Source organism: Trifolium pratense, linkage group LG1 (genome assembly GCF_020283565.1).
Source record: "Trifolium pratense cultivar HEN17-A07 linkage group LG1, ARS_RC_1.1, whole genome shotgun sequence".
Classification (NCBI taxonomy): Eukaryota; Viridiplantae; Streptophyta; class Magnoliopsida; order Fabales; family Fabaceae; genus Trifolium; species Trifolium pratense.
In genome coordinates, this window is record NC_060059.1 from 18,867,776 (window position 1) to 18,923,488 (window position 55,713).

General features: G+C 35.6%; 7 protein-coding genes across 10 annotated transcripts in view; 4 read left to right on the forward strand and 3 right to left on the reverse strand.

Annotated features, from left to right (window-relative positions):
- Positions 1–2,221: 2,221 nt before the first annotated feature.
- On the forward strand, positions 2,222–6,743 carry LOC123902504 (polyadenylate-binding protein 1-like). Of its 2 annotated transcripts, none has more exons than XM_045952255.1 (6): positions 2,222–2,444; positions 2,535–2,637; positions 2,765–2,835; positions 4,863–5,054; positions 5,141–5,262; positions 6,311–6,743. In XM_045952255.1, exons 1-6 carry the CDS (start codon positions 2,319–2,321, stop codon positions 6,354–6,356), a joined length of 660 nt encoding a protein of 219 aa, XP_045808211.1. In that variant the 5' UTR covers positions 2,222–2,318; the 3' UTR covers positions 6,357–6,743. The 2 variants fall into 2 exon arrangements, with proteins under 2 accessions (XP_045808211.1, XP_045808212.1); XM_045952256.1 differs by having other exon boundaries at positions 2,224–2,444; positions 6,314–6,743.
- A 2,187-nt stretch (positions 6,744–8,930) lies between these two features.
- Positions 8,931–12,384, reverse strand: LOC123902505 (probable GTP-binding protein OBGM, mitochondrial). Of its 2 annotated transcripts, none has more exons than XM_045952257.1 (6): positions 11,907–12,384; positions 11,366–11,566; positions 11,167–11,275; positions 10,529–10,611; positions 10,384–10,446; positions 8,931–10,272 (listed from the first exon to the last, which is right to left on the reverse strand). In XM_045952257.1, the coding sequence occupies exons 2-6, from the start codon at positions 11,498–11,500 to the stop codon at positions 9,124–9,126; spliced, it is 1,539 nt and encodes a 512-aa protein (XP_045808213.1). In that variant the 5' UTR covers positions 11,501–11,566; positions 11,907–12,384; the 3' UTR covers positions 8,931–9,123. The 2 variants fall into 2 exon arrangements, with proteins under 2 accessions (XP_045808213.1, XP_045808214.1); XM_045952258.1 differs by having other exon boundaries at positions 11,366–11,506; positions 11,907–12,161.
- Positions 12,385–12,416: 32 nt separating this feature from the next.
- Positions 12,417–21,723, reverse strand: LOC123902507 (carboxyl-terminal-processing peptidase 2, chloroplastic). Its single transcript, XM_045952259.1, has 13 exons — positions 21,583–21,723; positions 21,240–21,489; positions 19,349–19,498; positions 17,546–17,628; positions 16,374–16,582; positions 15,514–15,582; positions 15,122–15,240; positions 14,440–14,515; positions 14,326–14,367; positions 14,017–14,125; positions 13,158–13,255; positions 12,985–13,078; positions 12,417–12,919 (listed from the first exon to the last, which is right to left on the reverse strand). Exons 1-13 carry the CDS (start codon positions 21,649–21,651, stop codon positions 12,794–12,796), a joined length of 1,494 nt encoding a protein of 497 aa, XP_045808215.1. The 5' UTR covers positions 21,652–21,723; the 3' UTR covers positions 12,417–12,793.
- Positions 21,724–25,979: 4,256 nt separating this feature from the next.
- LOC123902508 (protein BCCIP homolog) lies at positions 25,980–32,247 on the reverse strand. Of its 2 annotated transcripts, XM_045952260.1 has the most exons (9): positions 31,968–32,247; positions 30,951–31,116; positions 30,760–30,830; positions 30,415–30,639; positions 29,567–29,779; positions 29,378–29,443; positions 29,139–29,228; positions 29,007–29,063; positions 25,981–26,326 (listed from the first exon to the last, which is right to left on the reverse strand). In XM_045952260.1, the coding sequence occupies exons 2-9, from the start codon at positions 31,096–31,098 to the stop codon at positions 26,228–26,230; spliced, it is 969 nt and encodes a 322-aa protein (XP_045808216.1). In that variant the 5' UTR covers positions 31,099–31,116; positions 31,968–32,247; the 3' UTR covers positions 25,981–26,227. The 2 variants fall into 2 exon arrangements, with proteins under 2 accessions (XP_045808217.1, XP_045808216.1); XM_045952261.1 differs by lacking the exon at positions 31,968–32,247 and having other exon boundaries at positions 25,980–26,326; positions 30,951–31,112.
- Positions 32,248–39,341: 7,094 nt separating this feature from the next.
- LOC123902509 lies at positions 39,342–44,877 on the forward strand. Its single transcript, XM_045952262.1, has 2 exons — positions 39,342–39,944; positions 42,766–44,877. The coding sequence occupies exon 2, from the start codon at positions 42,804–42,806 to the stop codon at positions 44,799–44,801; it is 1,998 nt and encodes a 665-aa protein (XP_045808218.1). The 5' UTR covers positions 39,342–39,944; positions 42,766–42,803; the 3' UTR covers positions 44,802–44,877.
- Positions 44,878–45,254: 377 nt separating this feature from the next.
- On the forward strand, positions 45,255–52,615 carry LOC123889669. The gene is made up of 2 exons (XM_045939109.1): positions 45,255–48,607; positions 48,855–52,615. The coding sequence occupies exons 1-2, from the start codon at positions 45,255–45,257 to the stop codon at positions 52,303–52,305; spliced, it is 6,804 nt and encodes a 2,267-aa protein (XP_045795065.1). The 3' UTR covers positions 52,306–52,615.
- Positions 52,616–54,474: 1,859 nt separating this feature from the next.
- LOC123902510 overlaps positions 54,475–55,713 on the forward strand; it is a 10,896-nt gene continuing 9,657 nt past the window's right edge. The window contains exon 1 of the mRNA XM_045952264.1: positions 54,475–54,982. The gene's annotated coding sequence lies outside the window, so the exon portion shown is untranslated. The remainder of the gene's footprint in view (positions 54,983–55,713) is intronic.

Sequence of the window (55,713 nt, forward strand, 5' to 3'; positions counted from 1 at the left end):
AAATAGAGGTTTGATTCATTTGATTTGGACACAAAATAACGACTTTTCTCCCTTTAATTTTTCTATTTAGCCTCCAATAAACTCTTGTTTGTAGTTGTAAACATCTTTTTAGTGAAACGGATCCAACAATAACAGTTTTAACACCCAAAATTCTACTAATTACCCTTTCAACTACCCAAATCTCAACAACTATAGATTTCAAAATGAATCTTCCAACCAATGAGTTCCCAAAAATATACCAAATTATGGATTTTCTACCAATTTCATCATGCCGTCATCTAATCCAAATTATCGTCCACATTATGGTGGGGTATGGTGTTAAATTTTATTAAACAAAACCATTGTAGTGAGTAAAAGTTGAATGAGTGTTGAATTATTAGATGAAAGAGAGAAAAGATGATGCACAATGTAAAAAGTGGATTTTTTTCCCAAAATATACCCCTCTCCCTCTCTTATTTCCCGTAATACCCCCTCTCAATTTTTTTTCCCGTAATACACCTCTGACAGAAGACAAACTTGGTAGCACCATTTGAAATGGCTACATGGCCATGTGATAGCGCCATTTAGAATGGCTACATTGACTGAAATCTGCTTTTTTCTGTCTCCTATGCACCTGCTGTCTCCTTGACTGCTTTTCTGACATGTAGCCATTTGAAATGGCGCCATTGACCAAGCATAGCACCATTCCAAATGGCGCCATCTCCCTTGTTGTTTTTTCCTGTCTGCTGCGCGTGGCTTGCTGCATGGGAGGAGGAATTTGAAATTTTTTGTGGCACCGGAGGTCATCGTAGACATCGTAGACATTAGGAATTTTTGTGTTTTGTTTGTAATTAATTATTTATTTATATAATCGTCTTGTAATAAAATTTTTTCCATCAAATAAAAAAAAACAATTTCTTTATTCATCGAATATTTGTTCATCAAATAAATAAAATCATTGCAAAAAAATTCCTAATCTCCTCCTCCCATGCATTATTCTATTTGCTACCCGTAATGATATAATAATAAATCTAAATGTATATTTAAATTTCAACTAATTTAAGAGATTAGGAACTGATGGTACAGAGGTATTTCAACTAATTTATTATCATAATCATAATCATATTACTGCTAATTCAACTAAAGTTTGCAGTAATTTTATGGGAGGTCATCCCTTAGCAGTAATCATGTTGGAATGGAAAATATCATTTAATGTTTCCTAATCTCTTAAAAAAATTTCATGCATTAAAAAATTTTCAAATCTCATGCATTCAAAAAATTTCAAATTCCTCCTCCCATGCAGCAAGCCACGCGCAGCAGATAGGAAAAAACAACAAGGGAGATGACGCCATTTGGAATGGTGCTATGCTTGGTCAATGGCGCCATTTCAAATGGCTACATGTCAGAAAAGCAGTCAAGGAGACAGCAGGTGCAGAGGAGACAGAAAAAAGCAGATTTCAGTCAATGTAGCCATTCTAAATGGCGCTATCACATGGCCATGTAGCCATTTCAAATGGTGCTACCAAGTTTGTCTTCTGTCAGAGGTGTATTACCGGAAAAAAAATTAAGAGAGGGGTATTACGGGAAATAAGAGAGGGAGAGGGGTATATTTTGGGAAAAAAATCTAAAAAGTGAAAAAGGTGGTGTTGAAAAATTGGACTAGTGTAAATAGTCTAACAATGAGGACCGTGGCCATCTCTTCTTTATTTGCTCCTTTAGTAAATGAGTGTGGGAAGCGGTTTTTAGTTGGCTAGGTAAGCGATTACCAACTGGTGCAATGGGCTTGAATATTTTTGTTGTTGTTTGGCGATGTGGTAAAAACAAAGAAAGGTGGATGAGGTAGACATCTGCTTTGGTTGACTACTACGTGGAATATTTGGAAGTTTCGAAACAATATGATATCCAATGAAGTCATTCCAAATGCTTCTTCCTTTTTGACACCATTAAAGTTACCTCTTGGTTGTGATTTAGTGCTCGACCTGGTCAAAAATCTTGCATTTCTGTGTCATGACCCTATGTATGACTTGATCAAAATCAATGGGGATTAACTTTTTTCGAAAGAGATTAAAGTTAGGAGTTAACGATACTATTAAAAAAAAATACTACTATAAAAAATTAAATAGCCAAAATCAAGTTTGCAAAAAAGGTAAAAAAAAGAAGAAGTTAGGGTTGAGTTAAAAAAAAAATAAAAATTAAAGAATTATTATTACCTCGTATAAAAGGGGTGTTTGAATATAAAACCATAATCGACAAAAATCATTTAGCACAGAAGAGAGAGAGAGAGAGAGTGAGAAGGACAAGGAGAAGAAGAAGAAGAAGATAGAGTACAAGAAGAAGAGATGGAACAAGAAGAGCACGAAGTTTACGGTGCAGACATTCCTGATGAAGAGGTTGACATGGACGCTGACATAGATGCTGAACAACAAGAAGGAGATGAAGAACTCGCTTCCAATCACACCACCAAGGTTCGTTACAATTAGGATAACAATTAGGGTTATGGTTTGTTTTAGGGTTAGGTTACTTCAATTTTAATAATATATCAATCAATTTCTCAGGAATTGGAAGACATGAAGAAGAGGCTGAAAGAGATCGAGGAAGAAGCTAGCGCTCTTCGCGAAATGCAAGCTAAGGTTGAGAAAGAGATGGGCGCTGTTCAAGGTTTCATTGTTATTATGATTTTCACAGATTCTATAAATTTCCATTCATTCATTCATTCAGATCTGTTTATCATTTGGTTCAATTATTGATTTTTAAGCTTTTTGATTTTATTTTTTTTAATTGTTAGATCCTGCTGGGTCTTCTGCAACTCAAGCTGAAAAGGAGGAAGTTGATGCTCGATCGATCTATGTCGGTAATGTGAGTATTCGATGTCTTTGTTTTTCATTTATCATCAATTCAGATTTTATTTTATGTATATTATCAAGTATGTTATGGGCGTAATGCACAAGTAGAATGATTTAGGTGTCTGTGACTGTTGGTTTGTGCTTTCCAGTTAGGTTTATGATTGTTATTTGTTGCTAGTCTGTTATTCCCGCAATCCTTTTGGCGGGTTATCAGTTTATTGGTCCTTATTTGTTGCTTACAGTTTTATCTTTTTGGTCGAATTTTTTTTGTCGTCTCTCCTATCGGTGAAGAATTTAATATTTGAATTATTGAGATGTAAATGGAAAGAATTAATGTTGATTTAGTATTTTTGCGGGCTTCATCCGCATTGCACGTGACTACTATGGGTGCTACGTAGAGTAGTTTAAAGTGACAATCCTAATAATGTTTCCAAAATGTCAGCTCCTTTACTAGAACATTCGGCTCCCAACATTTTGGTGTAGTGGTTATTTTGGCTTGAGTTTTACCATCTCTGTGTGGGTTCGAGTCATGGCTAAAACATTTTGGGAACAAATTACAATAAGTAAACGTAAAAATATAAAATATGGTATATGGGGATCGATCTCACGACCCCCGAGTTGCAAACCATAAGTTTGCCACTGCGCTGCCGCAGATTTCGCTCTTAAATCCAAAACAAATAATATATATACATTTACAACTAATAAATTTTATATATATCATGTATATCTTTAAAGAAAAAGGCAATTTTTGGGTGGCCATGGCCACCTCTACCCCATCCCCAAGAAAATCTGCAGGCCTCTATAGTAGTTTGGAATTAGCAAAAGTAACCTGTCTCACTTTGCAGTAATTTTATTTTTCAAGTGTGTAGAATGGTTACGACAGGAAAATGGTTTGGATTGGAAAGTAGTTTCAATCTTTTTCTTCTTCTTTATCTCGATAAAGAGGGCATTTAATGTGTGTTGTACGTGTAACCAGTTGGTTTAGTTTGGAGCGGGTCTGGGTAATGTGGAAATTGAATATGGTTTTGTGACTTTTGTTGAAAGTCAAAACTTCTTTGTTCAAATGTTTTCTGATATCATGTCCGTGTTTTACTTTCCCTTGCATTAGTTTGTTTTCTTCTTGGAAAGGACATATTATGAGGGTTATCGTCAAAGCTACTGCATTAAGTGTCGTTAAATAGCAGCTATAGTGGTGCTATAGAACTATTACCTATTATTTTGTGATACACGATACGGTATAAAATATTGTTAAATAGCGGCGCTATAGCACTGCTGCGTAGCGGAATTTGAACCAACCACAATTTTCTGCGATCTGCATCTGGCAACACATGCTCCATTGGTAAAAATATATAGCCCTAAATGGAACTTCAGTTTCAATTTGGAAATCCATTAAAACCAGAGCTACTCAATCGATTGTTTAATTACCAGAATGCCATCCTGGAAACATGTCGGGCTAAATCTCAGATCCATATCATCCAGATTTTCTAAAATGCGTAAGTAAACCTGTATGAAACCAAACTTGTACATCTTTTTAATGCTGCAAGACCCGTCATTTGTAAATGTTATGGTAAACTTTTTATAACTGGACTGCTTGTATCCTACATCAGCCCTAGTACCTGGTAATGCTTATTTGCATTTTAAGCACTTAAATTTCACGGAAGTGTACTCAAAATGGTTACAGGAAGAGGGAGACCAAACAAAACTTGGGCCAATCCATCAAGAGAGATCTAAAATTATATGGTTATTTGTTTATATGGTCCTTGACAGAATATGGTGTCGTTTGATCCATGTAGCTGACTCCACCTTGTGGGGAAAAGCTTTGGTAATTGTTGTCTTGGTCCTTGTCTCTTGCGTCACTCAAAGACTAAAAAAGTATTTGATGACGTGTTCAAGATTGATTCTGGTGCCTGAGTGCCTCACAGTCACATGTCTAATGCATTTTTTAGTTGCTTTATGCAAGATTTTTCATGTCCTTTTAATCTTAAAAAACTTCAACTGAGTGTTGCAATTCATTAAAATGGTTTCCAAATTATGATTCAGGTTGACTACGCCTGTACACCTGAAGAAGTCCAACAGCATTTTCAGTCCTGTGGTACTGTGAACAGAGTGACAATACTGACAGACAAATTTGGCCAACCGAAAGGATTTGCTTACGTAGAATTTGTTGAGGTAGATGCTGTTCAGAATGCTCTCATTTTAAATGAAACTGAATTGCATGGCCGACAGCTAAAGGTATTTTTATCTGATTATCTGTGTAAATTCAATTAATAACTCCATGTTTCCATTTGGTTTTACTTGAAATATGGTTTTTCCTTCAGGTGTCTGCGAAACGTACAAATGTGCCTGGATTGAAGCAGTATTTTGGTAGAAGACCTGCTGGATTCCGAGCAAGGAGGCCTTTCATGCCTTCACCATTCTATCCACCATATGCTGCTTACGGGTAAGCTATCATTAGAAGCTAAATAAACTACTTACCTAGAATTTGTTGTTACTTTTGTTTGTCTCTACCATCCATTTTGTAAATTTTATGTCTTAAAAAGTAAATATGTTTACTTCTTGTTTAAATGGTGCTTCACATTGTGACTGTGATATTTGAAATCAGTGGATGGATTTGCTTCACATCTGAATTTAATAGGTGGTTACATCTTTATGGATTGAGTACTTTTATGGGGAGGGTAATACATATATTGAAAATTACACTTATGTTTGTGTAACCAAATACTACTTAGGGATGCAGGCTGTGATGATTATATATACGGTTTTGGTATAATTGCCTGCAATAACAACAGCAACTGAATGATATATGCTGTTAAAATAGACAGATGGCAACTCAATCTGTATTTTTAAAATTTCTTTTTTCTATAAAATATTTTGTATGCCTGATATCATGGCAGATCATGACCCCCTGCATTAGGGTTGTTTTAGAAGATTTTATATTGGTTTATTTTATGACATTTGTCGAAGTGTTTGAATGAGCATAAACAATAGCTTGTGTTGTTCCTCGAACTTGTTTTTAGCTTATGATGATATAAGGATAGTTTGTAGAAAGTTAGAAACACATATGGCAGACTTATGCATAATTTATTGTACGAAAGGTTTTCTATGATAAGCAATTAATTATTTTTAATTGGACTGTTTATCCGAGCATCCCCGTATGTTTGTTTATTCCATGTAAGAAAACTTTCTGTATGATCTAATTTGACATCACCACGTCATTAGATGTGGTAGCAGCTATATGAAAAGTAATAGTAGTAGTTTTTAAATGAACTTTATCATATGATTTGGTGTTGTTAAAAATTGACTGACTGTTTCAACAGTAGGTTTTGGTTCCTCCTATTTGTCGTTCTTTCTTTGATATGATAAAATGTTATTATTTCTTCACAGTCTAGGCTTTATGTTCAATTATTAAATTGATATGATAAAATGTTTTTATTTCTTTACGACCCATGCTTTATGTTCAACTATTAAAAAGTTATTGTTGCATGCAGAAGGGTTCCGAGATATAGAAGACCAACCCGATACCGGCCATACTAGTTCTCATTCTCAATTTAATAGGTGGTTACATCTTTATGATAAAGATAAGGACAGATCACTATTAATTTGCCATTGTAAGAATAATGTTTAGTTGATGAAACAAGAACATGAAGCTTCTTTTAGACAGTGGAAGTTAAATGCCCTTGACTGTTAGGGATGTACATGTATGATATCGACAAAGTAGGTTGATCGGTTGTTACAGAGTTTGAGTGCTCCCCGAGTCCTGGGCACTTGAGGTTTACATATGCCTCAATGGAGGCAGCTATGCAGGGAAAATTCTCAATACTTTACTAAGTTTATTAGTTTGAACTTCTAGATACTATTCAGATCAATGTTGGTTTTGTTGTGTTTTATTTTCAGAAAATTATATGAATTTTGGTGTTTGAATCGGTTTTGTGCTCTGCTCAAATCAATTTTTAAAGCTAGTTTGCGTTTATTACTGTCTCGGAAATATGGGTCGAAAAGTTGATTATGTTCATTGATATTTATGGGATTATTAGTCTGCTTAAAATGGCAGTCTTTTGTACCCCAAAAAAAGAAAGAGGGCACTAATCTCACTCAGTACTGGAAAAAGGGCTATGTAGTCAAATGTATTTGGTATAGAATTATATTTTGAAAAAGACACAGGAATACTATGGGTAACCTCTCACTCTCGAGTCTTGAGCACTCCCTTTCAATTTTTTTCTTCTGTACCTTGTGTGCTCAAACACAGCTACTACACTTCAACAAGCCAAACACATTCAACAAGCTAAACACATTCAAGTTAATGACTTACATTTGTGTTTATAAAATATATTGAACCTAGAGATCTGACTGCGTATTACAAGTTTTTGTGGCCAAGAGTTTGTCAGAGCAATTGTGCCTAGCATTATTCAAACATATATGTGCCACAACCTTGTGAAAATTAAAAAAAAAATAAAAAAATAACAGTTTTCGCTGTAAATAGTTATCTAACGTGCATATTTTAAATATAATGAATATTGAAAAATTTGCATTGTAATACCATTTATGATTTGCCACATACAACATGGATTAATTTGCAGATTAGATCTTTTCTCTCTTTTGCTCTCTTTATTCTTTTATCTCTCTCAATTATTCTTTTATTTTTTGAGATAGAGAGAGAGATATTAATTTAATTTATGCTTCAATTGTATTGTCAATATGATATGATATAGGTGCACATCTAATCTCATTTTTAGTTCATTTACCTATAGTGTAGACAATTTATGTTAAGAGAAATCGAAGGGCAGAATGAAAACGACGAGAGCACGAAGAGAATCCATATATTAGTAAATTATGATTATGATGAATTTTGTTTTATTTTAATTTGATAGTAGTATTAATAATTCTTACCTCTTTTTTTTTTTTTTTTTTTTTTTTTTTTTTTTTTATAATTTGAAATTGTAATAGTTTTAATTTAGATTTAGTTGAGTCATTTGTAACTTGTAAGTGAAGGTAATGTTGTTAAGCTCGAAACTTCGCTTGAGTTCGATACAAACTCTTTTTTCAGCTCGAGTTCGGCTCGTGTAAATTTCACAAACAGTTCGGTTCGGATCCTTAGTTTCAATTTGTTTTTAGCTCGACACCATTTTTTCTAGCTTGAACTCGACTCCATTTGATTTCACAAACACTCGGTTCGACTCGTTAGCTCAAACCACATAACTAAAATATAAACTAAAAATAGATCCATAAATAAATTGGAATTTATACAATTTTTTATTGAATTGTTATAAAATACTATACATATAAAATTTTAAAATATTTTTGCTGTGTTACATATATAATTGAGTCAGCGGTCGTGAACTAAACGAGTCAAATTATGTATAGCATATAATCAACTCATTTAATTAACGAACTTAATTTTTAACTCAAATGAACCAAGTTGAACGAATCAATTTTCAAATCAGATCTCAAATTTTGATTGAGTTGGCTCGGTTCATTTCCAACGCTACTTATCGATGACTTCCTTTCCATTGAGATTGTGACAATTCTTCATTGATTTATCAATTTTAGTTGTGGCGTCTTCCTTCTACCATTTCCCCCTAGATTCATGTTTGTTTGTTTGTTTCTTTTTCATTTTCGTTTCCTACTTTGTTTGAGGAAATCACTTGGATTTATTGTTTGTTTACAATATTGACAATGATGATCGAACCTAGGACCTCATGCATACTACTCAAATCTCTCGCCACTAGACCACATCACAAAGGATGGATTGAGATCATACAAATTTTTAAAGGCAGAGAACATGATTCTCTGAATGAGCTCAACTCTCTATATTATGATATCCATCCTTTTATTTTTTTCCTATGATTTAGAAACAATACACTCTTCTTTTCTACTCCATTAAATGCTACTATGTGATTAAGAACTGAATTTATACATTCAAACAATGGGGTCAAATCAGACACAAACTAATGAGACAAAAAAAAATCTGTATTTATAAGGATTGAATTTATTTGAAGACTTAAGATTAAATCTAAAAAAGTTAACCAAGACAAAAATGCATTGACCAAAACTGGAAAAAGTACTCAGAAAGAGCATTTTGAATTCTATAAGAATCTTAAACGTGGCACATACCAAATGGTTTGATTAAGTTATGCTCATTGCTTTTAGGGAGTTCATTTTGGTTAAGAACCAAGTTAAACACTCAACTCCATGGACAGAGGAAGAAAACAAAATAGGAAGACTTAAAACTCCTCCAAGATATCATACAAATAAGTTCTTCCGTTTTATCTTGACTCGTACTTACAAGAGGGTTAATGATAATCTAATCAAGCAAAATTTGATCTAGGCAAAGTGTGCATGAAGTTTCACCATTGACAAGCATTCTAAGGCCAGCTTTAAGCTCTGGTATCCCTTCCTCCAAAATAGCACTAACAGCAAAGATAGGAACACCCTGGATCCTTCTCTTTAACTCTTCATATACTTCCTCTGCACCTTCCTCGTCAATCTTATTTGCAACTATCAAGGATGGCCGATTGGATAAACCAACCAGGTGGTACTCAAGCTCTAGAATCAAGTCTTTCAGTTGTTCCCACGGTGAAATTCCCTTTTTTCCCGGTAAAGCAGCGGCCACGTCTACCACATAAGCCAGAACCTTTGTGCGCTCTATGTGGCGCAGAAATGCATGTCCAAGTCCACGATTTTGGTGTGCACCCTTTATTAGTCCAGGAATATCAGCCACGGTTATCGACATATCATCATAGTTCATATTCCCTAAATTTGGCCTAAGAGTAGTGAACGCATAGTGACCAACAGCAGGCTTAGCTCTTGATATAGCTCCAAGTAAAGTGCTTTTACCAGCATTAGGCATTCCCACAAAGCTAACATCAGCAATACACTTGAGTTCTAATATAAGAACAGTCTCAGAACCAGGCAAACCTGCACTTAAGGAGGAGTTAACACTGTCAGGGGCTGGAATATTGGTTATTTGTTGACCAACCCCTGCCTGCGTAGTCGTAGGCTTCCTTGAATCCTTGTGATTAGACACATTGCCGAGACCACCCTCTCCTCCACGAGCAACAATAATCTGTTGACCTTCTTCTGTTAATTCGGCAACATTGTTTAGTATCTCTTGTTTCTCTCCTATATCCTCTGTATCAAATTCAGGAGTTCCATTACAAGAGGAAAGTTGAGAAAATACATCTGTTGATGCATTATGTGTAGATTTTATAGATTTCTCAACATTTGCTTCAGTAGCTTGGGATGAAGAGCAGCCAGTAGGATTTATTGCATTGGCTTTTTCCTGCATTGTAACATTGGAGAGAGAACCGTCGCGAGGATCCGATTGATCATCAACAAGTGTACCAGGAACCTCCCAAGGGTCTAAATCCGCCGAGGATTGAATTTTTTTTACCACTGAAGGAATATCACCACTAACAAGATGAAGTACAGTGCCAATCGGTACACGAACAACCTATTGAATTATGGGCAACGACAGTTTTGTTTTTAAAACACAACCAAATAGAAGAAAAGAAAAATATGAAACATTTTTTGAAAAGTGAAAGAACAAGTAAAGATCAATAACCTTATCAGCACCCCTGGTTCCTATCTTATTTTTTGATGATCCATGTCCTCCTTTCCCTGCCATCTACCAGGCATCATTAGAATCACTGACATGAAAAATATCATCATTTTTTCACATAAATATGGTAAAATATATAAGTGCATACTAGATGACGCTGCAGACCACTGAAGTCCCAAACTCTACGAGAGCATTCCAGAATTACATCACCGCCTACCCCACCACTGCCACCTACATTAAACAAACACATTGCTATCAGCTCTACACCACACTATCTAAATTTCTTAACATAAACTGGATGATGGTATTCACAAATCAATAGCAGGTTTCTGATTGCTGAATAATTTATTCTCTGAAAACATAGGTCTATATTAACTTAATCCATACACAAAAAAAAAAAAAAATATATCAACTTAGTCCTCCACATTATTAATAATTCAAAATGCATCCTAATGTTAATAAACTTTGTCTCTTGCATGGATTTGTTATCAAACACATCCCTAATACTATCCACTTAGTTTCAAATTCATCCACTACATTACCAACTTAATTACGTTATAGTTATTGTAAATATTAATGAGGATATGAACCTTATTAAGATTTTTCAATTTCAACGGTTATTTTGAAATATGGATAATCTGTGACTGAGAGACTAAGTTGATATAGTCCTATAATTTCAAGGACCAAAGTGGCTATTTACTCAATAAATTATGCGTAAGTAAAAAGTAGTAGATAATTAAAATTTGAAGAAATGATGATAATAATAAAGAAAAGAAGAACATGCACCATCAGGTACACCCTTGCTCTCATGTCGACTGCGGCGAAGGCTGGTGCAACCATGACCACCATCTCCTGCTTTTGCAAATATCTTAATCTTATCAATCATTCTTCTCTCCTACAAATAAAACCCAATGAACAGAAAAATAAATCACAAAATGTTAATTTTTTCATGGTGGTAGAAAAATGAGTTGAATTGGAGATGAACCTGCAAAGGAGCAAGCTTAGACTTTTTATGAGGAGTATCTGAATAACAATAATGAAATACAGTTGACCATCTCGATATACAAGTTCGAGTAAAAACTTCAACTTGGCCAATGGGTCTTGCTCGAAACACCAACATTTCTCTCTGTATGCGTGATCAATAAATAATCTCTCAATAAATTTGTAACTACACCTTCAAAATTAACTGAACAAAGAAGTCAAAAGATTTATATTAGACCATAACCAAGCAACAAAATAGATAACATTAATTGTTTTATAGGATTTCTAGTTGCGGAGTTTCATCAAACAGGTACCATGCATAGCCAAAATAGATAATTTTGAAATATTTTCACTTTAAGACTAAAATTGATAAACAAAGTTATCAATTTTTAAGCATAATAACTAATCAATTGAGCTAAACGAAGCCATTTTGAACAGAATATAACGAATTGAAACTAAAAAAATGGTAAAAAAAACGTTCAAGTGCTGAGAGTAGCCGCCAGATGAAGAAACAACAGAACGAATCGAGGAGGAAAAGTACTCACGAATGAATGTGTGTTGGATTGGATTCGAATCGGTAAGTGCCGACGAAATCAATTCTTAAAAAAGTTTATTTATTTATGGTCTTATTTTCTTTAAGATCAAATAATTAAAACAAGTGAGTGACTTTCATGCAAATTGGGTTGTAACTTTTTTCAGTGTTTCATGTTTAATCCCAAATTGTGCAGTCATGGGTGCTAACTACATCCAATCCAAATCCTTTTATATGATATCATTGAATATATTGAAAATAGAATGGCCCTATAAAAAAGTGAAATTTGATTTCCACAATATATAAAACGATTCATGTTAGAAACAATTTTTTGTCAGGCTTCCTGACCTTACGGCCGAATTTTAAATTATCGGGGCCCCTTTCCCCGGGAACCTGAGGGCTAATGCCAAAAAAAAAAGTAATGAAAATAATCAACTTTTGCTTATATGTTGTAATCGAATGAGCATGAATGCGAAGGAGCATAATTATTAGACAGAAAGAAAAAAGAAAAAAAAAAAAACGCTTTTCAAATCCATGCCTAAACAAATTTTATAGTATTGTACACCTTCATCCTTCAATGTTGGAACTTCAAGCATTGTATATCAGAAAAGAAAAAACAATATTTACATTTTAATTTATGCTGATTTTGGAGGGAATAAAAGGAATTCAGATGTAGCTATCAACAATCACACACACAACTCATTGTGAACAATTCCAATTCTTGCAAGTTAATTTGTTTTGGTTTTCTCTATCCTTGTCTTTACCAGTCTCTAGCTTTCATAATCATATGTATCCAAATATTTGTTGCAACTTGCAACACATTGCTTTGTTTGATCAATGAGGCCAAAATCATTTTGATTTGTTAAAGAATGGTAATCTTTCTCAAAGAAGCCAAAAAAATCACTTTGAAAATAGCTGGACCTTGTTATCATTACAAGAAGAAGCAGGATCCTGGAGGCATTTGCAAAATGCATCTTCATCCTTAGGAAATGATGTTGGTAGAGGATGGTCAGGAATGACACCGACCTGCACGCAAACGGAAGACGTTAAAATCGGAGCAATTTTTTTTAAAACTAGAAACATGAACAGACCTTGTCAATATCTGTGTGTGCAGGTGTCTCGTAACGAGCAACTGTAACAACTAGTCCCGAGCCATCCGAGAGTTCAAAAACTGATTGGATCTTCCTGCAATGTGTTGGCTTATATTAGGAAAATAACATAAATTTTAGTTTCTTTGAATTGAACCAAACCAAAAGTAATTTACCCTTTTCCGTATGTTGGCTCTCCGTACAATATGGCTCGCTTGTTATCTTTCAATGCGCCAGCTAATATTTCGCTTGCACTTGCAGTTCCCTTGTTTACCTGATTAGGGTCAAGAAATTTAATTACTCGTTTTTACCACTCAAATTGGAATTCTGAAGAATAAAATTATTAGCAGTTTAGATGCAAAACAATTATTCAATATCTGTACTTTCTTTAAGTTCACTCTATATTTTCAGAATTATATTCACGGACATGGTAAGCAACCATAATTGAATATTTCCTCCACTTCACATTAGCTCAATCTCAATAGTTTAGAACAGTCACATTAGCTTAATCTCATAAGTGCCTAAATGGTTAATGTGAAATGAGAAGGAAACTTGCAACATCTCAACTATTGAGAAATGAAGCCTAATGCACGACAATTTATTAAGAAATGAAATGAATATTACTTTAAATTAAAAAAAAAGACAAAATACATTCACAATCATGAATTAATGAGAAAATATGTTATCGATGGTGCCGAAATGGGATCATAGGAAAGAAGTCAATAGAACTCTTAAACACCCCTTAACCCGCAGCTACTTACTATCCCCACATCTCTACCCAATACAGGATTTATGACTCTCTTGAAACCCTTACAATCTGCCCAAACCCAGTACAAGTATCCTTCATTTCGTGCATGTCCTGCAAACCCCATTTTTGTGAAACTAACTTGCACATGAAGAATGTGTCAAAAAAAAAACTTGCACATGAAGAAAGAAATAATTTTCTAATACGGAATCATTGTACTATGCATTTGAGCCCTACCCTTTATATGTCACAGATGCAATAATAGCAGAAAGCAAAATAAGAAAAATTACCAGCACAGCCAGGGGTTCAGAAGTTGCTAAGGCACTACTTCCATCTGTATCAAGTATATCTCTAACACCACGACTATCACAAATATACACAATCACACCTTTGTCCAACCTGATTGATAGTATCAGGTTAGAACTTGAAGCTGAACATAAGATAATTAATTTTGAAAAAAAAGAAAAAATTTAAGGTATGACCGAAAGAGTCATTTTCTATTATTGAAATAATTTTTCACAACCCACTTTGGCAATGCAATATATTTTAAAATGGTAGTAAAAGACTAAAAATGCCAATAGTTGATAGCCATATCTTACCAAAGTTTGGCAATCTCGATTCCTTCTGGGAAAAGACCACCACTGCAACAAATATAAGCTTCAGAAAGCTAGTGATTCAAATCATGTAAAGGGAAATGTTGATTGCTAAATCACCTATTATCTCTGAGGTCCAAAACAAATGCATTTACATTATTACTCCTGAACGTTTCGATTGCTTCTTTGATAGCACCTGCAACAATGGTAGATCCATCAGGAACAAAGAAAAGGTGCAGAAACTATTTTCATAATCATAGAGTAAAGGACAGATTCAGGTACTAGCAAACAAGTATTAATAATTTCAACATAATAAATCATGCTTAATTTAAAATTTAAATCATCAGTGAAGTAGAAATTTGAATATTTGCAAGATTTAGGTTAAAACTCCTACTACTAATGACTGAATTCAATACCACGAGGGTTCATAATAAAGTATAGTGTGTGACTAAAAATCTATAGTTTCTATCATTCAATAAAACCTCATAAACACTTAGAATTCTTCAAGTTTGTACATTTTTCACTGAAAAAATTCACATGTTTTTTATTTTATTTTATTTTTTATATTTTAATTTTAAATTTTCAATAACGGGAGGAAGTGGAGAAGTACGAATGGTCCTCAAGAAAATTTGACTCTTTCCTATACCAAACTGACGAGTATAGCAAATAAGAACTACAGCTTGGCATATTAGATAGAAACATGTATCACATGATTAATACACAATGATTACAAAATTATGCTTTTCTTTAGTAAAGAAGCAAGAAAAATCATGCTTGTCTTGGCTCATCAAGTACTACTTACGAGATGCGTTTTGGTTGAAAGATGTTAATTTTATATAACCAACTGTTGGGGAATTATCTCCTGAAGCAGGTAACTTGCACAGCCTTGACTTCACTGGATTCACTGTAACTTTCTCTCGCCTGAAATGCAGCAATTCTTATTTTTAGTTGTTTAATTAGAAATTGAAAAAAAAATTGTAAAAGAAAAAGGTAATTAATTAAACCTATCAGGTAATAGCAATTATGACAAAATCAGCATGATTAAAAATGGTAATGATGATTAGCAATGAGTGTAACGCAACTAAATATATTGAAACATTATCAAACTGCAAGTTTTCTGCATCATCCTAGATAACAACGCATATTTTGTAACGTCAAAGCTTCAAATCTTGCTTTGGAAGAAAACTAACTTACGTTAGAGATAGATGCTTTACGTCCACACCACTACGAATGGTCAATGCAACAGAGCTTCCGTCAGGTCCTCTGTAATTTCCTTTAAAAGGTCAGGCAATCCAATAGATAAGCTCAATAGAAGTACAAGAAAATTTGGTCTTTTAAATGGTTGCATACACTAACTTTCAAGTAACTAGAACCTTATAAATGACTCTCATACTAAAGTAACGGACAAGATAAAAAGGCTTTTAGCAGAATAAGTCACAATAAATACAACAACTACCAAAGCCTTCTTCCACAAGGTGGCATTGACTACATGGTTTGAACGGCGCAATAATATTTTGTGTTGGAGCATATTTAAAGATAGAGCATTTAATTCTACATCTCTTTTCATGATTTGGCCTATATTTTTCTTTGGTCTCCCTTTTCCTCTAACTAATTGACTATCCTCCATTTGGTATACCCTTATTGATTTTTCACAAAGTTTACTCCACATATATCTGAACCACCTGATTGAGACTCTACCTTTTTTTCAACAATAACGGAAGCTATCTCAAGTCTCAACTTTCTCTCAAATGGCTTTATTCCTAATCCTATCTTTGTATGATTACTCGTCCAACATAAAATTCTCATCTCTGCAACATTACAGCTCTTAAGGCACATCAAATATTAGTCCAATATTTATATAAAGTTATCGAAATAGTAGTAGCAGTACTTTTAACTTGTTGGGAAACTATTAAGACATGAACGCAAACCTATCTGTTGATTTTGCACATTATTAAAAATGAGTTCTTTTTATCTTTTTATTTTTCCCATTTGTCTGAAAATATTGATTTGAAAGCACAAGTGGCATATCGGATGAAGAAAAACAAAAAACCTACTGTAGGCGTTCAGCTGCATCATACAGCCCCATGTTTTCTGTGCTTGTATCATCAATGGTCAGGATAACATCTCCAGACAAAATACCAGCCCTATATGCAGGACCTCCAGGAGAAGCTGAAATGACAACAAGTCCACCAGATGGCATGTCAGCTTTGGTAGGGTAGCCTATTGATATCCCTACTCCAGTTAGAGCGCCTTGAGTTCCGGACTGCCTTCAACAAAATTTTAGTTTTTAGGATTACAATACAGAGAAGCATATATTTTGCTAGATTAAACAGATGGTATTATCCAATATGCATTATACAGTAGAGGAGTGCTAGGGACACACTCTCTAACACACTCTTTTTGACACACTCTCAATTATTGAGCCACATCATCTAATTTTTTCTACCCATTACTTGTTTACCGGTTGTACACTTTGACTGCAGTTTTAGTTTTAATTTTTAATTATTAGATTTTTAATCTTCGTCGCCTTCCATGTTTTGCGGTGAACACTCTTTGAACTTCCCCTTTCCTTGGCCCTTCAATTTGACATGAACTTTCCCCATTCTAAATTGCTCTCGTGCTGCAAACTCCAATCGATGATTATATGCCCAAATTTCCTTTGACTTAAACTTTTAAAAATGTCAATTTCTTTTAGATCTGAAATCTCATGAATACATACTGGTTTAGGGGTTTTATAGATTGAAATCCATGGTTGTAAAAGATTCATATCATACATAATAGATTAAGATTTACAATCATCTACAATCATGCATAATAACGCACAAGCACAAGTACAAGTTGCAGAACCACCGCACACGACTACTCCAACAATATTTATCTGTCAATCCTCGCAGAATACTGATAGAAATCTCATTCAACTTACTTTTGCAACCAAGTCTCTCACGCAAAGTTCACCGTTTCTGATTGCAGGCAAGATCCCATTTTTCAACGCTGCAACCCTTCCACGTGAATTTAAAAAGGAGGGAAAAAAAATAAAGTAAAAGAAAAAAGAAACTTGTTGAACCGGTAGCCGAGTTTGTGGTTAAAGAATAGGGTGATGTGTCCCAATAATTGAGAGTGTGTCAAAAAAAGTGTGTTAGAGAGTGTGTCCTTAGCACTCCTCTTATACAGTAAGGACTATATGTGAAATAAATTAAAGGAAACTTAAAATGACATAGATTTGTACCCTCAAACTTCTGAATTTTTCAGGCTCCAGAAATCTAGTGAAGGGATCATCCAATGTGGCAAGCATTTTTCTTATTGCTGTATCTGAGAACAAATGTAGCAACAACAATTTTAGGTGAAATAGTAAACTTTTGACTGCATAGGATTATGTGATCCTACTAAATTTCAGTTTTGCCAAAATCAAATATGGGACTTATTAAGTTATTACGGAATGATGTAGAACCTTTATGTTGGCGATTGCATCATTTTAGAGTTTTAAACTTAGTCATTAACCACTACATTTTAATACTTCATGTTTAAAAGTATGAAATATAATTCTCTTAACAGAAAAATCATTCTTCAGTGTATCCAGGTCACTCTCTGATTTCCGACATGCATCACATAGATCAGATATATGTGGTTTATCCTCTCATAAATCAAAATAACCAATATTAATGAGAATTTAAGCTAGTATATTGGTGTAAACAGAGAAACATTCATGACAATCCACAATCAAGCTCTCAACTATTCCTTTTTTAATTTGTGGAAAGCTCTGCATATGTTGGTGTAACTGTTAGGAACCAGAATTAGCAATTCACACAAAAAGATTGTGATACAGAAATTATTGTATTATTCAATGAAAATAAGGGATTTACAGTAGAGTATTCTCTAACTGACACACGGCCAAGCCCCTACAGAGAGAGGTAGCTCTCCATTCTAACAACTTAGATATTTTCTTCGATACCACTCACTCACTCTCTCATCCCTATAGAGCACACATCACACAATCCATATGCTCCATCACTCCTGGTCATGTCAGTATTCGCAAAGTGCTCTCTCCTAGCATATAGTAATAGTAGCCCATAATGGGCTCGGACGGCTGATGTGCTAAGTTAATATTTCGGCCCAAATTCTCGTTTAGGATCCTATCAGTAACAAACCTATTTTATAGTCACAGATGAATACACTGCAATGCTAGCTAGACAAGAGAAAAGCCAGAGTTACAGGATGAATCTACGTAATAACCAACCATTCTTAAAACCACTACACATGAAGATGTTGATTTGCATACCAAGAGGCAAATCCATTACATCCCCGTCCCTTTTAAAAAGAATATAAAATGTAAAGAGGCCAAAAAAAGGAAAATCAGATTGGATCAACTTCTTACAATTGGGAGTTGGGTCTAACTCAACCCTACAAAACCGGCTTGTAAGGTGAGGATTGACCTCACTTATAAACTCGCAACCAATGTGGGACTTCTCAACACACTCCCTCGCGCCCAACACTATTGGGCTTGGTGCGCGGATATCATTGTGGGTGGCCCGATCAGAAACCTGATATCAGGTGGCCCGGCAGATCGTGGAGGAGGCTCTGATACCATCTTAGAATTGGGAGTCTACTTATCTTCACAACCTGGAACCTAGAACTGAGATTATGATAACCTAACTTCTATCTAAACCCAACTAATTCAGAGCAAATTGATTGGAGGTTAAATCATAAAAAAGTACTAGCATTTGACTATACCAGATAGTTCTGGGTCTGGACAAGTAATAGTTAGTTACTTAGTTTAATATATTTTGCCATCAATTTTACATTCTCTCCACTAAAACTTTGACCAGTTTCAATTAAACCAATATGTTCCTCATCAAACAAGCATGAAACTATTCAGTGAAAAAAGTTATAATGTTCACTCCTGAATCATTTAAAGGCAGTCGTAGATGATTTTTTATGTCATAGACAGAGATAATTTACCATCTTAAAACACTGTCTTTGTTCAGCAAGTTGGGAAAAAAAATAAGTAAAAGGTAGAAAATGAAAGGCGTACATGTCTCTTCCCGGTTGTTCATGGGTTCATTGCGCAATGCATTTTCTCTATACCTGAACCAACTCTGTCCATTAAAACTCTTGTCAATATATGCTCGGTCAATTGTTCTCCACGCCTCCAAAAAGACGAGATTCTCTTCAGTCAGGGCCACTTGAAAAAAGAATCACACAATTAATTAAAAAGGAAAAGGATGATTTATTTTGGAAAAGCAAAAATAGATTAATAAGTGAACTAAGCACAAGAAGTAATGATTCACAAAACAACAGTATGATACAATATACAGTCCTCCCTTTCTACAATGGAAGAAAAACAGAACAGCCCTTGTGCTAAATCATTACAACAAGGATGCAACCACCTACTCTAACAAATATAAAAGGTCAAAGCATTAATATGCCCAATGCACACACAAGCTGAGACAGATTAGAGCAAGAGAACCGATCAAAATTAGCCCATCCAGCAGAAAAAACACAGTTGCAAGACAATTCAGTCCTTGGACTACTCAACAACTCGACACGTGCATCAATCATGTCTCAAGTATTACGACTTAGGATCTCGCAACATGCCACTAAAAGCGCTCAGGACACAGAAACAGAGATGCTTCCGCCGCGAGGCAGCCGGGCAAAGATAATATGAGACGCGACCAAGTCACGATATTTAGCCAAGACAAACGCTCGCGAACCTGCACCTCTATAACACAAAACAGATCCTGCATAACAGACATAGCAATAGAACAACAATACACAGACAACAACTCTATTGACAACAACACCCAGCTAGATCCTGATCAAGAGAGGACTCTCCGAAGCAAAGAAAACACCTAAACCAAGGCTAAACACCACCAAGCCTGCAAAGATCCAATTCTATTCTTAAAGCAGCTCCCTCCTAATACAAAGTCTCTTAGATCTCGCGTCCCGCCACAATATAGTTCAGGCAGACAGAAGCAGAAATGCTTAATCACTGAGCAAAGACCTTATGAGATGCAACCAAGAGCAGCAAATGTATTCCGGAGGATTGCTCGCATCAATTCCACACCTGAAACTGGCCACCTGCACTTAAAACAAAATAAAACCACCAGCAAGGGATGAAACAAACACCCGAGCTAAGGACAACCAGAGATACAGTCAATACACCGATTAAGTGCCAAATTTCTTCAATCAGTTCCTAAACAAGCTAATGGATTTGTACGCCACGAGCTTAAATCACAAGAAAATCCTTTTGACCTAGCTCAAAGAATTCTCCAAGACAGAATTTTAACTTCTTCCAACAATTTTTCCCAATCAAAGCCATTTTGGTTAAATATCATGTCATTTCTAGTTTTCCAAATATTTGAAATCGTAGAAAACCAAATCACTCCAATTGTATCATGAGTCTTAATGTTGCTCGGAACCAAGTTTTTCAAGAGGGATAAATGATTTTGTCCCCCTTCCGGGAAAACAATCGGAACTCCTAACCAACTCGCTATCTTCCTCCAAATCGAACCCAACGTTGGACAATTGAAAAATAAGTGGTCTTCCAAACTAATGTTGACGTATTCGACGGGATTAATTGATTCCAAACGTCTCTATGCCATTCACATTCATCCTCAACCTCCTCATCCCATTCCCTTAACACTTGATACACCTCCTTAACCGAGTAGCTTTCGTCCCTCCACTTCCACACCTATCCCCCTCGCCTACTACCCTCCTCACACTCATGAATACCGGACACAACACTGACAGAAACACATAGACACTTATAGTAATTTAAGAAAAAAGTATTAATTGAATGTAACTACATATATCAGGGTATTGTACTAAGGTCTGACACATGTTGGACACCAGACACACCTTCAAAATTTCATTATGATAGAAATCAAATTCCAACAACACAAATTCATTATGATAAAACTTACAAGAAGAGTTGTTGGAAGCCAAAGAAACTGACATAACCAACATAACTCCAGCAACCAAACGAACAAACAGTAAAGAAGCATGTTTTACTTTGATACATTTCCTCCGAAAACCCCAACTTTGAGGAAAACAAATGTTGCTTAATTTTGGCACCACTCCAATTGAAAATTCACAAACTTTGTTCCTCTTATGTGTTGTCAATGAAAATGAAAACCTTGATTCTGATAGAGAAAAACACTTACACTTTGATACCTGTGAATGAATAAATAAATGAATGAATAGTTGTTTATTACTCAAAATCAGAATATTAATATTATTAATTTTTGAAGGAAGTGAAAAGGGAACCTGAAAAACGGAAATTGTTGGGCAACGAAGGGGAAAAGAAGCATTGACAGAGGTCGAAACGAACTCCATGGGAGACTGCCTCAAACCACCCACTACCTTGTTGCTTTTGCATTATCATCCATTTTCAAAAATAAAAATAAATACGTAAATCATTAAATATTAAATAAAAATTGTGCTTTTTTTTTTTTTATCAAATACTTACTCCTCTCAGTTACTCCCTCTGTAAGAAACACTTTGAAAAAATTATTACACACACCGTAAAAAAACATTTTATACTGTTATTTAAATTTATTCTATGTATACCGTTATTTAATTACTTTTAATTTTGTAACAAAAAAAAAATTACTTTTAATTTAACTAACTTACTTAATTTTAATATTATCTCTCGTAATAGTTAAGGGCATAAATAAAATTAAACATTTAAAACATTTGAAAATTACTCAAAGTTTCTTATAAAAATAATTTTTTTTTTCTTTTCAAAGTATTCCTTATAAAAATGACCGAAGGGAGTATTCCTTTGTAAAGTTCCAAAAGTACTTCAATTCAATCATTAGTTATTAAAGATATGTAAAATGCTAAAAAAAAGTACTAGTTAAATATATTAATATGAAAGTTTTATTTTGGAATTTATGCTTTGATATTATTTTATTTTTTTGATTTCATCAGCGCTTTTAATCCGTTCGGATGTCAGTTTTGGTATTTGACAAAATGCCAAGGATCATTATCCAAACACAAGCAATCTATCTACCTGATCTTCTGAATTGACTTCCCATTAAATTTCAATATCCCGGACTGCCAAAAAACAATCTATCAGCCTGATCTTCTGACCCATATAAACCAGGATGTTCTACATCTCCGAATTATTCTTCGGCATCTATGAAAGGAATCTCAGAAAGCCTTGCTTGAACACCCTCGAGCAAATGTCGATTAGTTATTGTTTCATGGTTTTCCCTAACTAGACCACTAAATGTTCAATGAATAATCATGTATGTTCAAGCGAATAATATGCAAGGTTTGACATGAACTCATATGTAGGCCTAAAGGACGTTCGTCTGCCTCACGTGTATTGGCGTTGCAGTGATCCTTACAAACATAATGATGTTTCAACAAACTTTCAATGTAAACATGTATTGTGGCAGCAGTACCGATGTTTAATTAAGTATATATATTCTTCTAAACATTTTTTTTACATATTATATGTATTACCAAAAAAATATGATACGTAGCACTGTGTCATTTCGATGGAAACTATTGTATGAAATCTCATTACATGTATGGACTGATGTGAAAACAAATATCAGTACAATTAATGCAATTTTGTACAGTTGACCTATAAAGATATTGCCGGGTTGCTTTAATGGCCCGAAAAATTTCTCCTGATAAACAAGAGTTGAACATCGTTGTCAACTTCACACGTTTAAGAAATCTTCTTACAACAACGGCACATATCATACCATGAAATACTCTATAATGTTAATCACTCGTCTTATGACACAAAATAGAAAATAAGAAAATAATTAAGAAAAACATATCATTGATTCATCCTAAGCTTCCATCACCATTTTGCCCAGCATATATGTATTTGCCTGACCCGTTTCTATCAGACCCTCTATGTCCGCAAAATAGAAAGAGAATCAAATCTTCTTCGTTAGATTGTTCAACCATATGATGTAGGCTATCAAATACTATAACATATGCATTTATTAATTTTTGACGCTTTTCCGTTTTCCTTTTCCTCTTACACTATGTTTGTTTTGATAGATTTATGAGAGAGAAAAATAAAGAAGAGAGAAATAACAAAGAAATAAAATATTTCTTTAGTTTGGATGAAGAGAGAAATAAGGAGAGAGAGAAAATTTTTAGGTGGGTTCCATACCAAAAGAAATCTCTCATCAATAGGTGAGATTTGTAAGTTGAAGGAGTGGAAAGATGTAGTTTCCCACGGTGTCATTCTCCTTATTTTTATTTATTTTTTAAATATGAAGGATAAATTAGTCTTTTTCATTTTTATTGATTTCTCTCTATCCATGTTTCTACTCATCCTCTTCTATATTTCTATTCATCCAAACAATATAGAATTCCACTCAACTTCTCTCTTATTTCTCTCTCTTTTATTTCTCTCTTCACTATTTCTCTCTTTCATATTTCTTTGAACATCCAAACATAGTGTTAGAAGAGGAAGAAGGAGCAATGAAAGAAAATGAAGGTGAATCTTCAACAATATCCTGTGATTTGAAACCACAGTAAGTAGTTAAGTAGTTATGAATCAATATAATGTTGTTTATTGATGCTCGTAAGGTGTCCTCGTTGTTGGCAATGAGGGAACTAGAAAACATTAATTAGACAAACCACTAAAAAATTATAATATGTAAATTAAATACAAAAATCATGAGTCGTAAAAAACATAAAGGTTCAATTTGATAATACCAAATTTTAAATTTATGACTTATAACTTATAATACTATCATATTTTTTTAAAGAGGCCCCTATAAAATGGAGGCCCGCCCCGATAGCACATTATGCACACTCTTATGGTCGGGCCTGCATGAGAGGCAGACGAACGTCCTTTAGGCCTACATATTAGTGCTTTCAGACCGAGGAGTTTGCATAATCTCCTTTGTCAGGAAAAGCCATGGAACAATAACTAATGGACGTTTGCTTGAGGGTGTTCAACAAAGACTTTATGAGATTCCTTTCATAGATGCCGAAGAATACGTCAGAAATGTACAACATCCTGGTTTACATTGGTCAGAAGATCAAGCTGATGAATTGACTTCCCATTAAATTTCAATATCCCGGTCCGCCAAAAACATAAGTTGCAGTATGACGTGATTATAAATGCAATAATTTTTTTAATTGAAAATGCAATAATTTAAATATATGCTTTAAGTGCTTTAGAAAAATAGTTCACGTTAATATATCAAAATTCTTGTAACGTCTATTTTAGTTTTTTTTTTCTTCACGCAAAAACAACAATACTCATTCATTTAAATTCACAGATAATACATCGATCAAAATCAAATATTTTTCATATTTAGGGACCAATTCAAGTATTACTAAATTTTTCATTAGCTATAATAAAACAAGGATTAAAAGAAAAATATCGTTTATTTTTTAAACTATATGAATGTAAATATTGGTTTAGATTTTATTATTGATGGTTGCAAGTCATTCGGTTCATATATTAGTTTAAGTGTTAGTGAAAATATTAATTCATAGTCTATTAATGATGACTTCAAATCACTCATTATACGTAGATTTTTATTTTTTTAACAAGTGCCAAAAAACACTGTTTAGCATACCCATATTATGAATCCAGATCCTCTCCATTTGGGGAGAAAATGGCAATCTCCAATTCTCTTCACAACCATATGACATGTAAGATTAATTAAATCCAGCGGCTCAGATTTAAGGCTTATATTATCAATTAAAACATCAAATTAATTTAAAACATTTTTTTTACAATATATATATATATATATATATATATTTTTTTGGTGTAGTTTACAAAAATATTTAAAGAGCACCGCTATATCCTGAGATTGAATCCTCTCCTTCATTCTCCTCTCCATCTCTCTCTTTCTTCTCTATCTCTCTCTTAATTTCAATCTCTCTCTTCAATAACAAATTTTAAAATAATAATGAGAGAGAGTGAGATTAAGAGAGAGATAGAGAGGATGAAGAAAGATGGAGATGAGAGTGAAGGAGATGATCCAAATCCCTATATCCTACGAAAACCATTTCAGCGAATACAACGAAATCATGTGTTGCCCGTGTTATTTCTCTGTTGGTGGGTCAATATTTAATTAATCTATTTTTATAATTAATCCCATCTTTTTTTTAGTTATTTGATTCAATCACCGCCTTAGTTTTCCTTGAAAGAGGTGCCAAAGACAGGAATTTAAGGGAGAGTGATATACGGGTGGAACTATGGAAGAAAAATCAGAGTGATTAGTATTTTTCTGCATTAAAAAAAAAAGGAAGAAAATGAAGCTAAGAGAAGAAAGAAGGTTGAGCAATGCGTGGAATGCGTGTTCGTGGATTTCGTGGATGTGTTATTCGTAGGATTAAGCATTTCTCATATTTAAAACATGCTAAGATAGCTAAATATAGAAGTTTTGCATTTAATGATATAAAAAATTTAATGTTATAAAATATTAAATGCACAATTTTCAAGAATTTTTTCTATATTTACTTCCTTAACATGAACTTTTTTTATTTTGACAATCCCTTAACACGAGCTTTAATAACGCGAATTATCATTTTCCTTAGGTTTCCCCGAAGATTTCCAGTTTTTTTATTGAAAAGGATGGTATTCATACTCATTTCAACAGTTCCATCAGAGCATAAACTATTTTGCAGATTTAATAAGCATCCAAAAAATGAGAAACTAAGAAAAGTGTACAAACTAACAATTGTGAAAGGCTACTTTCAATATATCTTCCCAATTGTCATTGCAACACAAAACATACCACAGAAAAATTAATTTAAAAATCCCAAAAAATTTGGCATCTCAAACAGCTGCAGGAAAGAAAAAAAAAGTTAAAATAGTTAAAATACAGAGAAGTACTAAGATTCTTTAGTAAAAAAAAAGTACTAAGATTCTGATAATGAATTGTTTAGGAATGTTAATTAAGATTTGCCTTCAGGTTTCATTTATTAAAGAACCTAATTCTTGACGAAATGATGGAATTTTGTCTGCCTCAACAGCCATGATTAATCCCATTGCCCTGTAATTCTTCAGCTGTAATAGGAAGAAAATGTATAATTCAGAATCATTAGTGACGAGAGATTGCTACCTTTCTACAAAATCAAATTTAAGCAAGAAACTATAGCTGAAGTAAATTTATTTGCCTTCCATATTAATAATTTTAAATTTCTAAGTCCTATTTCTATCTATTTTTCAGCTTAAAAACATTGCACTTCAAATCGAAAACCCAGAGAAAATACAGGAGACAGAGTTCATATAATTAATTTATTTATTTTTTATAGAAAAGAGGACTGAAGCTCGGAAAAAAGGAAACGATTACACAACTACTAGGCGAGGATAGCCAATCCCAGCCAAATCAGCATAAAATACACTACTAAGTTGAGTGGGACAAGAATCATAGAAAATCAAATTGGAACCTAAAAAATATCCCATAATATCAAGCCCATCCGCACAACCATTAGCTTCGCGGTATATATGTTGAATCTCCACTTCCCACTCTAATTGCAGAAATCTTCTAATTTTGATGTAAACTCCAACCCAATAGACACACTCTACCCTTACTTTAACATAGACCTTTCTTTTTCTATTTTTTTTTTACAGCAAAAGACTTATCTCATTTCATTCTCAATAATAGAATAAATACATGTTGGAATATTGATAAATATATGGATAGCAGCTAAAAATGGAGCCGCCGTAGCAAAGATATGAGCAGCTTCATTTGCTTGTTTCCGAATGAACTTAACACGAGAGTTCACAAGAGTGGTGGCTAGAATATTTCTGCAATCTCTGATAATAGCACCAAAGTCATAGGCATAGCTTTTGTTACTGTAGAGACTATCTACCACCCTTTTACAATCCACCTCGAAATCCATATCACGAATCTGCAACTCGTCCACCCATTTGAGTGCATGTAACAATCCGATGGCTTCACCTACATAACAGGCTCTCTCCACTCAGTTTTTGCAATCACAAATCTTGTTTGGTCATCTCTAATACAAATACCAATATGCCCACCTTGTTAAGTGAATGTGAAAAGGAGGCATCAATGTTGCATTTGTAGCGTCCTGAACTTGGTTTAATCCACTCCCTGTGATGTGACTGATAGCGTTATAGTTGTTAAGGAGCAAATTTCTTGTGCTGTTTTCCAACTTGTGAGCAAATGTCTACCTCTCTTGCATATTGTCCGAAGTGACATTATCCCACAATTGATTGTTTCTATACTTCCAAAGGCTCCACAATATCACACAAAACATCTCTTGTTGATCATTGTCAAGCCTTTGCATGATGGAAAATAGATTTTCTGCTACATCCTTATTAACATCCAATCCTGCATTCACCTTGTCCCACAAACCTGTGAGCTGCCAGCACTGCACACTTTTTTGACACAAGAAAAAAATGTGCATACTGTCCTCGCATTCTCATTACAAGCTACACAGTTAGTTGGACACTGCACTCCTTTGCTGATTAGTCCCAGACGTGTTGGCAGAATATTATGACCAATTCTCCATAGTAAATTCTTCACTTTCGGTGGAATTTTAGCTCGCCATATTTGATTCCAATTGCCTGCACAACCATATCTATCATGTATACCAGCAGCATTAACACAAAGTTTATATGCACTGCACACCGAATAGTAACCATTATTTTATAATTTCCAAACCAAAGTGTCCTCATGCAGAGTCAAAAAGAGGAGTATTCCTTATACTGTTCACGTCATTTGGTTCAAACAAGCCACATAGCACTTCAATATTCCATTCTTTTGAATTTGATATTATTAAATCTTTAACTGTCAAAGAATTACCAGTGTTATGCGTGTTTGTTGATAAAGGCAGGAACACACCACCTTTGAGCCAATTTTGATTCCAAATTTTGATATTCTCACCGGTGCCAATACTCCATTTGTACCCTCTTTGAACGACGCTTTTGCACTCCAAATACTTTGCCACACAAAACTTGGATTTTGCCCGATATTTGCATCAAAATAATCACACTTTTGAAAATATTTAGCTTTGAGTAATTGTGTAATTAAGCTACCAGGTTTGGTAACTAAATTCCTGCTTGTTTACCAAGCATGGCTAAGTTGAAAGCATGAAGGTTTTTGAAGCCAATACCGCCATAATCCTTGCTCACAGATAGTCATTCCCAACATAGACCTTTCTTATTTATTAAAAAAATATAAGCAAATTAAAGTTCAAAACTTGTAGCCAACCCTGATGTGATTCTGTGGCAGTGGATAAAGATGAGCTAATTGAACATGCCCCGTGGTACTAAATATGAATTGTCTTTTTGCTTCTGCCGTTAAACAGATGCAATTACATTTTTAGATAATGTCTAAAATCCCAAGGACTTTCCTAGTTTCCCTTAACAAACAAAATTGCCTAAAATCCTGAGAACAACCAAAGTAAAACAGACAACCATTCAACAAACAAATTTACTAAAATTACTAGATAAGAAACTTATTAAGATTTATTAAAGCTTCATCTCTGACAATGTGTAGAGAAGAAAGTTATTAAACTTTTGAACGGTGCATTCCATCTATATAAACCACACAACCACGCAAATAGGCTGTGTGACCAAGATCCAAAGATGTAAACATATATACTTGGTTTTTATTTTATTTTTTAACAGACCAAAGCATGGTAAATTTCGGCAGGTTAATAAAAACACGACAATAATGGTATATATAATGATATGAAAGAATCATATAACTTGCCTCGTGAGGTGCAGGCTGCTGGGTGCGCAAAGGAAAACAGAAAGACCACAAGCTTAACTGGGAATTATTTTGGACAATAATCAGTAATCAAAGACAAAATAATTCAAAATGATTGCATCAAGATGTTAATACCTTATGAAAAATTTCATCCTCGGGCTTAACATATACTATCTCCTCAACACTATCATCACTCAGTTTTCTTTTCTGTTCTGCATTCTTGTGCTATATTTTTACAACAGGGAATGAAGTAAATAATCACAAAACAACAAAAGTGGAGCAGAAGAAAATGATCTTAATCATCAAAGCTTGAAATAACGAAATAGCAATAAGAGGGCAATAAGTATGAAGGAGATACGGCAGAAGCATAATACCTTGTAAATTTTGCTAAGTATTACGTAGTGCTTAAACCGGAAGGAATTCCTGAGGTCCTCCGTTGGCTGTTAAGTGTGCAACACAACAATTTAAGTTCTAAATAGAAAATTAGTCCCCACCCAGCACTCAAAAAGAAAAACATTTTAATAACCTCACCCATATGATACTATAAAGAATAAACATCTAACCTCATCTTCTGTGGCCCATGACACTTCGTTAAAAAGAGAATCATAAAGAGGTGGTAAAAGCTGGGGAGGAAGGTTCACCACGCGTTGTGATACCAGGAGACCCACATTATGTGCTTGTTCCCCCAAAAGTAATCTCAACTGATCAGCAATGCCCTTCTCTTGGGATGCTTTAACGAGGAGAAAGTCCTTGAGTTTGATAATACATCTTTGCTCCTAACAAAATTATTACGCTCAATTTAGCTGAGCTTCTAGGAGTTTTTCAAATAATGTATTTGGATCCAAACTTACCAACAAATTAAAGCCTCATAAATTTAAATGTATTTGTAGAAAAGATAGATGACGAAGCTTTTTAAAAAGTTGAAGGGTAGATGTTAATATCAACTTATGCAGGAAATAGCAAACTAGCTCTTAGTTAAGTCGTAAACAAAATTTTCAAATTTATGTGTGCCACCAATCAATGAACAAAAAATTGAAGATTAAAATAAGAATGAGTTGATTAAGGTTCAATTTCCATACAAAATTTAATATACAAATTCCTTTCTTTCGTCAAAATACACATGATTACTATTTTGGTGAGGGAGCTTTCGACAACAAATTGCCACCTAGTAAAATTACATAAGGGGGGGAAAGGATATACATAACCTAAACACTTTTTCCAAATGAAAAAAACAGTTTTCCTGTTAAAAATGAGGAACAAACAAAGAAGAAAAGTAAGTCAGCGTGATGTCAAGGTGATCACATAGTAAAGGCAATGACTATATATAATTACACTCCAGGCACCAAAAAAGTAAAAGAAAGAGGCAAACACATCAGTAAAACATCATATGCGATAATACCATGTGACTTACCCTATACCTCCATAAATTAAGAGCTGTAACAAGAGCGAAAACTCCTTCATCCTCGTCATCCTCTACCTTCACAACAGTCCCTACGGTGGTTTGTTCCAAAATCAAGTCTACAAAGCCACTCAAATCCCATTCTTCAACATCCAGGTAAGTTTGCAGCAAGGTCTTAACTCCATGGAAATCATTGGGTTTAGGATCAAAAAAGGCAAAATCTGCTTGGACAACTCCCTTTAACAAGAGACCTCATATTAACCAATTTTACTCGTTCAATGATACAATCTTGAAATTTAAACATTTCAAAATATAATAACACAAGTGATCATAAAATCACAGTGTAAGAGATATTACATCAAACTCTCCATCTGATGACTCGGACCCTTCTGGTTTCTCATCCAAAGGATGCTTGATGAATCCATTACCTAGAAAGTGGTTATACAGAGAGTAAAACATAAAAAGGCACTTTAAAACATGGACTTGCAAGATTCGTATAGAATGAAATTATAAAAGGGGAAAAGAAAGAAAAAAAAAAGGTGTCTTACTAGCAGATGAAGGGGTGTTGTTCTCAATGGATTCGGAACGACGCTTTGGCATAGAAATCGAGCCCATACGAGCAAGAGCACGACCAAAAGGGGAAAATGTAATAGGCCAAGATTTGAATCGTTGATGTCTTCTTGGCCTTCGAGGCATTTTAGTAACACTACAAGTCTACAACCATAAATATTTAATTGCATCATGTAATGTGAACATTATATTCTTAAGCAGTAAGCAATCAATAGAAACACAAAACTAAGATGTTATGCCATTCCTTTTAGGTTTGACGTGTACACAATTAAATTTAAATGATAAAACTACAAAGTAATGGATAATGTTACCACTTTAAAAACTTTTAGGAGCTTAGGTATTGAACTTTAATCAAAATAATTGAAAGAGAATAGGAGTAGTTGAACAAGGGATTACACAAAAAGCAATGGACGCCAAATCCAGTGGCAAATAGCGAGAGGGATGTAGTCTTCAATCCAAAGAAGGTTTTGGTCAAATGACTAAAGTAGTCAGCCCAATTCAGATAATCGCGGCTACACTCGTCTGTTGAAACTTGTTAACCCATCTAGGAGTGAAAGTAGATCGAGGCAGGCTAAGTTTTGTCTGAAATAGGTCTTGGTGCCTGGCACTTAGGTCTATTTCAAAAATTTAAATTCTACAAGTTTGGTCTACTACTTGTCACAGGTTTTGTTATGTCTTTCATAACTAATTAGCCTATTAAACAAACACTTTTAAATAGGACGTTAATTCAATTGGTAAGGACATTGCATTTTATATCAAAGAATTTGAACCCCGCATACTCCACTTGGTGAAATTCTAACCGCTAGGTCAATAGGCTAAGCCGCTAAGGGACTTAAACAACACTAATAGAAGATATAAGCATTTTCTTTTTCAAAGATAATCAAAAGCTGAAAATGCTAAATGCTGCTAATGTTTAAGAGATGGAAACTTCCGTAACAGTGTAATGATGAGAAACAAAATTTCAAAGACGATTAAATAAGGCTGATAAAACAAACCTTAAGAGACTGAATGAAAATAACAGCGGTGGCAGGCAGTAACGGTGGCAGAGTAGTCGGCTAGGGCCGCAGAGGACACTGACTTCCACTGCTTCGGTTGAAACGGCGTGGCCCGATTCCCATTTGGTTTGGCGCACACGTGTTTATTTTTATTTGTTTTCACGTGTTTAATCTGCTTCGGAGGATCAGTTCTGGTCTCAAGTGGTTTCGGCCCGCTAATCGCAGTTGTGAGAGATCGAGGCGAACACTTGTTTAGATTAGAAAACGGAGTAGTTTTTGGCTTTTTGCCTTTTCTTTTTCTTGGGAAAATATTAGGAAAAAAATTGTGTATTCAATATTTATACATTAAATCTTGGCTTAATTAGTAAAATGACCCCTTAAAGACATTTTAGGTTTTATAATGGTCCCTTAAAGAAAAAAAGGTCCAGATTGATCCCTTAAAGACATCTCTGTTTGCTACATTAGTCCTTTCCGTTAATTTTTAACACCAAAAGTTATTTTTGACTTAATGAGAACCATTGGATATTTTTGACTAAATGAGAACCATTGGATTTTGTAGATCTATGTATCTAATGATAAATCATCAACACCTATTTTTTCCCCTTTTCTTCATCATCTTCACTCATTTGTTCTTCAACACCTATCTAATGAACCCAGAACAAGAACAACGCAACCCAGAACAAGAACAACGCAGAACAAGAACAACGCAACCCAGAACAACAAATTCATTCAGAAATCGTTCTCAATCACCATGTCGCAGAGAATTTATGAATTTGTATGGAAAAAAAAATGACATCATAGTCTTCTCCTATCATACCGATCTGTACCTTCTTCTGCTCCATTAGCATCATAGAATTTTCGTCCATCAAAGATAAAATGAAATTTGTTGTGGATTTTGACATAGTACCCAAATATTATTCTATCGTTTTATAAAATAAGATTTACATACCTCAGGCCAGTTATTGCATCAAAATACTTATCATCAGCTTTCCATATTTTGCCAATTGACCCAAATAATTGGGTTATAAGATTTGCATCTTCTTCTGTTGCAGCTCCCCCTAAGCTCATAACTATCATAGTTTGGCGTAAGTTAATTTATTCGCAGAAATCGTGCTCAATCACCTTCTTCTTCCCTTTACCCCTTTCATTTCTTCTGCATCATAGCCCTTTCATTAGCGGGTTTTTTTTTTTCCAGATCTATAATAACACTCTTTTGGTGGATTGATTTCATTTTCAATGGGAATTTGGGAAATATGGAAATTGTGTTCGTGAATTTGGGAGACTGAAGCTTTGATTTATGGAGAAAATGAGGAAGAAATCTGGAAAACTTTGATTGATGAAGAAATGATGGTAAAAATTGATAGTGTTTTGGATCTGGGTTTTGAAACAACAGAGATTATTGTTCTGGAATAGTGTTCTAGATTGGTAAAAAAAAATGATGAAATTGAAAAACTCATGAATAGTATTATAGATTTAGCTTTGATTATAGTTCTGGTTTTTTGTTTGGATTTGTATTATGAAGATGATGAAGAACATCAAGAACAAAGAGAATGAAGAAGATGAAGGAAAGGAAAACACAATTAGGTGTTGATGGTTCATCATTGAATACAATAGACCTATAAGATTCAATGGTGTTTATATAGACTAAAGTATCAAACGGTTAAAATTAAAAAATTAAAGAGGTTTATGGTGGACCACTATAATGTTGATCTACCTTATAATTTTGGGGTTAAAAATTAACGGAAAGGACCAATGTGGTTAACGGATATGTCTTTAAGGGACCAATCTGGACCTTTTTTTCTTTAAGGGACCATTATGAAACCTAAAATGTCTTTAAGGGACCATTTTATTAATTAAGCCTTAAATCTTTTAGGAAAACGCTAAATAGAGTGTTCCGGACATATTAAAATATAATTTTTGTCTCAAAATGTATCCATTTAATATTTCAAAAGTATAAAAAAAATTATCTTTTTAATATTAATTTTATTTTTTATTTCTTTTTTGGTATTTTTAACAAATGTCTCGGGGCACTGTTTAACATGACCCAAATTTTTAGATCATTAAATATATAAATTTTTATATATATTACTAATATATTAAAATCGATTACTACCAAAGTTACTAATTTATCCTTATTAGTTTTAACCACGTTGCAAGATTTATATTCTTCATTGTAATTTCACTAAAAAAAATACAAAAAATATAAGATAGATACAAAAAAAATCAGTGTTGTAAAAACCGGACCGGACCGGCCGGTTGGACCGGTCGAACCGTGAACCGGAGCCTGTCCGGTCTGGTTCATATGTTGGATCGGCCATGTTATTGAACCGGCGAGAACCAGCGAGAACCGGAAAAAACCAGGAAAACCGGTGAACCGGCGGTTTCCCTGAACCACCGGTTTGTTTACACGCGTTATTTTTTCCGCCCAAAACGACGTTGTTTTTTTTTTTCCCGAGAAAATATCGTTTTATTATTATTAATATTTAAAAAAAAATAGAAAACATAAAAGATGAAAGTAATGAAAGTATGAAACGCATCGTTCAGAAGAAGCAATCAAATTAGAAAGTTGAACCATACAATCCTAGGTATGGCTGCCATCCAGGGGCGGAGCTAGGTATAGTTGAGGGGGTTCAACTGTACCCCTGATATTTTAAAAATTACACATACAATCCTATAGTTCTTGCATCTTGAACCCTCTGAAATTTTGTTTTTGCACACCCTGAACTCAATAGATCCCATATGAGAACAGACATGGACAAAAATGAAAGAGAAAAATGCAATAGAATCTGAATAAGAAAGAAGAAGAAACGTGCAGCAGATATATGAACAAAGAGAATGGAATGGCGGCTGCTGTACAAAACATATGCAGCCTTGCAGAGTTGGTAGTTATACTTGATATATTTAGGGTTTCAAACATAACTCATAGTTTGGGCCTTTACCTCATGACTTTAATGGCCCAAATTTTACTTGAGTTTTTCTCGTATAATATTAATATTATGATACATTTGGCAGCATATAAGTTTGCCTTCCCTTTTTTGTTTCAATATAAAAATGGATAAATTCTTAAGATTTGAATGATGAATGATTTGAACGATTTATTTATAAGCTTATAAAAATTAATAAATGCTAATAAATTATAATACATGATAGTTTCTATATTGAATAGATAAATATCAATTATAACAAATATTAAATTTTAATGTTCTTAAAAAATCATGATTTTTTTATAGACCGGGACATCCGGTTCAACTCAGTTTAATACCTATATAGTTTTATTATAGGGACCGGTTCATTCCACCGTTTTAATTCGGTTTAATCCGGTTTATCATGCAGTTCAACCAGTGACCCAGTGGTTCGACCAATGAACCAGTGACCCAGTGCCCTCATCGGTTCGATGACCGGTCCGGTTTTTAAAACACTGAAAAAAATACCAAAAAATATAAAAAGAATAAGAAGAGTACCAAAAAAAAATATTATATATGAAGCTATGCATAAAAATAGGAAATAAAAAACAATAAAAAGATTATAGATAGTGTAGTCAATAAAAAAAAATTATAGAGAGGATATAGAAAAAATAAGAATATAGAAATAGAAACAATAACTATATTAAAAAAAACGTAAATAATATTTTTCATCAAAACAATATTTTTCATCAAAAATAAAATAAATAATATTACTACCAAATTTATTACTAACTATTAATAATAATATGTTTTAAAAAACTATTAAAAATAATAAAGAGTCGGTGGATTTTGCCGGGTGTGGTATTTTGCTACGAGACTCAATAGTCAATGGATTTAGGGATACACCCAAAAGATTGACGCATGTGATGTTTTGCATGCTGAAATGTGAGGTATATACGCAAGAATGAATTTGGCTCGAAGACAAGGAGTTATTCATCTCGTTGTAGAAAGTGACTCAAAATTACTAATTTACATGATTAAAGAGATATGCAATCTTAATGAGGCTACCCCAATATTGATCCATTGAATCCAAGGGCCGATAGACTTTGATTGACAGATTCAGTCTAAGCATATGTGGAGAGAAAGCAATAGAAGCACTGATTGACTAGCTAATCATAGTTTACTCCATAGTTCTTTTTGTTGAGGCAAAATTCATTTTAGTGTTTTAATGACAACAAACTTTATGGAATAAATGTTAAGTTTTATGAATGGTGATCTACTGATGTTTGCACTCGAGTTTTTGTTGAAAGATAGGTAATGACAAAAGTGGACAAGCTAGAAGCCACTCACATCAACAAGTGCATTTTATATACTCAAACAATGAAAGAATCGGAGTAGCATCAGATGATCATAACAATAACATCACAAACATCATGAAGATTTTTAAAGGATGTTTGAATCATAAGAGGTTTCATTTGAAGATTCAAACAAGAAAGCAAATTTCATGGTTAATAGTCTTCCTCATCACCACAAGGTTCACAATGAGTATTAAAGATTCAAGAAAGAATATGAAGATCATAGTTGATGGAAATACTTGCATCACGAGCTACAGAAGAACATATTTGATGTTATCATGTCAAAGCTCACATTGAGTTTTGTTACATGCTTTGAGGATTTACTACTACAATTAATATCAATGGAAATGATGCATATGTTGAAGATCTTCAAAACCTACTCAAAGTTTCATCTTAGCTTCTTAAGACAAGAATGATCTAAGAATGATTTTCCATGAATTTACAAAGGAGCTTATGCACCACAAGACATAAATGTTTCAATCATTGTCTAAGCTAGAAAATGATAATCCTCATGATGAGTACTCCCACGCCTCCACTAAAAGCATCTCAAAGTACTCAATGAACAAGCAACAATGTGTGCAAAACATCAAGAGGAATTGTGGAAAGTTTTGCAGCAACATGAAGATACCTCTTTAAGAAAATCTTAAGATACTGTTTCAAGAATGATCTGAGAACATTCTTAACAGACAGACTGCACTTTTGAATATAAGCACGTTTTGGATTAAGTGCTTTCTGATTTTATAAGTCAACTTTGGACAAAACAAATAAGCACTTTACAAAGGAAATATGGATCAAATCTCTACAGAAGATAATCTCTTTTGAGATCAACAACACTTGGTGGAATTTTAAGTATATGCTTTCCTAGTCATAATTCATGCAAAGGATTATGAGTTTGATCTTTCATGATCTTTTATGGTATTGATCAATCAATTGAAATACCTGATCAAATATCCTAGACTAATCAGAATGCAACAACACAATTTGAACTATGAGTTGTGATGTACTTGCAAAGGACTATGTTGGAACATTCTTCAATGATGTTGTCATACAAGTACATTTTTGTCTCACATGCCATGGTACTATTCCAGCTGTTTTATTCTCAAGCTAAGCCTATTTCTGAAGTGTCCTTAAGGTTAGTAAACAGCTGCATATCATAAAGGAAATAGAGATGAAGCTTCATCGCACTTGCTGATACAGTCAAGACTGGTTCAAGACTGATTCAAGAACGTTCTTGCACACAGTTTTGCAAAACCACCTCAAACTGTCATGAGTCCTTTTACTGAGGTTCCAAACGGCTATATCTGACCTCTGACATTGGAAGGAAGCAGGAAACAACTCATTTGTACTTGCCAACAGCTCACACTTCTTTGGCTCTTGTGGATCAAAGCAAAATTCAGTTCAAGACTGTTTCAAGAATGAGCAGAGAATCTGGCAATTTTGCAGCTGTTGTGTCTAAAGCATCTTTGGCACTGAGTAACAACTATAATTTGCTCTCTAACTGATATACTTGAAGGCCGAGACTCACACATAAGGTTGCATTTATAAAATGCAAGCAAATCCAAGAGAAAGAGAAAGAGTTCAAGCTACAAATCATCAATTACTTGTTTTTGTCTACAAGTCCTAAAACTCTTTTTTCATCACTCAAACTCAGACTCTTCATTCACATCATACTTCTGAGTTTATTGAGTGTTTCTATTTACTTCTCAAACAACCTTTGAGTTTCTACAAGCAAATTTCTCAAGAGACCACTTTTCAACATAACCCACTTTTAAGTGGTTATATCTTTGTCTCTCAATTTTACCACTCACACTCCAGCTCTCTAACAACCTATTAGATCACAATATTACTGAGTGTATTTTGTATAAGCTTCTCAAACTAGTTTTGAGGTTTTGTATAAGCTTAGATCCAGAACAACTTCCTTTGTAAAAGAAGATGACTCGAGTCAATACGTAACTATTGATTGAGTGACACCTCTTTAAGGCTGAGGTAGATCAAGCTTGTAGGGCTTGGAGGTTTTGATCTTGGTTTAGATCAAAGAAGATTTGTATTTGAGATCGGTAGTATCCAAAGATCATAGTGAAAACTCATAGGCGTGGGGACTGGACTAGCCCAACATTTGGGTGAACCAGTATAATTTTTATGTGTGAATCTCTCTTACCTTTAACTTTTTATTTACTGTAAACACACATCACACATACCACTTTATTTACATTTAATTTGAACTCTCACGCAGTGAAGAACATTCTCAGAACAATCTGTTTTATCATTCACTAACGTTCATCCAAGTATACACTTGGGATCAATTTTGTAGAGTGCAGGATTAATTTTAAAAGGGTCACAATTCAAACCCCCCCTTTCTTGTGACTATTTCTTCCACTTCACTTTTGATGTAATACCTTTGGAGACTCCTTCTAAAGAACTCCAAAGTAACCTCTTTGATGATATTTTCGGGGCTTACATGCCTAAGAATGTGTGTTTAGTTTCTAAATTTCTTTTTCGTTTGGGTTTTTGCCCTTTTCATATACAATTTTTTTTTTTTTATATAATTTTCAAGATTTAATTTGACTTATTTTTACGAAATTAAACATAAATAACATTTATGTTGGGAAAAATCAGCATAGAGAAAATAAAAGAATGAAATCAATAACACAAAAATATAACGTGAAAACTCCAAACCGGAGAAAAAAACACGGTCGTTGTCAAAACCGGCAACCAGAGAATAAACACTATGTGAAAATTGTTACAACACATAGACTACCCTCAACCTTCCCTTGGCCCCAATACATCCACACTCTCCAAAGCAAATATCTAACTACATCTCTCAACCCTCTAATACAAGAGTACAAGAGAAAAACAAAAAAAGTCAGATATAAGCTTAAAGTGCTACTGACTGGTGCAATTATTGTCATACCCTAATTTTGTCCTTCCTATTCCATAAATTATTTTTCATCTCATTCTCATATTTCTCATATTTTTATTATTAAAAAAATTTCAAATCCCAAAAGACATTTTAAATTCTTATTTGTTTTTATTTTTACTATTGTTTTTATTATTATTATGACAATTATAAAAAATGAAAGAAAGAAAAAGGGGATAACTGCACGGCAGTTATGTTTGCATTCCCCACCCTTTTTCATTTTATTATTTTTGTTTTAAAGAAAGAAAAAACAGAGTAAAAGAATAAAAGGGGGGAGAATCAGTACAATGAAAATAGGACAAAATAATACTGAGCTGTGTCCTGCTTCCTGCTATGAGTTTCAAATTATGTCTAAACCAAGTTCAAGTCTTGCCCTCTTTCTTCATTGACCTTTTTTCTTTGCCATTCTGGTGTTACTGCAAAAACTGAACCATTGCATCAACACCTCATGTCACAATCTCTCTAACTCTCAATTTTGTCTTTTGATCCACCTGAAACCCTAATTTTCTAGTATAAGTAGAGGTAACATTTCAGAGCATGGGGGGGGGGGGGGGATTTTTGAGAAAAACAGAGAAGAGAAAAACCAAAAAAACTCATCTTTTCATCACTTTTCCAACAAATTCGAAATCCATTAAAACCACCTCCAACCTTCAATTTTCTTCACCCAAATCACTCCAAGCACCTACCTAAGCTTGAACCCACAAGAAAAACGAAGAAAAACCATCAAAAAAATCTTACACAAGGTTCAAAAATAGCAAAGAAAAGTGTAGGTGTTAACCCACCAAGACAAAGCTCGAAACCAGTAAGATTCTAAACACTTTTTACTCCTGAATATCATATGAAGCTTTTCCAACCTTTAATTTTGCTTAACTCGTACAAATGTGAATTTTAAATTTTTTTTGGGTTTTAAAGTTTCGAACTTTTTTTGAGATACAAACATCTTTTGAAAAATCTAAGTTTATATTAATGATCTACGCGAAAAACCGAGCAAATCGATATATTCGTTTTAAATTTTTGACGAAGAATTGATGATGTTGTTGTTGGAGCCGAGAGCTTCGACGAAGCTTCAATGGCTTCCTTCATCGTGTTCTTCATAAGGTTGAAGGAGGGGAGGTTGAAGACGATGACGTGGCGACGCGTCATTGGCTCCCTCCGTTTTTAAAACACAGCCGTTTGATTTTATTTAAAAGATCCAAGGGCCGAGATCTGTTATAGGAGTTTTAAATCCTGGCCGCCTGATTCGATCCAAAGGCTCAGATCCATGAAGTCCACCGTGCGCCTCTGTTCTTATGCCACATTAGATTCTGTCTTGTTTACTTTATTTGTTTGAACGAAAATCAGATGGGCTGGGCCCGGTGTTGCAGATTGCTATTACTTCACCCCCAGAACCCATTCTTGCACCCTCAGAAGCGATTTACTTAATTTTAAATGCTTATTGACATAAGTACTTATTCAAATAAGAGCTTATTCACATAAGTGCTTATTTAAATAAGTGCTTATCATTTGGAAATAATTATTTGAGTTATTGATCAATTAGTCAATTAATTAAATACTTGATTAAGTGAGTAACCATTTAAGTTGTTTGATAAAAAAATACTTAAATTACTAAGTGCTTAAATGGTTAAATACTTAAATAAGTGCTTATTAATTAAGTGATTAACTAATCAAAACCACTTAAGTTTATTTTAATAAACTCATGATTCAATGTTTAGATTGCTTACTTGAATTAACACTTTCATCTTAAGTTTATTTCTCAAAAAGCACTTCATTACTTTAAAAATCCCAAAACTCAACCTTTTTTTCTTACTTGTAATAAATGTGATTTGAGCAAAATTGACGAGGTTAACAAAAAGCTTCAATTGGCGCATATATGTATATATTTTGTTTGCTTGATTTGTTCTTTGTTTTGCTTTAATCGTAAAAAACTCAATAAATAGAATGAAAAAGGAAGGGACTGACGTATGACTTTCTCTACCCGAATGGTTCCGAGGCCCTGACGTATGACTCGTGTCTCGGACCATTCTCATTCTCAAACCTTAAAACACATAAAAAAATATCTCTTAATCTTTTCTTTTGATTTTGTTAAATCAAATTAAAACGACTTAAGATTAAAAGGATGAAAAAGGAAGGGACTGACGTATGACTTTCTCTACCCGGATGGTTCCGAGGCCCTGACGTATGACTCGTGTCTCGGACCATTCTCATTCTCAAACATTTTCATAAAAAATCCTAAAATCAACTCAACACACTCAAACCTTTTCCACTGCCCTCGCGCGTAGTAAAAGTAAAACCCTTTTCATAAAACGGGTGACGTTTTCGTCCATTCTCCGTAATACAAACCACGCTTAAGCCTCCAAAGTGCGAGCATACAAGCAACGTTTAATACGAGAATGCGACTTAGATGTCATGCGTCTAAAAGCAGCCAACCCACAAACATTTTTTACCCTGAACTACGAAACCCTGATTTTCCTATTGCACCTGGGAATACGTAGGAGCAGGATTCAACATCTTGTCGGGCATAATAATAAAAAACAAACATTTTTCCCCGTATACATCATCATAATAACAATAATAAAAACCTTTTTTCTATTGATGAAGCAAGAAACAAGTAATCAAGCAAACATTAAAAAACACATTAAAACAAACAAACAATTTCCCTCTAAAAGGTTCCCGTTGAGTACAACGGATGTGAGGGGTACTAATACCTTCCCCTCGCATAACCAACTCCCGAACCCATTTTTTCTCACCCCTCAAGGTTTTCTCGATATTTTCCTTTCCCTTCTTTGGGATAAATAAAATTCGGTGGCGACTCTGTTAATTTCCGAGTGTTCACACTCGAGGTTTATTTTTCGCGCCGCGACAGCTGGCGACTCTGCTGGGGAATAACCTTTTGAGAGATAAGCCTAATTTAGGGGGTTTTTCGTTTGTTTGCTTTAATGTATGTTATTTACATTCTTGCTTTATTGCTTTTAATATTATATTGCATACTTGCTTGGATATTGTTTGCTATATCTGTTTCTTCTGCTTCATCTCCTTTCTTTTTCCTTTTGCCCACTTGAGCCGATTACTTGGTTACTGAGTAAAAAGTCCTATACCCGGACTTGAGGAAAACTTAAGACACATCGGGGGTTGATTGCTAGCTCGCCTGACGTATGACTCGAGGGCTGGCAGGATACTCCCACTTGGGGTAGATTCATCTTAGGGATATCGGTTCGCCTGACGTATGACTCGAGGACCGAAACGTTCCCTGGATGGATCTGTGACCTTGGGGACCTTTTAAAACCTATGACCTTGAACCTATGTTTAGGAACCGTGTCGATGGTTGCGTTACGTTAACCTTCCCGGTTGATGTACCAACTTCACCTAGAGGAGGTTTATCTTTAGTAGATGTTTGTTATGAGCCATTGCAACACGAACATCGTCTCCTAAAGATTTACCTATGAATTTAGGAACCGTGTCAATCCTAGAACGAACATGTGAGATTGGGATGGGTTGCAGGTGACTCTGAGCCATTGGCCTTCATTTTTTTTTTACACCAAATCTGTTACTGATCTGCTGCATGACATATTACTTGCATTCATGCATTCATGACAATAATCATACATATACATTTTGGCTTTCAGGGAACCAAACGGGCAATAATTACATAGGCACAAGGGATATGACATCTGTTAGAAGAAACACTTTTCCATACCGTTTCCAAGTTCCGAAAGTGGAAGGTCTTGTAGCTCTTGAAGACAAATTGACTCCTGCCAGCAAACACAACTTTCAACTCAAATATGGGTTAATTCTAGATCTCTTGCATGTTAAGGTGGATCCCGAAGCTCTGATCACTCTGGTTCAACATTATGATCCTCCACTCCGATGCTTTACATTTCAAGATTTTCAGCTCTTTCCTACTTTAGAAGAGTTCGAAAGTTTTATGAATTTAAAGATGGAAGGTCAAATCTGTTACTTGGGTAATATTCCATCATTGGAGGAGATAGCAATAGCTTTGCATATGGGTGTACAAGAGGTTCCACCGCTCACCGAGATCAAGCGTAATTCTAGTGGATCTTTGGTTAGGGGGTTTGCTAGAGAGGTCCTAGAAGTCAAGGCTCAAGATGCTCTAACTGCTAGCAATTGGGAAACTTACAATGCTATACTTGCTCTCTTAATCTATGGATTGGTTTTGTTCCCTAAAGAAAGCGACTTCATTGATCTACCAACTATCAGAGTTTTTCTGACTAAAAATCCTGTTCCTACTCTTCTCGCTGATTTCTTGTATTCCCTTCATGATAGACGGAAAACAAGAAGAGGTGGGCCAATCTGTTGTTGTGTTCCTCTAATCTATTTGTGGCTAAAATCTCACCTGCCGAAAAAGGGACCTTTTGCTGAAAAAAACATGCCATGGTCGCAGAGGTTGAGATCACTCTCTGAAAAAGATGTTGTTTGGTACTCACGACGAGTAGATTCTTCTAAAGTTCTCCTTCAATGTGGGGATTTTCCTAATGTGCCTCTTATTGGAACTTTAGGGTGCATCAACCATAACCCTATTTTGTCTCTCCTTCAACTGGGATACACTATGGAAAGCGAACCAAAAGCTAACTTATTATCAGAAATTTTCTTCAAAAAAGGAGAAAATGAAGAACTTTTGAAGAAGATTAGATTAGCCTGGGGACTAGTTCTCAAGAAGACAATGGGTAAAAAGAATTGTATAGCAATGCCGTCATACACTCAATGGGTGAAAGATCGAATTCAAGAAATCAAATTACCTTTTGGTGTCATCACTCCAATTGAACCTCAGAAGCCGACGCCAGTTATGACTGTTCCTATTGAAGAGGCAAAGGCTTTGAAAGATCAGATTGTGGATCTCAAAAAGAAGAATGAGGAACTACAGTCCCAATATCACGAAGCTTTAGGGAAGTTGGCCCGGAAGAAGAGAGACTGTCAAGAGCAAGAAGAGTTGGTTCAAGACAACCAAAAAAGGTTAAAAGAATCAGAAGAAAAAAGGATGCACATAGGGGGTGGTTTAAAAAGCGCCGAAGGGAGCATTATGGCAAAGAAAGAAAAAATAGCAGATGTCTGGCATTCTAACCAAGAATTGAGAAAGGATAATGATCTACTTTGGAAAGCTTTACAAAAGCGGAAAAGCGAATGCCACAAGAAAGATCAAGAATCACAAGAAATTGCGGAAATGTACAAAAAGTGTTTGCAAGATGTGAATGCCGAGGGGCAGAAGTTCAAGGAGCTCTTTATTCAAGAAGAGTTGAAGAATCGACAAATGCAGGAGGATAGAAAAATGTATGAAGATTCCATGATTAAACATATGGAATATAGTGAAACTCAAAAAAATCTTCTGGCTAGAAAAATTGATGAAATGGAAGTTGAGTTGAATATGCACAAGGAAGAGATTAAAGAGATGAGAGTTGAGCTTAGCATGCACAAAAAGGTCCTCAATCTGGTTAAGCATGATGCTGTTAGATTTCAAAAGGGCTTCACTGATTTGATTAATCTCTCCCATCAGACCATGGATGAGTTACCCCAGAGGTTAAGGATAGCTGAGATAGAGTTGCCTTTCTTCAATGCTCCTGAAGGAATCAGAAATCTCATGGGATACTGCCGAAAGACTTTGGACTGTTATAAGAAGAAGCTGATTAGGGCTAGGAAGGGTTTATGATGTTGTATTTGTTTTTCATCTTTATCTATGTAATGAGCTTCAAAGAACATCAATGCAATATTATCTTTCAATAAAATGTTATGGAATTGAAGTGTTATTTTTTTTATTGTCATATCCTGAAGGCTTATAAAATTTAATGTTCATGGTTCCCTTAAAAAACAAAATGAATAAAAATAATACATTTGCATGCATTCTCATTGATTTCCATGCATCTCATTTCACCTTTTCCTATCAACAGTCATACCTCCGACACCGGTATTGGACAAGAAACGTCTCCCAATACGTCATGGAGAATTGGCAGGATCAGCATGATGCCTTGAAGGACGAAGTTGCTCAGTTAACTGGAAAATTGGACAAAGCTTTGGAACTTTTGGCCAATATGAGTCAACCAACACAACCAGCTGTTTTGGAAGCTACAGAACCTGTTACTTTGACATCACAAGGGGGATCTATATGGCCATTCCTCGGTTTGCCTCATGGGTATACTCCACAGAATACTCAGACTCGAATCGAGCTAAAGGTTCAAATACTCATGCTACTAGGGTCCCTCCGATCAAACCAGTTGTTGTCTCACAACCAGAGAATCTGGATGATCCTAGAAATGCCTATCAAGGTCCTGATTCATTTGACGATGTTCCAAAGGTTCCTCGGCTAGAGGAAACTCATCAGAAATTTAAAGCTATTGAAGATCGTCTAAGCATGATGGAAGGAGGCAAGGATCCCCTAGACCTTGCTAATATGTGCTTAGTGCCAGATTTGGTACTCCCACCAAAGTTTAAGGTTCCTGACTTCGAGAAGTACAAAGGTCTCAACTGTCCAAAAAATCATCTGATTATGTACAGCCGAAAAATGGCTTCCTTTGCCAATGATGACAAGCTTATGATGCATTGTTTCCAAGACAGCCTCACTGGGGCATCACTCAATTGGTACATGCAGTTAGAGGGAAGTCGTATCCGGTCATGGAGAGATCTAGCAAATGCTTTCATTAAGCAATACCAGTACAATATTGACTTGGCTCCGGATCGTGCTCAGTTGCAGAATATGTCTCAGAAAGAAGGTGAATTATTCAAAGTTTATGCTCAACGTTGGAGAGAATTAGCAGCGCAAGTGCGTCCTCCTCTCTCCGAAACTGAAATGGCTGATATGTTCACTAACACTCTACAAGGAGCGTATTACGAAAAGATGGTCGGCAGTGTTTCATCCGGTTTTGCTGATTTGGTGAAAATAGGGGAAAGGATTGAAAATGGTCTTAAGAGTGGAAAGATCCAAGCCGCCGTGGGAAATCAAAATGTTTTGAAAAAGTCTACAAGTGGTTTTGTTAGGAAAAAGGAGGGAGAGGCCAATGTTGTTACCTCAAAGAACAATAAATCATACCCGGCTATACCCGCTCACGTCCCATACTTCCCTTTTCCATATTTAGCCACTGCACAACATCAACTACCTCAAGGGTATCCTACTCCACAGATAGTACAAGCTCCAGCAAATCATGCACCACAACCGACTCAGCAGCAAGCTAGGAAGATTTTTGATCCAATTCCGGTCCCATATAGTCAACTTCTGCCTTACCTAGTGCATGATGGTATGGTGATCCCAAGGGCTCTGAAACCCATGACTCCTCCATTCCCCGCATGGTATGATGCTAATTCCAAATGTGAATTTCATGCGGGAACCGAAGGTCATGCTACCGACAACTGTAGAGCGTTCAAGCACAAGGTTCAAGAACTCCTAGACAAGAAGTTGCTGACTTTCAAGGAGAATGGGCCGAATGTGAAAGATAATCCACTACCGGGACATAATGGTCCTTCCGTTAATCAAGTTGAAGGTTCTGAAGAGTTGATTAAAGAAGCAATCAGGATCAAGACTCCGTTGGCAGTAATCAGGGAAACCTTGCTCAGCTTCGACCAGTTTCAAGGCATGCATCATCAATGCAAGGTCTGCGATGAAAATCCTAATCATTGTGTCAAAATGAGGGAATGTTTGCAAGGACTAATGAACCAAGGTCTAGTACAGATTGGGTATGCCAAGAAAGAATCTACAGTGTTAATGCTAGAGCAACACGAGCATGAGAAATGCCTGAAGCCCATAGAGATCATATATCGCAAATTGGAAGTCCCAGTTGAGAAGCCAGAATCTTTGGTTGTCCATGTGCCTTCACCATTTCCTTTCAAGAGTACTAAGGTTGTCCCTTGGAACTATGACACGTCAGCATACATACAAGGAAAGCCAATGACGATTCCTGATCCAGTGGTCATCAACATTGATGGACTAGGAAGGATGACAAGGAGTGGAAGGGTATTCGCACCAGAACAACCACAAAAGAGCATTGAAATAACATCTCCTCCCAAAGATAATGAGGCACCAACTAGTAGCGGTCAAGTCGAGTTATCCAAGGGGAAAGATAAGCAAGATGAGATGGATGAATTTCTCAAGATTATAAAGAAAAGTGATTACAAGGTAGTGGATCAGCTGAGTCAAACACCTTCCAAAATTTCTATACTCTCTTTACTAATGAGTTCTGAAGCCCATAGAGCAGCTTTATTGAAGTTGCTGACTACAGCTCATGTTAATCAAGATATTACGGTGGATCAGTTTGATGGGGTCTGTAACAATATCACTGCTAGTAGATGCTTGGGATTTACTGATGCTGAATTGCCAAGTGAGGGTCCATCTCACAACAAAGCTTTACATATCTCAATGAAGTGCCAAGATAACACTATTGCCAGAGTCTTGGTGGATACCGGTTCTTCTTTAAATGTAATGCCCAAATCTACATTGGAAAAGCTTGACCTAGATGGGCCTGTTTTGAAACAAAGCAACTTGATTGTCAAAGCTTTTGATGGATCTCAAAGGGGAGTGATCGGAGAAATAGAATTACCTATGTTGATTGGCCCTCATGTGTTCCTTATCTCTTTTCAAGTTATGGATATTAATCCATCATACAGTTGCTTATTGGGACGACCTTGGATCCACGCTGCGGGTGCTGTTACATCTACTCTTCATCAGAAACTCAAGTTCATAGTAGAGGATAAGCTTGTGATTGTGTCAGGTGAGGAAGATACTTTGGTCAGTCATCTGGGATCATTCAGATATGTTGAAACTGATAGTGGCATTGTGGAAACTGCATTCCAAGCCTTGGAAATTGCTAATGCTATGACCGTGAATCCACCAAAAACTAGAGCTTTCATAACCTCGTGGAGAAAGTTGAAAACATCTTTAGAAGAAGGGTACCTTGGAGGATGGGGACGAGTTTTAACTCTCCCGAGAAAGAAGGATCGGTTGGGGTTAGGCTATCAGCCACTCAATAACTCATTAATGGAAAGTAAAGGAATAACTTCAAGTATTCAAGAAACTTTCCGCTATGCTGGGTTTAGATCCGAGAGTCAGATCAACATGATCGATGAAGTGAAGATTGACATCGACGCTTTAGAAGCTTCATTGCAAGACCTGAAGATTGGTGATACTGAGGCGAAAGGTTCACATACTTTGGGTACAACATCAAAAGTATCCATAACATCTCTGAAAAGTTTGAAGTTAGCCATTGACAACAAGCTCCTTGAAAGGTGGGGAAAGGTTTTGGTCATTCCTGTGAAGAATGACCGTTTTGGTTTGGGTTATCAACCAAACAGGATCCCGAGTATTCAAGAGACTTTCCGCTGTGCTGGGTTTAGAGATGAAGACCAGATAAATATGGTGAATGAAGAGGCTAGCAAAGGGGATCACAACTGGGTGTATCCATGTTCTGCAGAGACAAAACTTACCAATTGGAAGACTGTTGATGTTCCTAAGATTGTCTTAATTTCAAAGTAATTTGCTTGTTTTGTTTTTCAAAAAAAAAACATCCTTTGTCATACCCGGGGCAAGTGGATGAGTTTGTAAGGGCTACTATGTTTTCAATGTTTTATCATCAATGAATAAAAAGTACTTTTGTGCACAATTCTGTCCAATTTATTCTTTCTTTTTTTCAAGTTTTAAAAGAAAAATGGCAATAATTTCTTGCATATCATAAAACACTTTGCAATCATTCTAAATTCATGAAATTAAATCATGCAGAAGTGAACCCATGAACAATAATAGCGCTGTAATTTCTCATGATTTCGAACTCCCAATTAATCATGCTGAAGAGGAGGAAGAAGAAGACTATGAATTTCCTGAGGAGCTAGCTCGATTGTTGGAACAAGAGCAAAAGGTAATCCAACCTCATCAAGAACTAGTGGATGTGATCAATCTGGGAAATGAAGAGGAAAAGAAAGAAGTAAAGGTGGGTGCCTCCTTGAAACCAGAAGTAAAAGGAAAGTTGGTCAAGCTGCTTCAAGAGTATGTAGATGTCTTCGCATGGTCATATCAGGATATGCCAGGATTAGATACAAGCATAGTTGAGCACAAGCTTCCACTTAAACCCAATTTCCCGCCGATAAAGCAAAAGTTGAGAAGGACAAGACCTGACATGGCCCTTAAGATAAGAGAAGAGGTTAAAAAACAGTTTGATGCTGGGTTCCTTGCAGTGGCTAAGTATCCGGAGTGGATAGCTAATATTGTGCCAGTGCCCAAAAAGGATGGTAAAGTAAGAATGTGTGTAGATTATCGGGATTTGAATAGAGCGAGCCCAAAAGATGACTTCCCATTACCTCACATTGATGTATTGGTAGACAACACAGCTCGGTTCCCGATTTTCTCATTTATGGATGGCTTCTCGGGTTATAATCAGATTAAAATGTCACCCCAAGATATGGAGAAAACCACTTTTATCACACCATGGGGAACGTTCTGCTACAAGGTCATGCCTTTCGGTTTGAAGAATGCTGGGGCAACATATCAACGTGCTATGGTTGCTCTCTTCCACAACATGATCCACAAAGAAATTGAGGTGTATGTCGATGATATGATTGCCAAATCTCAAACGGAAGAAGAGCACATCACAGACCTTCAAAGGTTGTTTGCAAGGTTGAGAAAGTACCAGCTGCGGTTGAATCCCAATAAGTGTACATTTGGTGTTAGATCCGGAAAGTTGCTAGGATTCGTCGTTAGTCAAAAGGGAATTGAAGTTGATCCTGATAAAGTAAAGGCAATTCAAAATATGCCCGCACCAAGTACAGAAAAAGAAGTACGAGGTTTTCTAGGCAGATTGAATTACATTTCAAGGTTCATCTCTCACCTCACTGCCACATGTGAGCCCATCTTTAAACTTTTGAGAAAAGATCAAGTGGTTGAATGGAATGAAGAATGTCAAGGGGCTTTTGATAAAATCAAACAATACCTCCAAGAACCACCGGTGTTAATGCCACCCACTCCGGGAAGGCCTCTCATCTTGTACTTACATGTTTTAGAAAAATCCATGGGATGTGTGCTGGGGCAACAAGACGAGACCGGTAAGAAAGAGCATGCGATCTACTATCTGAGTAAAAAGTTCACAGACATTGAAACCAGATATTCAATGCTGGAGAAAACCTGTTGTGCTTTAACTTGGGCTGCTCGACGTCTAAGGCAATACATGATTTGTCACACAACTATGTTAATTGCTAAGATGGATCCAATCAAGTACATCTTTGAAAAGCCTGCTTTGACTGGGAGAATTGCCCGTTGGCAAATGTTGCTATCTGAATATGACATTCAGTATGTCGCCCAAAAAGCCATCAAAGGAAGTGTCTTGGCAGAACATCTGGCTCATCAACCTGTGGAAGATTATCAACCCATACGTTTTGATTTCCCAGATGAAGACATCATGGTTTTGAACGAAAAGATCATAGGTGACGATGAGGGACCTGAACCAGGGGCAAGATGGAAGCTTGTGTTTGACGGTGCATCTAATGCTTTAGGGCATGGTGTGGGAGCAGTTCTGATTTCTCCAAGAAACACTTACACACCTCTCACAGCAAGGGTGTTATTTGACTGCACCAATAATATTGCAGAATACGAGGCGTGTGTCATGGGACTTCAAGCAGCAATCCAGCTAAGGATCAAAATCCTAGAAGTTTATGGAGACTCGGCATTAGTCATCTATCAAGTCAGAGGAGAGTGGGAAACTCGTCACCCTAATTTAATTCCATATCGGGATTACGTTGAAGGATTGACGGAGTATTTTGATGAAATTACTTTCCACCATATTCCTAGAGAAGAAAATCAACTGGCAGACGCTTTGGCTACATTATCATCAATGTACAAAGTAACTTGGCCAAATCATGTACCTTTGATAGAGATTAATCGATTAGAAAAGCCCGCTTATTGCTTGACAATTGAAGATGAATCTAATGAAAAACCATGGTATCATGACATCAAGAATTACCTCAAAAAGCAAGAGTATCCTCCAGGTGCGACCAACGGAGATAAGCGAACGCTGAGAAGGTTAGCATCCGGATTTTTCTTAGAAGGAGAGGTGTTGTACAAAAGGAATTATGACCTGGTTCTCCTTCGATGTGTGGATAGAAAAGAAGCTGATAGGCTTATTGAAGAAATCCACGAGGGTTCATTTGGTACACATGCAAATGGGCATGGCATGGCTAAAAGAATTCTCCGAGCAGGCTATTACTGGTTGACCATGGAAGCGGACTGTGTAAATCATGTCAGGAAGTGTCACAAATGCCAGATATATGCAGATAAGATACATATGCCATCTGCTCATCTAAATGTTCTAACATCACCATGGCCTTTTTCTATGTGGGGCATAGATGTGATAGGTATGATTGAGCCTAAAGCTTCTAATGGACATCGATTCATCTTGGTCGCAATCGATTACTTCACCAAGTGGGTAGAAGCAGCTTCGTATGCCAATGTATCCCGGCAGGTTGTGGCCAAATTCATCAAGAAAGAGATAATTTGCCGTTATGGAGTCCCTAACAAGATTATCACTGATAATGATAGTAATTTGAATAATCATACAATGAAGGAGTTGTGTGCCGAATTCAAGATCGAACATCACAATTCATCCCCATACCGACCTAAGATGAACGGGGCTGTAGAAGCTGCTAATAAGAACATTAAAAAGATCATTCAAAAGATGGTGGAAACATACAAAGATTGGAATGAGATGCTTCCTTTTGCACTTCATGGTTACCGAACAGCAGTTCGCACTTCAACAGGGGCAACTCATTTTTCGTTGGTTTACGGCATGGAAGCGATACTCCCAGTAGAGGTTGAGATTCCTTCATTAAGGGTTTTGATGGAGACTAAACTTGAAGAAGCAGAATGGGTCCAGACCCGGATCGACCAACTTAATCTAATTGAAGAGAAGAGAATGACAGCTTTATGCCATGGTCAGTTGTACCAACAGAGGTTCAAAAGGGCATATGATAAGAAAGTTCGTCCAAGACAATTCAAGGAGGGTGATCTGGTGCTAAAAGTCATACTTCCTATTCATAAAGATACACGCGGAAAATGGACCCCAAATTATGAAGGCCCCTATGTTGTGAAGAAAGCTTTCTCAGGTGGAGCTTTGATTTTGACAACTATGGACGGAGAAGAGTTCTCACTTCCCGTGAACTCGGATGCAGTCAAGAAGTATTATGCCTAAAAAAAATAAAAAAAATGAATGAACAGCTCGCTAAGTCGAAAACCTGAAAAGGCGGCTTAGGCAATAGAGAGCGTCCTGGTGGACTGAAAACCTGAAAGGGCGGTCCAGGCAAAAATTAGGGACACCAAAAAAGGAAAATAAGTTCATAAAAATAGGCGTAAGACTGCAACACTTGACTTAACATGAAAGCGAAACCTCAAAAGGAAAAGATCGGCCCAATCTCTATTCCCTAAAAAGCAACTATTGCTGGTTTCGAGATCATGAGGAAAGACGCCATTATTATAGTTCAGTGAGAATTCATTTTTTTTCATTGCCATTTCTCCTAAGCTTCAATATGCAATCACCTCTTAAAGGGATATGCATTCCATTGTAACACAATCCGCAATTTTTGCGCCATCAATAAAATCTTCATTTTTTTCAGTTAGCTTGTTATGCTTGTTGATTTGCTTTTTTTTATTCCGAATTGTGCGCATTTATACTATTTGTCCATGACAAATAAAGCATTAAAAAAAAAAACTTTGAGAATAAAGTATTTGAAAAATAAAATAACAATTGCTCTGATGATTAAGATGTTTTAAGGGAAATTGACAACACATGGATTACCAAAGGTTTGCTTGATGTTGTCGGAGGCGCGCAAGGTCCTAAGCATTGAAAGAATTTTGTTTCACTGATCCTCAAAGTCAAAGCTTGGTCGTTATAAAAGCACTCATGACAAAAATACAAATCATTCCAATGATTATCTCATGCATTAGTCATGCATTCCAGTTCATGCATCTAATCATGCATTCCAGGTGCATTAGATTTGCATCTCTAGGCATTAAAACATGCATAAACAATCATACGCATGCAGCAGATTCTAAGGTTTCTCCACATAGAGTATAACTTTCGGTCTTCAACCATGGGTAAAGTAGAGCCACCTTTTCCCCAACAAGTCTAAATTGAAAGATGTTCAGCTTTCTCCCCAGCGAATCTTTTAAAGAATCCTTAGACAGGACATCTTAAAAGCACATCCCCAGCAGAATCTCCTAGAAGAGCATCACCTCATCAGTAAGGATCAACCTTCGGCAAAAATGGCTGAACAAGATTATCTTACCCCCGGTGGGATCTCAAGATCAACTTATTTGCAAAGCTCTCGAAGCGGAGTATCCAGTATTTCAAAAGCTCTCAAAGCGAAGTGAAGAGCCATTGTTGAGTTTCAAAACTTTCAAAGCAAAGTGGAGAACAAGTGTTAGGTTTCGAAACTTACAAAGTGAAGTGGCGAACAAATTCAAAAGTTGGTTGACCTTTAGCGTGGGCGGCTGAATAGAATCAAGCAAAGGGATTGACCTTCAGTGTGGGCGGCTGGATAAAATCAAAAGAAGATTGACCTTCAGTGTGGGCGGCTGAATAAGATCAAACCAAGGATTGACCTTCAGTGTGGGCGGCTGGATAAGATCAAAAGGGACCGACCTTCAGTGTGGGCGGCTGAATAGGACCAAACCAAGGATTGACCTTCAGTGTGGGCGGCTGAATAAGATCAATAGAAGATTGACCTTCAGTGTGGGCGGCTGAATAAGATCAAACCAAGGATTGACCTTCAGTGTGGGCGGCTGGATAAGATCAAAAGGGACCGACCTTCAGTGTGGGCGGTTGAATAGGACCAGATCAAGATTGACCTTCAGTGTGGGCGACTGAATAAGATCAGAATCATCTCTACCTTGAGTATCCGGCTTTTACAGGGAAGCGGATCTCATTCTCTATCATCATCAAATTCATTTTTCTCCTTGGAGCAAAATTAGGGCATTTGTATTTAATTACCTTGCACCTTAAGATTATGAAGACAAATGTCATACATATTCACGAGTCCAAGATAATTAAATAGGGGCAGCTGTCATACCCTAATTTTGTCCTACCTATTCCATAAATTATTTTTCATCTCATTCTCATATTTCTCATCTTTTTATTATTAAAAAAATTTCAAATCCCAAAAGACATTTTAAATTCTTATTTGTTTTTATTTTTACTATTGTTTTTATTATTATTATGACAATTATAAAAAATGAAAGAAAGAAAAAGGGGATAACTGCACGGCAGTTATGTTTGCATTCCCCACCCTTTTTCATTTTATTATTTTTGTTTTAAAGAAAGAAAAAACAGAGTAAAAGAATAAAAGGGGGGAGAATCAGTACAATGAAAATAGGACAAAACAATACTGAGCTGTGTCCTGCTTCCTGCTATGAGTTTCAAATTATGTCTAAACCAAATTCAAGTCTTGCCCTCTTTCTTCATTGACCTTTTTTCTTTGCCATTCTGGTGTTACTGCAAAAACTGAACCATTGCATCAACACCTCATGTCACAATCTTTCTAACTCTCAATTTTGTCTTTTGATTCACCTGAAACCCTAATTTTCTAGTATAAGTAGAGGTAACATTTCAGAGCATGGGGGGGGGATTTTTGAGAAAAACAGAGAAGAGAAAAACCAAAAAAACTCATCTTTTCATCACTTTTCCAACAAATTCGAAATCCATTAAAACCACCTTCAACCTTCAATTTTCTTCACCCAAATCACTCCAAGCACCTACCTAAGCTTGAACCCACAAGAAAAACGAAGAAAAACCATCAAAAAAGCTTACACAAGGTTCAAAAATAGCAAAGAAAAGTGTAGGTGTTAACCCACCAAGACAAAGCTCGAAACCAGTAAGATTCTAAACACTTTTTACTCCTGAATATCATATGAAGCTTTTCCAACCTTTAATTTTGCTTAACTCGTACAAATGTGAATTTTAAATTTTTTTTGGGTTTTAAAGTTTCGAACTTTTTTTGAGATACAAACATCTTTTGAAAAATCTAAGTTTATATTAATGATCTACGCGAAAAACCGAGCAAAGCGATATATTCGTTTTAAATTTTTGACGAAGAATTGATGATGTTGTTGTTGGAGCCGAGAGCTTCGACGAAGCTTCAATGGCTTCCTTCATCGTGTTCTTCATAAGGTTGAAGGAGGGGAGGTTGAAGACGATGACGTGGCGACGCGTCATTGGCTCCCTCCGTTTTTAAAACACAGCCGTTTGATTTTATTTAAAAGATCCAAGGGCCGAGATCTGTTATAGGAGTTTTAAATCCTGGCCGCCTGATTCGATCCAAAGGCTCAGATCCATGAAGTCCACCGTGCGCCTCTGTTCTTATGCCACATTGGATTCTGTCTTGTTTACTTTATTTGTTTGAACGAAAATCAGATGGGCTGGGCCTGGTGTTGCAGATTGCTATTGCTTCACCCCCAGAACCCATTCTTGCACCCTCAGAAGCGATTTACTTAATTTTAAATGCTTATTCACATAAGTACTTATTCAAATAAGAGCTTATTCACATAAGTGCTTATCATTTGGAAAAAATTATTTGAGTTATTGATCAATTAGTCAATTAATTAA

Bases quoted from the DNA above. Each gene is read 5' to 3' on its own strand.
- LOC123902504 (XM_045952255.1), top strand. From the start codon at position 2,319: ATGGAACAAGAAGAGCACGAAGTTTACGGTGCAGACATTCCTGATGAA. The intron at 2,445-2,534 runs GTTCGTTACAAT...TCAATTTCTCAG, and splicing joins CTTCCAATCACACCACCAAG to GAATTGGAAGACATGAAGAA. The intron at 2,836-4,862 runs GTGAGTATTCGA...ATTATGATTCAG, and splicing joins GATCGATCTATGTCGGTAAT to GTTGACTACGCCTGTACACC.
- LOC123902505 (XM_045952257.1), bottom strand. From the start codon at position 11,500: ATGTTGGTGTTTCGAGCAAGACCCATTGGCCAAGTTGAAGTTTTTACT. The intron at 11,276-11,365 runs GTTCATCTCCAA...TTTTATTTGTAG, and splicing joins CTAAGCTTGCTCCTTTGCAG to GAGAGAAGAATGATTGATAA. The intron at 10,273-10,383 runs GTTATTGATCTT...ATAATTCAATAG, and splicing joins GAACCAGGGGTGCTGATAAG to GTTGTTCGTGTACCGATTGG.
- LOC123902507 (XM_045952259.1), bottom strand. From the start codon at position 21,651: ATGGAGTTCGTTTCGACCTCTGTCAATGCTTCTTTTCCCCTTCGTTGC. The intron at 16,583-17,545 runs GTACAAATCTAT...TGTTGAAGGCAG, and splicing joins AAAAATTCAGAAGTTTGAGG to TCCGGAACTCAAGGCGCTCT. The intron at 12,920-12,984 runs GTCTGTTCATGT...GTTTGCGTGCAG, and splicing joins CACACACAGATATTGACAAG to GTCGGTGTCATTCCTGACCA.
- LOC123902508 (XM_045952261.1), bottom strand. From the start codon at position 31,098: ATGCCTCGAAGGCCAAGAAGACATCAACGATTCAAATCTTGGCCTATT. The intron at 30,831-30,950 runs GTAAGACACCTT...ACCACTTTCTAG, and splicing joins CAACACCCCTTCATCTGCTA to GTAATGGATTCATCAAGCAT. The intron at 30,640-30,759 runs GTAATATCTCTT...CTCTTGTTAAAG, and splicing joins CATCAGATGGAGAGTTTGAT to GGAGTTGTCCAAGCAGATTT.
- LOC123902509 (XM_045952262.1), top strand. From the start codon at position 42,804: ATGACATCTGTTAGAAGAAACACTTTTCCATACCGTTTCCAAGTTCCG.
- LOC123889669 (XM_045939109.1), top strand. From the start codon at position 45,255: ATGGCCATTCCTCGGTTTGCCTCATGGGTATACTCCACAGAATACTCA. The intron at 48,608-48,854 runs ATTTGCTTGTTT...ATCATGCAGAAG, and splicing joins ATTGTCTTAATTTCAAAGTA to TGAACCCATGAACAATAATA.